Source organism: Mauremys mutica, chromosome 4 (genome assembly GCF_020497125.1).
Source record: "Mauremys mutica isolate MM-2020 ecotype Southern chromosome 4, ASM2049712v1, whole genome shotgun sequence".
NCBI lineage: Eukaryota > Metazoa > Chordata > Testudines > Geoemydidae > Mauremys > Mauremys mutica.
The window spans coordinates 43,435,864-43,488,774 of NC_059075.1; the positions used below are offsets into that span (position 1 = coordinate 43,435,864).

The following is a 52,911-nucleotide window of genomic DNA, read 5'->3' on the forward strand; positions in this document are numbered from 1 at the left end:
AGTTTAGTTTTATTCTTGTTTATATCTTTACAGAAAATGGCACATAACTCACAGGTTCTGAATGACTAGAAGTTGTTACAGTTCCATACCTCAAACACCTCAATACCAAATTCTTTTCTCACTGTATGTACAGTATTTACACACCATGGGCTATAGTCTAACACGTCAAACAAATTGGGGACAAAGACAAACAGAGGCTGCATGGAAGGGAAGGATCAACCTTTGACAGAATAAAAACAGTAGCTCTGGGGAAAAGCAGCTCACAGCTGAAAGCAGGACAGCAAGAGCAGTAAGTCACTGTCCTAGAGCCTTCATGGAGGGTGGCTCCTCACCAGGATAGGCAGGTAATGTTATCTTGGAGCTATGATGTCTGGCTAGTGGGCTTTGTTGGTTGTTAGTGACAGGGCCTGTGTGTATTCATGTTGGGGTCTGTGTGTGAGGCATATGTACACCTCAGAGCATTTATGAGCATGCCTGCATATCCATGGATGCAGCTGGAGCTCCCTTTGAAACTCAGAGACAGAGTTGGTGGAGTATAACTCAATAAATACCTAATTTGGCAAAAGTTGTTGTTAGACATAGAACCGTTTATTCAGTGAATATTTCCCCCCAGTATTTGACCCACTCCACACAGAGATTCAGCAGAGCCTGCAGGCCTCTCGCCCTCTTGGGATGCCCTGCTGTTCTGGGGGCTGTAGCCAAGTCTCTGAGAATGAGCCTTGCGGAAACGGGCTGGAACCAGGGCATGCTTGCAGCGAGGACTCTGTTGTTAATCCATATGATTAAACCTCAGCAGTTTATGCTGGGGAGCGGAATGTGCTGACCAAACATTTCTAGGGAGCAGTTTGAGGCAGCCTAGATTACAGCTAAAATGATATAGTGCATGGACTGCAGGAGAGAGATCACTTGATCATTACCTGCTAGGTTCACTCCCTCTGGGGCACCTGGCATTGGCCACTGTCGACAGACAAGATACTGGGTTGGATGGACCTTTGGTCTGACCCAGTACGGCCAGTCTTATGTAGCAGGGTGCAGCATCGGGGTGGAGCCTGGAGAGGGTGGAGCCGAGTGCCAGGTATCAATGAGGGGAGGAGCCGGATCTCAGTTACCTGTAAGGGGTGAAGCTGGGAGCAACACTTGGGTACCCGTGAGATCCTGGATACCTGTTAGGCATGATGTCAGGTGTAGTATGTGTTCAGGGTGGCTGAGGGCAGGAACCTGGTACCTGAGTGGGTTATGAGTCTTCGGCATGTCTACAGGGGGAAGATAGGGGTAGGACTTGGGATACCCCAAAGGGAAGGGGTGGGTCTTGGGTACCTGAGGTTGTAGGGATCAGCTCCTGGAAGTTAAGCCTGCTCTTCCCCATCCCCTTGGCTTCTTATCGGAAAACGGAGACCAAAATCAACTGCCCAGCACACCACCCTCCCTGTCTCAGAGTGCCCCTGGGACACCCCACCACTCAGTCAGGAAAGACACACATGGAATATACAAACCACCATTTAAATAGACTCACTGTTTTACGCAAACACTTCCATGGATTTGTCCCACAGTGCTTTAAGTCGGACAAAGAGTAAAATGGTCCCTGTGAGGGCAGCGGGGCAGCCCCACCCACATCAGATCCTTGGGTGCCGATGGCCAGGTGCCATAAACACACTGGGGAGGAGCACATTCTGAGGGAGATGGAGTTCATGCTGCTCTGGGCAGGTGGGAATGCAGCAGAGGATAAACTCGCTCTCAGGGTTGGGGTGGGGGAGACTGGACCAGGGGAAGAGAGTCACTCTGACATGGGAACGGGTGGGACAGAGACTCGCTCTGAGGCTGGGTATGTTGGACCAGGACAGGAGAGACCCAAAGCTGGTTCTCAGGCTGATACACAGGGACCCAGAGGCTCAGTTAGCCCCAGCCTCCTCTCAGAAGAAGATGGTGATAATTCCTGATCCCTCAGAAAGGAGGGGGCAGTGTGGCAGGAATAGTCCCAAGGGCAGGGAGAGTGGAGGGGTAGGAATGCTCCTGAGGGGAAGTCTCTGGACACACCTGACAGTCAGAACTTGGCCTGAGCCTGTGACTTCCTGAAATGCACAGAGACCATGTGGGGCCTCACTCCCTGTGCAGGGGCTGTCGGAGGGGCCCTGTCTGTCTGAGAGGAGCCTGCAGCCCCCCAGAGGAGACAGTCTTTTGGGAGCTGGTTTCCATCATCTCTTTCCCTCTAGATCTGCTTCTCCTCCTCTTGTGATGAGTTTGATTTCTCCATTTGTCTCTCATCCTCTGCCGCTGCCTCCTCCTCTTTCTCTGGCTTCCTGGCTGGGGTGGAGGGGTCCCCAGGGACGGTCCCCAGGACTTTGGTGCTATGCTCCTGAGCTTTGGCCCTGAGGGCAGCAATGCTGTTCTCTCTCAGTTCCTCCTGGGAAATGGTGGTTTTGGGATCCGGGCCCCTCTCTTCCTTGTTGCTCTTGTCGAGCTTGGGCAGGGCCTGGCGTTCCACCTCCGGCTTCCTTCCCACCTCAGCTGCTGCCTCCAGAGACTTTTTGTGCATCCCTAAAAAGAATTGTTGGTATTCGGGTTTAGAAAAGCGCCTGGGCATGGGAAAGCCATCTTGAACTGAAAACAGCAAAGATAAAGAGAGGCCAGAATTAAGGAAAAGCAGAAACCCTTGCTTCAAACAGCAGTCACACAGAGAGCCCATTGCATTGGGCCCTGCATGAGGGAGAACTCAGGCCAGTTCTCTTCTAGAGACAGGCCAGCACTGATGGGGAGCCCAGGACAGACCAGAGAGGGGGGAGCTTGTGTCAACTCTGTGCTCTGAACAGGCCAAACATAAGGAAGGAACCTGGCCTGTAGCAACAGGCATGGAACTTGGCCAGAACTGAGATAGGCCACACCTAAGGGAGAGGAGGGCGATAGGAGGGGACAGATCCCTGTGCTCCTCAAGGGCCAGTCCTGAGATGTGGACAAATGTGCCGAATATGATGCCACTTCAGGAGGCACAGTCTAAACATCATGAAGAGCCAAGGATTTCCTGCCCCAGAGGTTAGGGGTGTGGCTGCAGGACCGGGGCATGAGGGACCAAACAGAATGGGCTCCCTGGCACTAGCGAACAGTGACGGTACCCACCTAGCAATGACAAGATAACCGGGGGTAGGGGGGGGACGCCCTTGTACAACACCCTGTTACTGGAGCCAGGTAGCAGGAGGGGAATCTGACTATTCTCTCACCCACAGGGCTGAGGAGAGGTGTCCCTTTGCCTGTTCTCCTCCCTCTTGCACAGCCTACCCCTCCACCTCTCTCGCTCCCGAATTCACACAGACAGAAGGACAGGGCAGTGCATTTCTAAGAGGCCAGAAATGAACCTTTTGGCAGAATGAGCCTGAGAGATCAGAAAACAGGAAGCAAAGAGCAGGAATGTGAAAGGGAATCTGCTACTTCCATATCCACACAGCAGAAGAAGGCAGGCAGGAATTACACTGCCTTCAGCTGCAGGGAGCTGTGGGAGGATACCAGTCCCTCCCTTCCTCCCAAAAAGAGGACTCAAGAGGTCACTTGGTTCATCACAGGCACAAAAAAGTTGCCTTCCCCCCCCAGGAAAGGATCACACAGGGGACCCCTCAAGGGCTGCAGGAGTCAAACCCAGACAACTTCTTGCTGTGTAGCAGGGAACCCAGCCTGCTATGGCTTTTTAGTACAGTGGATGTTGACGTCCATGCCACAGGAACCTGGGTCAATGGGATGGTACCCCCACCCCATGCCACAGGAGTCTGGGCTCAGGGCTGATAGTCCCCACTCCATGAGTCTGGACCCGAGGACTGATAGCTTACCCCACCCCTGGGCCAAGGGGCTGATACTTGCCCCTCAAGTCAGGACCCAGGGCTGGCAGCCTGACCCCATGCCCCAGGGGACAGTCCCTAATATAAAAGGCAGTGTCCTTGTGCTCGGGGGTATGGGGAAAGTGTGAGTGCAGGATAATTTCCTCCCTTACTCAACACTTCCAATGTTACTCTAAGTTTCCCTAGTTCAACATGTCACTCCCTGGAATACTGGCTGTGCCCAGGGAGGATGCTGGTCTCTTACCCAGGAGCCAAGGGGCGCAGGACTCCATGATGCCATCCTTGGCGGATTTGAGGATAGACTCTGGCAGCGGGATTGAGTGACGTACCATTGCGCCATACAGCCCATATTCTGCCATTACGCTGCTCCTGCCCCAGCACTTCTCCCGCTTCCGCCACTTGGCCCGCCGATTCTGGAACCAAACCTGCAAAGAGCAGAGCAGTTTACTGAGGCCCGGTGAATCGTCGCTGCCCCCTAAGTTAGCCTGGGATACTGTGTGCGCGCAGGAACGCGTGCTTGTGGATATCTGCGTGAGGGCATATGTCCCCCTCAGGAATCACAAGCCAAAACAAGAGAGACTTAGTACAAATGTTGCGAGAGACCTTAGTCACCTTCATTCCTAACAAAAGCACAGGCCTGACCTGAATCCTGCTGAATGGATAGGGCACAGTGCAGGCCAGAAATGGGCAAGCTTCCCCCTGCTGCTCTGCTGATGTCCCTCAGGTCCCCTTGCTACGTCAGTGGTGGGACTCTCTACACACAGCTCTGCCAATATCCCTCTATCTCATGGGAGAGGATGGGGCGCGCCCTTCTGTGGGCCATGGAGATGTCTCAGGAGCAGCTCCGCCTCTCCCCTGAGTGGCTGTGCACATCTCCCGCAGGGGCCACCATGTCTACCCCGGGGTGGGGGGGCAATACATTGCCTCTACTGGAGCAGCTGTAGCTTCCCTCCCCTCCCGTGCCCCTCCAGTAGACTGTGTCTTTTCCCCACCCTTGCAGGAGCCAAGCTTCACTGCAAGTCCCATCCCTTGCTGCAGGATGTAATTAATTTCTCATTGCAGTGTCTCTCGCTAGTGGCTTTTGGCTCGGGTGCCTGGGATTTTCTCTTTCATTATTTACTGAGTGGCTGAGCCGCAGAGAGAGGCTGTGTGCAGCGGTGTCTGTGGGGAGGGCTGGCCCAGGGTGGTGTGCGCTGAGTGGGGGGTGTGGGGTGGAAGGCAATCGCCACAGCTTGCCCTGAATTCCCCATTTGAAAAGCCCCTCATCTTCTCAGAAAATTGGCAGAATAATCTCCTGGCTGTGACCCAGGGGGCAGTGAGCAGAGACTCGGGTGGCACCAAGGGGGGGCGGGGGAAGTCACAGAAATCTATTAGTGTTCTCGCTCCGATTTCCATTCCTCTTGTCTCGCTCTCCCCCCACCCTCCCCTCATTCCCTCCCTTCCCGCAGTGGAGAGGCATCAGCTTTAGATGAAAAATTGCTTGAGGTCTATTCAGAAGGCGGCAAAGGAAGAGTCAGCCCCAGGGGCAGCCCGGGCCTGATTGAAAAATAAGTTAATTTCAGTTTGAATCGATGGGCCTCAGGCACTGAAATATCACGGGAAATTAAAGCAGCTGGTCCCCAGGGAACCGCGCCATTGACCCGCGCTAATTAATGCCATGGAGTTACCATTCGCCTCTCTGTGAGGCAGCCCCTCCTTCCCTGAGGACACCCCAACCACCTCCTCATTTAACTAATTAGACTCACGGAAAATTGGGTGTTAATTTGTTTAGGAATTTTTTTTTCTTTCCAGGGAAGTACATGGCAGAGTGGAAATGAATGGCGGGGTCTCGCTGGCAGATGGATGCTCGGGGTCACTCCGCAATCTTCTCCAACTTGATTGCTTGATTAGGTCGTTAGCACATTAAAAAAAAAAATTGCTTGCCGTCTGGCGCTGGCCTGATGAGTGGGATGAGGCGGGAATCGCCTGGGTAATTTATCTTTTTATACTGCAAAGAATTTGATTTCAATCTGCAGATATATGGAGGCGCCTTTGACACCTGTTTAACATTACAGAGCTGACAACTTAACCCTCTGATGCCTCCACTGCCATGAGCCAGAGGGGAGCCGTGATCACCGCTCCAGCTGGGGGCCCAATGCTGGGAAGTGGGTTCTCCAAGGGCTGGGCTGGGGAGAGAAATTCTGGAATGAACTCCGGACCCTCCCCTCCGGCAGCGAGGGAGCACTTAGAGGGGGAGGGCTGGATTGTAGGTGGGGGCTGTGGGGCTGCAGCTGACGGGTTTGTTTCCCTGGCACAGTGGAAAGTCAGCGCGCTTGCCGATTTGAAATGGATAAGTCTGGGCAGATCCTACAATGGCTGTGGGGAGCAACCCAGGTTATGGCGAAAGTGTGGTGCCAGCCTCTCTCAGCAGGGAGCTCTGTGCGGAGAAAAAGGCGGGTGCACCCCGGTGGGGAAGCTCCCAACTACTCTACTTCCAGGCTTTTCTCAGAAGGAGGCGCTGTTGGGTACAGAATAGGGCACCAGCAGTTACTTCTATACCCTGGGGCGGGGAAGCAGGGGTGCCAGCTTCCAGGGGGTGCTGCACCATTGTGCTGCTCTGCTGGGGGATTTTTTGCCAGGGGGAGGGACCTGTCTTGAAAATCATCAAAAAATGTGTAACAACTTAACTCTTCCCCACCCTTCTCTCTTTCTTGTACATACCCGCTTCTTTTCTTCCCCAACCCCTGGTTTTTATCACCCTTCACTCTCTTTTTCCCCTCAGTACTTCATTTCCCTCCCCCACGCGTCCTGCTGCTCCTCCCCTGGGACACACAGTCTTGTGAACTTCTCTCACTCAGGTCACATCTGTGTCAAATGCACACCATTACTCTCACCCCTCGCTCATGCCACTCCTTTCCCCAGCTCGTTCATGTAACTAATGTCCACTAGGTGGCTCCATGCATTGAAACTCAACATACTTGCTATCTTTTTCACAGCAGAGGCGAGGAAGCAAATGTAGAAACAACAGCAACAGACTGCCAGGTGGCAAACGATTTTCCATCCGCTAATGCTATGTCAGTGAAATCAACATGTTTCATGAGAACTGTCAATTCGGTCAAAATTTTTGATGAAAAATTATCAAAGTGCTTAAGAGCAATAAGATCAAAGCACCTCATTTTGGCTTTGTTTGGACTATTATATATTACAATTTATAAATATAAAAGTCATGTTATATCGTAAATGATATTAAAAGTCAAAATGATAAATTTGAAACAAAGCACTTTGATGAGGTTGTTCTGACATTTTTCTGAGATTCTTTTTTTTAACTGGAAACTTCAATTTTTTGTTTTGAGTTGGGATGAAAAGAATGTCAGAGTATCTTGTAGAATGGAAATTCTGAGGTTTTATCAGCTCTAGTATTGACCCAAGGAGCCAGATTCTGCTCTCACTTACACTCATAAATCAGACATGAACTCTAGTGAGACCAATGGAGTTTAAAATGGGGGTTAATGAGATCAGACTCAAGCTCAGCATTGCTGCCACAATTAATGCCTTAGACTTCAACAAACAGAATCACAGAAATGTAGGGCTGGAAGGGACCTCGAGAGGTCATCAAGTCCATTCCCCTACACTCAGGCAGGATCAAGTAAACCTAGCCCATCCCTGACAGGTGTTTGTCCAACCTGTTCTTAAAAACCTCCGGTGATAAGGGTTCCATAGCCTCTCGCAGAAGCCTATTCCAGAACTTAACTATCCTTATTGTTAGAAAGACTTTCCTAATATCTAACCTAAATCTCCCTTGCTGCAGATTAAGTCCATTGCTTCTTGTCGCATCTTCAGTGGAAAAGGAGAAAAACTGATCACTGTCCTCTTTATAACAGCCCTTAGCATATTTGCAGACTGATATCAGTTCCTCTCTCAGACTTCTTTTCTCAGGACTCAACATGCCCAGTTTTTTTTAACCTTTCCTCTTAGGTCAGGTTTTCTAAATATGTTATCATTTTTGTTGCTCTCCTCTGGACACTCTCCAATTTGTTCACATCTTTCCTAAAGCGTGGCACCCAGAATAGGGCACAGCACTTCCGCTGAGGCCTCACCAGTGCTGATTAGAGTAGGACAATTACCTCCCATGCCTTACATACAAAATGCCTGTTAATGCACCCCAGAATGATATTACACTTTTTCACAACTGCATCATATTGTTGATTCATATTCAGTTTGTGATCCACTATAATGCCCCATGATCCTTTTTTGAAGTACACCTCTACCCCGATATAACACGACCCGATATAACACGAATTTGGCTATAACACAGTAAAGCAGTGCTCCAGGGGGGCAGGGTTGCGCGCTCCAGCAGATCAAATCAAGTTCGATATAACCTATAACGCGTAAGATTTTTTGGTTCCCGAGGACAGCGTTATAGCGAGGTAGAGGTGTATTATCACCTAGCCAGTTATTTCCCAATTTGTATTTGTTCATTTGATTTTCCCTTGCTAAATATAGTACACTTGTCTTTACTGAATTTCATCTTGTTTATTTCAGACCAATTCTCTAATTTGTCAAGACTATTTTGAATTCTAATTCTGTCCTCCAAAGTGCTTGCAACCCCTCCCAGCTTGGTGTCATCCACAAATTTTATAAGCACACTCTCCACTCCATTATCCAAGTCATTAATGTAAATATTGAATAGTACCACACGCAGGACAGACCCTTGTGGGACCCCCACAGTAGATACCCCCTTCTAATTTGATAGTGAACCATTGATAACTACTCTTTGAGTACGGTCTTTCAACCAGTTGTGCACCTACATCAGTAATTTCATCTAGACCACATTTCTGTAGTTTGCTTATGAAAATGTCATGTGGAACTGTGTCAAAAAGCTTTACTAAATCAAGCTGTATCATATCTACTGCTTCCCTCCATTCCACTAGGCCAGTAACCTTGTCAAAGAAATAAATTATATTGGTTTGGCATGATTTGTTCTTAACAAATACATGCTAGTTATTCCTTATAACCCTATTATCACATAGGTGCTCACAAATTGATTGTTTAATAATTTGTTCCAGTATCTTTCCAGGTATCAAAGTTAGGCTGACTGGTCTATTATTCTCTGGGTCCTCTTTGTTCCTCTTTTTAAGATAGGTACTATGTCTGCCCTTGTTCAGTCCTCTTGGACCTCACCTGTCCTCCAGGAGTTCTCAAAGATAATTGCTAATGGTTCTGAGATTGCTTCAGCTAGGTCCTTAATTATCCCAGGATGAATTTCATCAGGCCCTGCCAATGTGAATACATCTAACTTATCTAAATAGTCTTTAACCTGTTATTTCCCTGTTTTGGCTTTCATGCCTTCCCCCTTGTTATTAATGTTAATTGTGTTGAATATCTGCTCATCATTTTGGTCACCTTTTTAGTGAAGACTGGAGTAAAATAAGCATTAAACACCAATGGTCTACGTATCCTGTCTTCTGACAGTGGCCAGTGCCAGATGCTTCAGAGAGAATTAACAGAAGCAGGGCCGGCTCTACAGTTTTCACCGCCCCAAGCAGCGCGCCGAATTGCCGCCGTGGGCTGCGGGGGCAGTCCGTGTGCCCTTAGGGCGGCAGGTGCGTTTCCGCGACGGCAGCAATTCGGCGGCAGCTTCTATGTTTAGCTGAAGCCGCCCCGGACAGCTAAAAACAGAAGCTGCTGTCGAATTGCCGCCACTACGGAAACGCGCCTGCCGCCCTAACGGCGCACGGACTGCCCCCGCCGCCCGGGGCAGCAATTCGGCGTGCTGCTTGGGGGCAAAACAACAGGGATTGCCGCCCCTTGCAGAATGCTGCCCCAAGCACCAGCAGAAGAGGGCAATTTATCAAGTGATCCATCCCCTGCTTTCCAGTCCCAGCTTCTGGCAGTTTGATGTTTAAAGACACCCTGCGTTTGGGGTTACATCCCTGACCATCATAGCCATTGATGGATCAATCTTCCATGAACTTATCTAATTCTTTTTTCAACCCTGTTATACTTTTGGCAATGAGTTCCATAGGTTGACCATGCATTGTGTGAAGACGTATTTCCTTTTGTTTGTTTTTGTATTTCCTGTTGCTTATTAATTTCATTGGGTGACTGCAAGTTCTTGTGTTATGAGAAGGAGTAAATAACACTTCCTTATTTAGTTTCTCCACACCAGTCATGATTTTATAGACTTCTATCATATCTCCTCTTAGTCGTCTCTTTTCCAAGCTGATTAATCTCTCCTAATATGGAAGCTGTTCCATGCCCCTAATCATTGTTGTTGTCTTTTTCTGAACCTTTTCCAATTCCTTTTTTTTTTGAGATGGAGCGACCACATCTGCATGCAGTAATCAAGATGTGGGCAATCCTCGATTTATATAGTGTCATTATGATATTTTCTGTTTTCTTATCTATCCCTTTCCTAATGGTTCCTAATATTCTGATAGCTTTTTTGACTGCCACTGCACATTGAGCTGATATTTTCAGAGAAACTATTCATGATGACTCCAAAATATCTCTCTCGAGTGATAACAGCTAATTTAGACCCCATCATTTTGTATGTATAGTTGGGATTATGTTTTCAGCGTGCATTACTTTGCATTTATCAACACTGAATTTCATCTGCCAATTCTAATGTATTTAAAGAAGCTCTTCTTATTGCCTTTTATTTCCCTTGCTAGGTATAACTCATTTTGTGCTTTAGCCTTTCTGATTTTGTCCCTACATGCTTGTGCTATTCTTTTGTGCTCCTTAGCAATTCATCCATAGGCTACCCTTGTTGTAGGATTCCTTTTTGTTTTTCAAGTCATTAACGAGCTCCTTCTGGATCCATATTGTCCTTTTGCTATCCTTCCTATCTTTCCTTTGCATCAGGATAGTCTGCAGTTGCACCTTTAATATTATCTCCTTCAGAAACTGCGAGCTCTCCTGAACGCCATTATCCCTTAGATTTTCTTCCCATGGGATGTTACCTACCAATTCTCTAACACTGTGGAAATTACTATGGCTGTGAGCCTTAGCAGATCACATCCAGTCCACCATTGTCAGACAGGGTAGACTTTTTCCCTACAGTTTATTCGCTTTGTCTAGATTTAAAAAGCCCAAGCCTTGGGACTTCTCTTGGGAGATGATTCCACAGCCTAACAGATCTCGTTCTTGGGAACTGTTTCATGACATCCAGCCTACATTTTCCTTTGCTCAGTTTCTCAGTTGACTCAGGGCCAAGGGAAGCCCTTTCTTTAAGACAGTGTGAACCATTTCTATTTTCTCTGCTTTATTGATACCTCACTTTTGGTAAGTCTGTGGAATTGGCTGTTATGCAAGTATATCTCTTTAGCTGCCACCACAATGTATGAACGTGGAGCCACTTATTGTAGGCAGGGGTTTTGTCTCCACTTTCCCTTTCCCTGGAGAAAATGGCTTCACCTTTACTCTCTGATCTCCTTGCAGCTTCGGTTCTTCTATGGCTCCTTGATCAGAGTAGAATTTGCTTTGGGATGGTGCTGATATTTTTGTTCTCCAGCTTTTTCCATAAGCTGCATCAGCAGTAATTTGTTGGCCACTGGGAGTAGTATCCAGGTTAAATCAAGACATTAGCTGCTGCATAGGTCTGCTCTTGGTGCCTCCCCTCATGGCGGGCTTTGCATGTATATACCATACACTTTGTTTTCACCTAATAAAAGCTTGTCCTTAGCTTGGTCTTCCCATTATACTGACTGAGATAGGGCAAGGAGCTTACATATTTGCACTCCCAAACTTCCCAAGTAATGGCTTTGTGAAGTGTGAGCCATTAGCAATGGCCACAACATTAGAAACGCACAGGTCACTAACCTGCTCACTGCAACACTCCACAGTCATAGCAGAGGCTGTGTCTCTGGGAGGTTCAAGCTCCCTGAAGTCAAAGTGATAGTTAACTGCTCTGAAACACTTATGCTATTTGTCCATACTAGCTTTGCTCCAAGGTCTGAGGGAACATCATGTGTCATAAGTGGCTCCTTCATGTTGTTATACAAAACATTACACATTGCACTGTCTCTCACAGCACCTGCTGTCCGAGTTCCTGCCTGGCCAGAGTAACATCTCCATCTTTGCCAAGACATCTTCTCTGTGCCTTGGTGACCAGCATGAATTCTTGACAACACTCCCATTCTCATAACTTTGGCTAGAACTATTCTGGGTCCTTTGTAGGAAACACTATTTTGCATCCTGATTTCCTCCCAATACACCACGTATTCCCTAGTGCTGTCAGGATCCCTGTCTTTTATATCTGACCTTCCAGCTTGCAGCATGGATTTCAGTGCTTGTAGTATTTCATCTCATTTTCCATCTTCAGCTAGGTAGTGATCTGAGGTACAGAGGCATACACCACAGGGAAAAGAAGAGTAGAGTCCTCTCTGAAAGACCTGATGTTTTTTACATTTTACAGATACTTGCCTGATGGGCATATTCAAAATGCAGAGAGTTAATTTCTCAAGATTTTGTTTCTGTTTGCTGAAGGATGTCTTTGATTTTTTGCAAGACTCTCAATTTGGTGGTTCCCTCTTGGACCAATGCAAAGTATCTTGAGACACTGCTACTCCTGAGAGAAGTTTGCAATGTATACTTCAGATCCCTTTTTATTTCATTTGAGCACATTCTTTGTGCTCAGCCCTGTAGAGACAACAGAAAATATGGAGCCTGCCCCAAGAAGCCCATCATCAAAACTGCTCAAGACAATATAGTAAACAGGAGCGATTTTGTTGTTGTTGTTTTTACCTTTTAGGATCTGGATGAGAAAAGGGAGGTTGTTCAGCATTTGAGGAGAGAGAGGAGTACCAAGTATTTGGAGAAGCAGGGGAGAAGGTGCAAAGACGAAAGTGGGAGGATACAATGGTTAAGGCAAGGAGAGACTCTTGGATGGAGCACAGACAGCAAGTGGGAAGAGGAGGGAGAGATGAGAGCACAGATGTAAACGGGTGGAGTCATGAAGGGGTTTGAAAGTAAAGATGAAAAGCTTGGAAAGCAAGAGGAAGCCAATGAAGGGGCTTGAATAAGGCAGCACATGCCTCTAGACCCCTATCTCTGTACTTCTAGAGGATTCAGGGGCAAATTGCAGGGAAAGATGTTACCCTGAGGCTTAGGGTCTGAATCAGCAGTGATCACAGCTCGCCATGCAGATCAAATCCCCTGGATGCAAGCGCTGTAGTCTGGCACTGCTTTTTAATCGGTGCCTCTGGCAGCTTCCTAGACAAGAGAGACTTTGACCTTCAGGCTGTCTTTCCTGTGGCAGGGTTGAACCTAGTTCTGGCTCACTTCAATCACTCTGAACTGTTACATCCTCGTTGACATCTTAGTGTCTAAGTGCTGATTGCTGCATGACAATTGCTTTCACTTGCTCAGAGGCTTATTATGCTGCGACTGCCACTCCCAGGCAGTGTCCTTGTCTGACAGTTGATGGAGTGGCTTATACACACCATACAGGTGGGCAAAAAGGCATTAAACCTCGTACTGCCTGCACACTGGCTAGCTTAGGCATAGCCAGAATTGCATACATCTTCTCTGGATCTGGACACATCCTCTCAGCAGTGAGCAGATGGCAAATGCAGGAAACTCCTTTTGTCTCCTGGCTCTCTGTAGTATGTTGCTGTGCTCAGTTACTGCTTTTTCCACTGTCTCACCACAGCCACATACCAGAACACCTTCTGCAATAGCCACTTCTTGATGCTGTTGCTGCTGGTACTCCTCTGGAGCATCTGAAATACCAAACAGCACCTGGTGCCTTTGATATTGCCCCACTGGGAACCAAGGTACTAGAGAAATGTGGGTGTTGAAGCTGACCCACCACAAGCTTCTCAATACCCTTTTCCTAAGGAGGGGAAGGTAGAGACAGGGCAGTAGTTGGCAAGATCTTTGTCACCCAATACAAATTTATTGAGTAAGGTCTTGACACTTAGGGGCCAGTGGGAGCTGTCCCTCCCCAAGCAAGACATAATTGGTCTCCATTAGCTTGACATCCAGTCTTTCATTAATCGGATGGGGAAGGGGTCTCATTGTCTACTGCCTTCAGAACCTACACCTGTGTGACAGGCTCAAGTTGCCTCAGGAGTCCAACCACCCCCTTGCACTCTGAGCCCATTTCCACAGATCTGGTGGAAATGACACAAATTCACTCTTTTCTGCAGGACAACAGCTTGGCACAACAGGACATGTTAGATTCTGAAGTCAGGTGAAGACAGCTCAGCCTCAGTGTTTAGTCTAAAGTCGTCTGCCCCGCTGTTGACAAACCAACACTGTCATGTAAGGCTGCCCTTTGCAGGTAAACAGCTGATACCTGGAGCTGTGAATCCCAGCCGGACACTAGCTGGGTTAACAGGCAGCAACACAAGCATAAGTACAGCACATTGGCTAGATCACTTTCTGTACAGTACCGGTAAGACAAGAAGATGGTCACTGCATAGTGTGCTGCGTGTGTGCATGCACAGACTTCCTGAGTGACCTTGGGCAAGTCACATGGGGTACATCTGCACTTCGAGCTTGAGGTTTAAATTCCAACTCAAGGAGACATACCCACATTAGCTCTGATTGAGCTAGTGTGCTAAAAATAGAATTGTAGCCATGGCTATGTGAGAAGCGGGAGGGGCTAACTGTCCTGAGTTTGTACCTGTCCAAGACACTTCGTGTGTTCTCAGGTGGCTAACCACTCCCACTACTTGTGGTTCTATTTTTATCACACCAGTTCAATCACAGCCTGTGTGGGTATGTCTCCTCAAGCTGGAATTTACACCTCCAGAGCGAAGTGTAAACATACCTGCAGTCTCTCTGTGCGTCAGTTCCCCATTTGTATAATGGGAATAATAGCACTTTCCTACCTTCCAGTGGTGTTGTGAGGATAAATATATTAAAGATTGTAAGACGCTCAGATTCTACAGTGAATTCTACAGATTCTAGCTATAATATAAGTATTATAGATAGACAGACAGACATGTTCCCTCTGGTGGCTAGAGCCACAGAGCAGATAAGGGATCTGCTACTGCTACTAACTAAGGGAGCTCATCTTTATGACAAGTAGCAGAGGCCTGTGTTTTTTTAGAGGTCAACTACCCTGCTCCTCAGGTGTGTGAGAGAGTTATCTAGTTGCTATGCCTGGAGCACTAGGATTATTACATTTGGAAACCTGCCATCATTATGTAATAAGCAAATACTGAGAGGTCACATGGCATCCTCAACAAAGAGAGATGTGAACATCATCTGGCTCACTGTAATTTGCTTTAGATAGCAGAACAGCATGGGTTCTCTGAACCCACTGCTGATCCCTTTCCTCTGCTGGAGCATAGGACACAAGAAGCCGAGGCATCCTAGAACAGAATAAGCTGCATGCATCAAACTGATACCACATATCTCATAGATATCACACTCTGTGAACCACAATATCACCTCTTGGAACATCTCTCTCTCACACACACACACACACACACACACACACACACACACACACACACACACACACACACACACCCCTGCCTATGCCTGTGATGCCTTATCACCAAATCTGGCGGCACTGTGAAATCTTGGAAAATGTGACTGTTCAGAAACTATTTCACCTGGCAATAGGGTGACCACTGCCTCAGAACAGCAAAATCTCAGCTATGCTACACTGAAGCAATTTTACAGTGTAAGGGCTTGACAAAGGTATTCTTGTCTATTTCCTGCTTCTATTAACCACAATTGATATGACTAATTCTTATTATTATTGATGATATTATGAGTAAATTGTATCAGATTCTTTCATTTTGCAAAGGGAGATGAGACAGAATGTACTCTAGTCATTTGCATTAATCATATTAGTTTGTTTACTCTATGAACTCCTGAAGCAATGCCTGCTACAGAGAGATTTCCTTCATCTTAGTTTTGTGGTTGGGAATCAGAATTAGCAAACAGAAATTTTAAAAATGTCTAGTTTCTAATGCTGTCCATGTGCTCAAACAGAACACAGGATAGTACAACATGGTTTTTTGGGGGGAATGGGGACAATATGCAAGCATATCTCCCCTCCAATCCGTGCGAGATAGATAGAACATTTTTTGCCTTTTTAATTAAAGTTTCAATACTACATATGCAGGCATTGTTCTTCCCAGGCTTGAAGCTGATTAATTTACTTACTGTTTCTGTGATAGAGCAGCTTACAAACAACAAATATTGCCCAGCACCTTTGATATCATATTTCAGTAAACTTTATTGAGCATGGAATGCTATTCTAACAAACAAGTGCATCCTGAAATGTCCACTAGATGGCCACAGGCAAATATGTACACCTATAGATAGACAGACAAACCAACAAAATCTCTCTCTCAGCACATATTTTGCATAGTCACTAGGATGCAAGTGTACATCACTGTTTGAGAGTCTGAGATTGAGGCAATGAATACCTGGCATTAAGAAGCTCTTCTCTAGTTCTTCCCACCACTGATTCATAGTCAATTTCTCCTTGTCCTGCAGATAAACCAACGTGCAGCCATTTTACCACAAATTTCTTCAGGTCTGATATTACCTGTGGCTCAAACATCCTGCTGCTTTCTCAGGGACCAGACCTGATCCCTTGTGTTATCCCACAGAATAACAACTCATAAAAAGGAGGGGTCTCCGACTGAGAAAATAGCAGGGAATAATAAACCTCACCTGATGGCCAGGAGAGCATAGCCAAGGAGCTAGTGAGCTTTGCTGGGTGTTTTTTTTCCCTTGACCTTCTTTCTTGGGTGATTTTATCTGCTCCCATAATCTCATCTGTCATCTTTATGCTGATGATTCCCTGATCTACTTCAATCCCTAACATCTCCCTGTCTAATCTAGCATCTCTGACTGGCACGTCTCTGAAATGTCCTGCAACCATCTCAAACTAAACAAGGCAAAAGCTGAATTTCTCATACCTCTTCCCAAGCTCTCACCTTGCTTCACATTATCTAGCACATTGAGAACACCAATGTTAGTCAGTCATCCAGACTGTCAACCTCTAATTCCTGATCCTCCCTTCTCTCCCCATATCCAGCTCTTGACAAGTCCTGGCACTTTCTCCTTTATGTCATCTCTAAAACCCCTCCCTGTCTCTCAGTTCCAACCACTAAACCCTATATCAACATGCTGGCGCTCTCTTCCAACCACCTCCTCTCCATCCACCTCCCCTCCAGTCTGTAAAACACTGCTCCTAAAATCATCTTCCCCTTCTGCAGCTGTGAACATGCCACTCCCCTACCTCTTCACTCTTCCTCAAGAGAAGGCTTCCTCTTGCCTTGAGTAGCACATTGGAGCTTCTTGTCCCCACCTTCAAAGCCTTGAACAATCCCGCCCCTGTCAGCATCTCATCCCTCACTCCTCCTCCCCTTCCTCCTGAGGACAACACATCTTCCTTTGTATACAATCTTCCTTTGTATCCTTCTCCTGACATCCTCCTTCCACTCTTGATTCTGCCTTTTCTTCCACGACCCGCCGCCTTATGCTTCCCTCAGCTTGGGCACCAATTAGTTAGCTTCCCTCTCCTGATTCAAAACCCTTCTGAAAACACGTCTTCCCCGCAGTGCTTTCAGTGATAATCCGCTGAAATGAAAATGCCACTGCAGCAATATTGATCCCTCTGCCTTTGCATCAGATGTGTCCCACTACATTGTCTGGGTCCAATTTAAGCTGCAAACAAACCCCTTGGGGCAGAGACTGTCTCTCCCTCTCTTTGCACATCACCAAGCACATTGTTGATGCTCAATAAATCAATTAATTATAACAACAGTGCAAGTCTTGACTGGATCTTGATAACTCCCTAGCGAGTCTTGATTGCCAGCCAGGGGTGCAAGCATAGACTTGGCTCAGATACTGCTCTCAGATAGGTACTGGGCCCTCCTCCTACGTGCCCAGGAGTGGAAGACCTGGCCTGGCTTGGAAACTTCCAGGCTGCTCAAGGAGGCTGCAGCATGTTTATAAACCAGGAAGCTGTTTATTGCTGTTTATTCAAATGTAATGTCAAGATTATTGGCACTATTTATGGTGACATCACTTTCTATGGAGGGTGTAAAAGGGCTATGAAGTTAAACGAGCACAGTAAAGGTGGCACACGGCCTGCATGGCTGATCATAGAAGTCATGACTAGCATTGTCCCTGCTGCTTGCCTAAGCACAGCACAAAGGAGCTTTGCACTGACACCAGGAAGATGGATCCCACCACGCTGGATGACAAAGGCCTTTCCTTCCACGCTCAGCAATTTGTAACTACCTCTGCCTCTGGACTCACATCCACACCTCTTGAGGGGGAGGGTAAATCTATGTGCAACTTAAAACATGCAATTGTCTGGCCTTCATTTGAGAAGCTGTCACTTGCTGCTAGTGATCTTACCAACTACAGACCTGTCTGAAATCTCTCCCTCCAAGGTTACCTCCCTGACAAGGTTGCTGCAAGCTAACTACACTAGTTCCTCTTCTACGATAACACCTTGGACCCTTCCAGGCTGATTTCAGACTGGCACGTGGCATGGAAACACTGCTGCTGTCACTGATGGACTGTGGACAAGCTAATGTAATATTAAGGTTTATGGACATGCTAACATTGCTAGATCTGGTAGCATCTTTCATCACTTCCATCCTGTGATGCTACTAACCCACCTATGGGAGTCGAGAAGGGGGTAGCAGGCATCATGTTCAGCTGGCTTCACTCCTTCCTCTTGAATAGATCCCTGCAGCTAATGATGGGCACTATTCCACAACACTGAGGGCTCTCTCCTGTGACACTCCACCAAGCTCATCACTGTTCATCACCTATGGTAGGTTGCAGGGGAGATTGGGAGACACTGTGGGCTACAATACCATCACTATAGCGACGCAACCCCACTCTTGCTGTCCTCGTGAAGCACAAACATACTATCACACTAATGCCCCGGTGTCTGAGGGAGTTAGGAATGGGGATAGGAAACAGCTGGCTCAAGATCAATCCTGGAAAACTGAGGCACTACTGGTAGAGAGGGAAGAGTTGTAGCCATGGCTGTGCCCTCAGCAGAACGAGTCTGTCTTCTCAGCCTTAAGGTGGATTCCCTGCTGCTCTCAGGAGCCCAGACAGAAGGTGGAGCCAGAACTGCTTATGTTCCAACTTAGCCAAGAGACAGTGCCCTTACCTCTTGAACGTGGACTTGACCACAGTGATCCATACTTCGGTCACTTCCAGGCTGAACTAGTGACACTGCTTGTTTGATACATGCTTTGTGGGTAACCCACAAGAGCACATCACACCAACACTCCACACTCTGCTGATTTCCTATCCAGTCCTGGTTTGGTATCTAGGCTTTGGATATGTTCTTTAAAGCACTAAGTGGGCCTGGGTCTGGCTACCTGATACACTCTGTCTCACTGTGCAGGGTAGCCACACTCCGTGGGGATGCTAAGGCAGGCGGAGCTCAGTTTCAAACTCATGGAGGGTAAGTAGGAGAGCCCTGGGCTGTGGACTTCACCATGGTTGGAGATCAGGCTGAGCAAGAATGTTGCCATTTTTAGGGCTTCATTGTTGTTACTGATTGTTTTTACAGCACCCCAAAGCATGCTGGGAACTTTACAAAACAAATGAGACCCAGGCCCAGCCCTGAAGGGCTTAGACAGGACACAAATGAGACATAAACAAAAAAAGGGATTAGAGAGGGAGTCCAGGGTTCACCTTGCCCAGAGAACACATGTTAAAATGCATCATTGGGTTTCAAATATGCTAGATACAACATTGTAGATAACACATTTCAAACATACACACGAATCCTAATCTAGACAAGTCCAAAGATCCATTTTACAATAACACAAAGGATGACACTTCACAGGGTTTTGCCCGGTCTTGTCCAGCATATGTCAAGCTGACCTGAGGGGCCACTAGAAACAAGTGAAGTATGAGGGCTGAGTAGCATCTCCTGAAGGCCAGTGGAATAATCTAGTTGCATCCGACGTGCCTGAAGAGCTAAGGCAAACCCTGTTGGAGTCTATCCACAGTCAGATACCCTTCTGTTGCTTCCATATTGTGTGGGTTCTCTCCACAAACATATGGCCCATCTCTACCTGTCAACTTATCAGAAATGGTAAGATAAGCAGTCAGAGCTGCTCAGCATTTAGATGAGAGGAGGCCTCCAAAGAAGAGACATAGGAAGTAGTATGGGTAGTGCTGTAGCACTGCTCTCCTCTCTGACTCTGTACCAACCCGAATGCCCCAGTGTGATGCGCTTCAGAGAGTGGTGCAACTCAGCAGGGGGTACTCTCCTTCCTGAGTCAATGCTGACCCCCGTGCCCCTCCATGGGACTAGGGAGAAACGTGCTATGAGAGGTGCACACTTTTGGAGGAGATATAAAACCATTGTGGTATCAGGCTACACCAAAGGCTCACTCATTAAATCTCCCATGGCACTTTTTGTAACATAGGGAGCTACAGCCTTGGGGCCCAGACTGAGCCCGTGAATATCTGCACTGACTTCTAGGCCTTTTGTTTACAGCTGTCATGTCCCACTCCTGAGGTGGCCATATTTTGGTGAGTAGTCCCTAAACACAGTGCACACCGAAGAATGTAAGTGTTTTGGCATTCTTCAGGATCACAGACACTATGGCAGCATGAGGGTAATGTTACAGAGAGAGTATACATGTACAACAACCCGTGTGCCCAAATCTCAACATGGTAACCATCCGTTTACTGAGACTAGACTATGAATAATCAATAGGAGATTACAAGACACTGATGCTGCTAACCAGTTCCCCCTCTTCCGCTCTGTCCAAGATTAATCTCCATTGGATGGAAACCTCCAGAGAGGGAAGCAGGGGAAGAGCGAGAGATCTCCAGAGGCTCATCTAGGTTTAAATATTGCCCAGTGAAATATGCATTGGAGGAGAGGGGGAGGGGAAGAGCACACACAGCTCCATACACTACAAAGGGGTGAATATCACAGAGTCTATGAAACCTCCAGTTAGCGCACCAGCAATTAGCAGGCGAGTTGATCCCAGGGTTAGGGTGCTAGCCAGAGAGCCAGGTTCAGTTCCCTGCTCTATCATAGCTTTCCTGTGCAGCCCGGAGCAAGTCCCTTAGCCTGGCTGTGCCTCACACTCTTACCTGTAAAATGGGGATAACAGCACTTCCCTCCCACAGAGGGGTCTTGGGAGGCTCAACCTGTTAACAATTGTGAGGTGCTCAGGTGTTATGGTAATGGGAGCCATCAGTACCTACAACAGACCGGCAGAATTTCCCAGAAGTGCCTCAACCTGAGTCCAGTTCTCAAGGACTTCCTAACACTACTGAGGTTTCCATGCAGGATCCTTGAGACTCTCGAGCTACATTTAATGTGCGTATTAAGAGAATGACTTGGGCTGTAAGCCTTTCCAGGCAGGCACTGTGGCTGTGGAGCCCCTACCACCAGGGCACCAAACTCATTCAGGGAGGAGGGCTGCGTTCCCACTGTAGGTAGGGGACTGGAGCAGAATTCTAGGACTCCACACCCATCTCCATCCACAGCAGAACACTTGCTGCTGTCAATGGGAGATTTGACACAGATCAAGGGTAGAAGCTGGGCTCCTGTTCTTTATTAACTACTTTGGTGTCACACTCAGTAACACTTGGCAGAAAAATGCATCTCTCCTGTAGGCCACAGTTATTTCTGCCCTTTGTTTCTCTTCCTTCTCCCTCCTTCTTTGCCTGTTTCTCTCCTTCCTTCTGGTTTTTGTGTCTCCTCAGATCTTCCCTCTGCATTTTCTTCCTTGTACCCATTCCCAATCCGCTGGGCTCCTCTCCGAATACTGACCCCATTCCATTTGCTGAAAGGAGCAGTAACACAATTCATGTCGACATTAACATGTCCTTTTGGTTGACACTTCAATGAAATTAATAGGAGTCTGAACAGTGAATGCCTCTCTGAGCCATTGTTTCAGGCTGGCTGCAGACTTAGGAAGACAGCAGTGCATCCATTCACTCTCCGTTCACCTATGGAAGCTTTTCTTTGCGACCATGAGGGCTAGAAACTTACTTTTTTACAAAATGTAACCAACAGCCTGATCAGTGTGGTGCTTTGTCTCCCTCTAGTGGGCCACAGCTAGAGGTTGAGGCAGCTTTTACAGCCTTAGCTAACGGAGCTTAGTCTTTTAGCTCAGGAATTAGAGGGTCATGACATTCTGCACAATCTGAATATGTCACACAGGCCACAACAATACAGCAGACGGGCCAGATCCAGCCTGCAGTCAATACATTTGACACTCCTTGCCTTACCCAACAGGGTCCTGCTACTGACGCAAGTCCCCAGGTGTTATGGCACTATAAATAATAATACCCAATTTATGATTATTTATTCTGCTCCCTTTCTTCTTGTTTGTTAGTAATCTCCTTTGGTCATTTACATAGCAAGTAGTACTGGCAAGTCCTTGTTTCATGCAGTAAGAAATCATTTTACCACTATGCTCACGACAGCTCTTACTCCAGGCCTCTGCATATATGGGGCAGGGAAGAGACCCTCAGCAGTCCAATGCACCAGGTCAGATGAAACACAAAGGAAAGTATCACCAGAACATCGCCAGCTGACACAACAGGCGAGATGGCCATAGTCAGAGCAGAAGAACAGGTGGAAGAATGTGACAACCAAGAGTAATACGTGTAGAAACCCTCTCCCTGGCACTAGCACCTACCCCAGCTGTGATGCAGCAGCACAGAATGTTGTGCTGGGCAGAAAGACAGCCAAAGAGAGGGCAGCTCGAGCTGGGGCAGAGGCTCGGAAACCACCTGAAGGGGGCAGTTGGAAAAAGATGTTAGAGAAGAAGGCGGGAAGGAGAAGGCTCTAGCTGCTGAGCCTGCAGAGGAATTGGAGCTGGGGTAGGAGGTGATACAAGAAAGAATAAAAGTAGGGAACTGGGGAATAAGAAGGAGGTTAGCAGAAGCAGAAAAAAATAGACCTGGGTATGTGAGCAGACACTATTAGAGAAGGGAAGTAGAGGGAAATAAAATCCAGAGAGCGAGTATCAAGGGAATAAACCGAACAGAAATATAATTGGTGGGAAAAGGAATTGATCAAAAAGCTGTGTTAGATGCAAACAGATCCTGGAAGGATCTAAAATACATGAATGGAGAGTGTGACTGTTTGAACATCTATTGAAGGAATACAGTTTAAAGGTGGCTAATGGAAAAGTGATGGCCCACTAGTTGAGGAAAGCCCACTTGTGCTTAAACTTGGTGCAAAGAGGTACAGGCACACAAACATCAAATCTAAGGAGCACTTCAAGATGAAGGAACAAAGAACTGGACAACCAGAGTGAAGCGGGACTTACAGCCAAGGAGAAGAGCTGATTCTCCTCTGAAGTGACACAGTATATTGTAATCTCTCTTGTTCTTGTTAATAACAATGCGTTTGGTACTAACTGCCCAGCATGTAGAAGCTCACAAAGGTTAAGGCGTTGGTAACCTATTGATCATTACTATAAATAGGGGGTCTTTGGTAATGTTCTATGTTATTTATGCTCCCAGTACAATTTGAGGGTTTCCCATATAAAGTTCTAAAAATTTACAATCATCCCTGTTGGCTTGGTTTGCTTCTGCCTCTCCTCACAGCTAGTGTAGCCCAGCCTGGCTGGGTCAGCACAAATGCAGAGGGCAAAGGGCTATGGAGCCTCCCAACATCATCCCTAATGACAGGCGCCTGCCCTTGAAGGAGATGAAGAGTCTGAGACCAGGCCAGATATGGATAGTTCTCTGACCAGTGCCCAAGAAGACAGGAAGCCACCAGAGAGAAAAGGCAAGTACTGCTATTTAGCCTCACTATTTGGGCACTTCACAGCTACGCCGTAGCCCACATCTCAGCTCCGGTCTCTTCCTACCCCTCCCTTGCACCTCACACTCTGCCCACTTCTCTTTTAATGCAGCCTTGGCCTTCTTCGCCCCATTCATGACTCCTGACATTTTTGCTCCATTCCCTTCCTCTTTCTGTGCACGAAGCACTCTCACTCCCAGCCTTCAGCTCCCTCCTCACTCTTACTCCTTTCAGTTGCTTTGTAGCACAGGTCTCCACACCCATGTTTTCTACTTTGGCTAGAACACAACATGGCTAATGGTATGATCCACTACCCGTGTTAGAGAATGTCCTCTCCAGTGCAGTGCACCCTTGCCCTTGCTGTCTCTTCTTTAACCTTCTTCTTCCCAAAACTCCATTGCCTGTTGTCTTCTTTCTGGAACAGAAAGGAGGAGTTTTCTGTATAACTTGGGAACCCTGTTGATGAGGCTTGCTTGGCTTTGTTTGTGACCCAGCGCACATGGATAATCAAAATTCCCCAGGAGCTGAGCTGAGAAGAGAACACCGAGAACTGCGCCAGGAAATTGTCCTCCTCGTCTTTTTCCTGTTCTGAGAGATCTTTCTGCTTTGTTTGTCATTCCCCCAAAATGTCTCAACCATTCTTCATTGTCCAGTTGTAGCTCCCTAGCACTGAAAACGGCTCTGACATACTTCGTTAGTCCTCCACCTCCTCTTCCCTCTCTCTCTTCCAAGTAGGTTGTGCCCCTATGTACATTCCAGTTAGTGGGATGATTCCCATGAGTTTCCATCATGCTCACAACATTGTTGAACTGTTGAGGAGGAGACAGAACCAAGCATTCTGCCCTGGCCAACAGAACTGGTCCAACTTGGCAGAAAGCAGCACTGACAACATGCTCTTAAGGGGCGGAGCAACGTGTGCCTTTTGCCTACACACTGAAGAACTCTGCGCAGCATCATGCTTCTCTGAGTTCCCAGTGGGGTGGAACCACTCCACCCTCCCCTACTCAGGCCCCTTGTGTCTAGGAGATCAGAACCTATTCTGCTTGAGTGACACCTGCCTCCTGTTCTTCCTCATAGAGGGCATTCCAAAGCTCTAACTTGCAAGCCCTTCTCTACACTGGCAGATCCCACATCAGTTTGTCTCCAGTACCAGTCTTCTCTTTCCTTCTCTTGCACTTGGCACTAGAAGGATCTCTGCTGAGAGGGTCAGTATCACTCCTGACTTAAGTACTCTTCCCAGGACTCCAAAATGAGTCTTGGTCATACCAAGTCTTCCTTTGCTGCTGCCATTTGTCACCACAAGGACTGTAATCAGTGGGAAATCCCCGCCATCACATCCATCATCTGGATAAAGAATTAGCTTTGGCAGAGAGGAGGCAGCAGATTTTATTTTATCTTATCTGATCCCCGTATCTCATGATAGGTCCTCACTATAGAATCACCAGTAGACTCGCATGTCTGTCTTGCAGGAGGCTCTCTTATACTCCCTTCTTATCACCACTGGTTTGCTAAGGATAGTACTTTGCCTGTCTCAGTTAAGAGACCGTGAAGGTTGCAGGACATACTGCTTTGGAAATGCCCTGGTTTTCTCCCTTGTGTATATGTGATATGATGATGTCTTCTTTAGTTACATGATCACTTCCCATTTCTCAGATACGGGGCCACCGGCTTTTTCTATTATACTTGTGTTGATTTCATGGCCAACACGACCCAGTGTATTTTTATTGTCATAGTCCTTTAGGTTCGCTTCTCACTGAGGTCTGTCTCTTAATCATTTAAGCAGAAGCCACAAACTCAACAATTGACAACCCTGCAGCAGTACAGCAACTCTGGTGAAATTCAGGGGCTGAGGCAGTTCACGGCTACGTTAGCTTTGCTGTTAGCTTAGGTGGCTAGTGTGCACTGGCCAATGTTGTTAGCATTCTGAGTTGTATACTCAGGGCTAGAGTCTACCTTTTGCAGGCAGACACATGCTAGAGGGACAGTGATGCCAACCTCAGTGAAAATGCAGCAGATGCTCCCATAGGTTCAGTTCCTGCCCCTGGCCACTGCCTCATCTCATCCCACTGCCTCATCAGGTAGCTAGAGCCCAGAGGAACACTAATTGGAAGCAGAGCCTGTCCAATACAAGCACATCATAGCCAGCCACTGGTGGGGGCACAAGACTGAAGAGAAGGTGCCATGAGCCCTTTATCTTCTCAGGCTTGCACAACTGCTCAGATGCCAGCTACAGTCATTGGCACTTAACCTGTAGTGCAATGAGCACATGTGGTTTCTAGGTATGTGCCTCTCCTAGACTCCAGCTGGCTTTCACAGCTCAATGCGCAGGACTGCAGGATGCTACACACAGTATCTTAAGGGTGAAGAACAATTGTAATTTTTATTGTGTTTGAGAAATAGTATGTGGCTGTGTAATTAAGAACTGTCTGCACTGCTGTAAATGAGAAGCAGCTTCACTGAAAGCACCGGTGTTACCCCAGCATAAAAGGAGAATCGGGCCCACCGTAAGCGCATATACACACAAGGAGGCAGATCCAGGCCTGCATGTAAAAGCTTAACTTTGGCATTTCCAGACTGTGATCCATTTGTGTGTCTTGGCTGTGTAGACTGTAAGATTTTCCAGGCAGAGACTGGTTCTCGCCCTGTGCGTGTACAGCACCGGCATGGTGATACCGCAACTGGGGCTGCTTGATGCTGCTGTAATATAAATAAATCAACAGGAACATGCCAGTAACAAAGAGTGGGGCCAATTCAGGTGTATTTTGAGAACATTCTCAGCTGCTAGTGAAGTGGGAGGAGCCACACACCAATAGAGATTAAAAATACAGGCAGGAAACAGCAATATTTGATTCAGCTTGGCATAAACAGAGCTAACCTAGCTGGCTAAAAGTAATCCCAAACTCAGGTACTCACTGAGAGGGAGGAATCTGAGGTGTGAGAACAGTGTAGAAAGTCTGAAGGGCCAGGGTGGGCTAGGTGTAGTGCAGCAGGTGCAGTTTAGACAGGAGCTTGCCCTGTGATATGGCAAGGAAAGAAGCTAATGCACTGCTGGGCAGCGTACGCCATGACCTCACCCAAGGAACAAAGAGGGGAGCATCGGTCCTCTACACAGCTCAGGTATGAGCCCTTCGGGAATGCTGCATTCAGGCCCCGAGTCAGCAAAGCATTTAAGCAAGTCCTTTGCTGAATCAAGGCCTCAATTCTGCGCACATCCTTACCCCAGGAATAGTGTCAGATTGGACCTTTCGGGATCAGGAAATAGACCCCGTGTCATGGTGCTGACAGTGAATGGAGCCTTTTGTTCTCTGGTAGATGAGAGGGCCCAGGACTATCAAGATGTCCATGCTACAGCAGTTGACATGGTGACGGGGCTCAGTTCAGTAGCATGGATAGGTCAGATCAGTTGTGTAGCACCATGGCTCAGGCTTGGCTGAAGACAATGGTCTATCCCAGCAAAGTGCTGTCACCTGCCCTGGGGGCCTGACACTCCCCTCCCAAGTTGCATCCACCAGGGGCCTCAATAGCCAGAGAGCAGAGAGTCACTTCTGGGTCACAGGAAAGACACTTTCCCCCACGACGTCATGCTCCTTATCACAAAACTTCACCTGGGAGTTCGTGTTTGATGCGCCGCACACCAGCATGAAGTGGGAGGCAACAAAACCAGTTATGCTGCACTTACACCTCCCCTGCTAGGGCTTTGAAGAAACATGCAAATCAAGGTGGTGGTATTATTTATTAATATTTAATAAAGCTTCAAGCTTTATTAGCTAGCAGCCAGCAGGTTCCACTATGCCTATGTTCAGACTGCACAGCATCACATCCCAGCTGGGGACCGACACAGAGTCCCTCTCAGGCTGGCTGCATGGCAGGGGAGCAGACACCACCTCATACCCAAAGTCAGATGGCAGGCTCTAAGCTAATGCTTCCAGCTTCACTTGATCTGTTTGCAAGAATTTGCCAGGCCCTCCCGGCATTAGCACGGCGCAGATTAGAGTCAGGAGATGCCTGTTTGTTCGCACCGCCTCCAGCCAAGGTGGCCTGCAGCAGGCCTCAGACGCCAACACTGCTGTAGAGCATAACTGCAGCAGTTTCTTCTTCACCTCAGTCTCCGATTTCTCCCACGCAGTGGCTCAGACAGGCTTCAAGTCAGGGAAGGACAAGGGTAATTTGCATCTGCACCAGGACTTCTCTCCTGCTTTTGATGCGCCCAATGGTTAGGATGCAGGACAAGAGTGACAATATGCTTTTTATATCTATATATAGGCCCTAGGACCTGCTGCAACACCACCCAATCACAGCGGAAAGATAGAGGGCAGCCAAAAGGCAGGATGGATTAATTCTGGCAAAGAAGAATCAGACAGCTTTTAGAGCTCTATCAGGAAAAAGAGAAGCGCTATAGAAAACAATCATCCATTAAGATATGAAGAGGGGTGTGTGTGAAATTAACCATGACTCTAAAATGGCTGTGATATTGACCTGCGTTTTTTAAAAGTCTGTACTCAACAAAATCAGGGAAGAAAAATTTATAAAAATAAAGAAACTAAGGGGAAATCTGCACACATACCAGTCAGCTGGTCCCTTTGACATGCACCCTAGGGCATGATGAGAATTAACTATTGAAGATACTGGGCCATCCACAATTTATTTTCCCCAACTCAGGTCATGAAAAGTTGGGGAAGTATCAGAGGATTAGAGAGAAGTGAATTCCTCAGCCAGAGGAAGGAGTGAGCATGACAGTTACTAGCACAGACATTTAGAGTAAAATCTTCAAGAGCACCTTGGTCCCATTTTCAGTCATTGTTGAAAACAAGATTGAGGCAATTTGAAAGTTTTACCCTAACTTCTATCTCTAGGAAAATAACGGAACAAATATTGAGGAGAGTAACTCATGTCTAGACTCTCACAGCTGTACTCACCCATGCAGAGACCTCCCTTACACTCTTGCCTGGACCATGGTCCTGGCTGTGGTAGGGAAAGCAAGAGCTAGGCACCCAATGTTCCCTGTTGCAGGAAAGTGGGTGAGAATAAGCCACTCCTCAACAAGGGGCTCAGTAACTTATTCCTTCAGCACAAGGAAAGACGGGGGAGGAACAGTCACTCCTGACTCATGTCAGCAATGTGCCAGCAATGCCCCTCTGCCATGTACATTGGCCAAACCGGACAGTCACTATGCAAAAGAATAAATGGACACAAATCAGATGTCAAGAATTATAACATTAAAAAACCAGTCGGAGAACACTTCAACCTCCCTGGTCACTCTATTACAGACCAAAAAGTCGCAATTCTCCAACGAAAAAAACTTCAAAAACAGACTCCAAGAAGAAACTGCAGAATTGGAATTAATTTGCAAACTGGACACCATTAAATTAGGCTTGAATAAAGACTGGGAGTGGATGGGTCATTACACAAAGTAAAAACTATTTCCCCATGCTAATTTTTCCCCTACTGTTACTCACATCTTCTTGTCAACTGTTGGAAATGGGCCATCCTGATTATCACTACAAAAGTTTTCTCCTGCTGATAATAGCACACCTTAATTGATTAGTCTCGTTAGGATTGGTATGGCAACACCCATTTTTTCCATGTTCTCTGTGTATATATATCTTCCTACTTTTTTTTCCCACTGCATGCATCCAATGAAGTGGGTTTTAGCCCTCGAAAGCTTATGCCCAAATAAATTTGTTAGTCTCTAAGCTGCCACAAGTACTCCTAATTCTTTTTGCTGATACAGACTAACACGGCTGCTACTCTGAATCCTGACTCAGTTCATTCCCTGCTCCTTGGTGTGGGTGTGTTGCCTCTTACTTTGAGTTGGCCCTTAACATCTAGTAGGTAGAGCCACAAACAACAAGAAGCAACGTGATATGTAAAAAACACACTAAAAAAAATGAGTTCTGAACATTAATTTGTGGCTGAAGGAAGTCAATGGATTGAATGCATCTGCAGTCTAATGAAGCCCTTAAGAACCAAAAGTCACAAAATTTTGATTTGTTTTAGCTGGACATGCCCATGCCTTCTTTAGCACAACTCCTTGCACATGGAATGCCACTCGAGCGAGTCCACCTTCTCATTTAATTCCTTCCCAAGATTCACTTCCACTGCAATGTCTACAAGAAACTAACCAGCTATTAATGGCTAGATATAGGGATAATCAGGCATAGTTTACATAATAAAAGTGAAAAATATATGGCACTAAGAAGAGGTATTCCAGACACTCCATTTTTCTCTTGCCTACTATATCACGTCTCCTCACAATTCAGCTGTTTTTAACTCAACTTTTTGGGGCAGGGTTCACATCTTCCTATGTGCCCATACAGCAACTAGCACATTTCTGGCAGTGCTAGAATAATAATTAGTTTGGATACAAGCATGAGCGTGTGCACTGAAAACTGTCTGAAGGACCATAAGCAAAGGGGAATGAAAACACCCCATTACAGCAAGGGCTAAACAACTCAGCTGAAAAAAAAATGAATATGAATTTAGAACTAAACAAGCATTTTACGCAAGAAGTGCTAAAGCAGAGAACTCCTCAAATACCAATTAAAACACAAGTGCCGAGAAACACCAAGTGCCTTGAGAAATACTCAAAATAATATTGTTACTAATCCATATGTCTGCTTACTTTTAACTCACTTGTACACTTCCTACACTTCTGAAAGCAGAGAGGAAGTTAACAAACACTTATCTGAGATTTCACTGCCCAGACATGCCCCATGAGTTGTTGGAAGATGATATATCTGTTGAGGAGATAGAACAGGCTATTTCAAAAGTACCTCATGGCAAAGCCCCCAACCCTGATGAACAGACTATTTTATTTTATACAGTTCTTTAACAAAAATGCTGGTTCCCAATTAACTAATACCGGAAACTGTTCCGTATGCCCTGGCAGTTTACCTCCAACTATGTATTCAACCATAACCTGCGTTTGTGCCTTAGGTTGGCCTATTTTACCTTCGATAAGGGCATAAAATCATCCCAAGTTTTAGCAAGCAGGAAGAATTTCGTCCTGGTCTGGTCTTTACCAATCACATGGTACTTACACAGGCAAGAGATGATCTCATAATATTAATATTCCTTAAGGTAGCAGAATGAATTGCAGATTTCTACAGCAATTCCATCCCTAGATTCCAGAAAGGCCATTGACTGCATTGAGTGGTCAGTCCTCATTTCTAGCCTTGAGTGATAGGATTGGGGCCAAAATTCCTTACTTTGAGGTCTGGTACAATTACCATATCAACAGCCATACTCTTTAATAATGGTTATGAGTCCAAAAACTTGGCCTTCAATAAATTAAATGTGCTGCCACTTGTCATTTTCTTTTATTATGGTTCCTCTAGCTCAAAAGGATTCATTCCAGTAACTGTATTTCCGGGGGGGGGGGAAAATCAAGGATAACGATCACCCCCCAGGTTCTGTGTTTCACCTCCTAAGAGATCCCCCGTGGCCCATTCTCATGGGCTCCAACTCAGTTAGACATTGGAACATTAGAATTAGGTATTGGAGTTCGTGTAGCCAGAGACTCTTTAGACCTTTTCAGGTTGAATTATCCTCCTTTAGCCCCGCACTTTAGAAAACAATCTTGCATAACTAGAATATACTTAACCTCTATTTTCCTGAATAAACACTATTAGTATGAACTTCCCTCTTCATCCCCCTGCAATTAATTACTTTCCCCCAATTCTTCCAGACCCAATCTCAGTTAAACTTCTTTAACAACTGCAGGGTGATATTAAAATGTATTTTGACAGGTGGCAGATAAAAATTAGACTGTGTAAGAGAAGAGATGTATTCAAATGGGGTATCTAGGATTTGTGGTTCCATAGGGATCCAGTGCTGTTTGGAAGGGCCTGGGCAGTATCGGCACTATTCTCATAATGAATCCAATAGTGCTGCTAGACAGTTAAGTTGTGAGACTCCAAACCACCGATGGATTTTTTTTTATACAGAATTATAAAGATTTTTTTTAACTGCTCTAATATAATTACATTGTTTACTCACCATACAAAGGTTATACAGACTAGAGTTGCCAGAATTCTTAAATACTTTCCATTCCCTTCTCCCCTCTGTAATAATTGATCATTTCCCCTAGAAGATTATCCTACTCTCCATCCAAAAAAAGACCAGCATGGTCTTACTAGATGTACCCAATTTCTTGATATGACTGGTCAGATATATTCCTTTGATCAGTAAGCAACAGTATAATTACACCAATATATCATTATTTCAATAATCCCATACTTGGACTTTTACAGGGCAATACTACTTTGAATACAAGAGGCTTACCAGGCTTGGAAAATGTTATATTTTAGATAACCAGAATTTAAATGCATCTAAAATCCACACAATACATTTAAGAGACCAGGATCTGCCCTCTTAAGAAGTATATAGGTAGATTTGGATATTAGATTCCTGATGACAGAGTGACTATATTTTATGGAAGAGGACAGACTCTTAACTCATCTCTTATGTTACCGTAGCTGGGAGTGGAGTCTCCCAGCCTGGGTAGACAGACTTGCACTAGTGGGGCGCAAGCTAGTGTGCTAAAAATAGCAGTGTGGACATTCTGGCTCAGGCTGGAGCTTGGGCTCTGAAGCCTAGGTGATCAAGTGTGCTCGAGAACCTGAGCTGGAACGTCCACACTGCTACATTCAGTGCACTACCTGAAGCTGTGCTAGTGCAAATCTACCTGCCTATCCTGGGAATCTTGCTTCCAGCTGCAGTGTAGACACACCCACTATGTACTAAACATGTGCATACCCAGTAGCAGCCTGCCTTACCCCATACAGATTTATCAAAATAAATTGAGGCCAATGTCACTTCAGTTCTGCTATAGGCACTTTCAAACATGTGTGATGGGATTACACATGAATCCTGATATTTTGTGAAATGGTCACAATGCAAGTTACTAGGAGATATGAGACAGAACCTGCTAGAGAAACGAGTTCCTCCCTTGGTTTCCTTTTGATAGAGGAGACTTTCTAATGCTGCCCAGTGAGGAAATCCTCATGTTCCTTCTATGAGCATCTGCTTCAGCAAAGCATGGGACATCCTTACAATGAGGAAACTTGCTGCCCTAAAGAATTAATATCCATATTATCTCATTACCTGGGCACCTGGGAATATTTTTTACTGAGTGCAGTATAATGTATCAAAACCAGAAACTAGAAGTATTTGATACCTGTTAAGAACACATGGTGCTTTGCTACAGGTACTGCTTGCGTGAATAGTTCTTGTACACCACTCTATTTCTGTTTTTCCATTTATTTTTGTATGTATTTTAATATTGGGCTTTGCTTGTGACCTCCAAAAACTAAATCCATTCATGAAAACAAAGGGTAGTAATACACGAAAATATGCAAGATGGGTCCAGTGGGAATGTGCAGGGGTTGGCATTAGGAGTCAGTCTTATATAACTTCTTTATTAATGATCTAGAAGAGGGAGTGAACAGCATGTTAATGAAATTCACAGATGGTACTAAATTGGGAGGAGCTGCAAATCCCATGAGGACAGAGAAATATAGAGGGCCCTGGAAAGATTAGAAACATGGGCAGGGAATATGGAGAGATTCAGTTTAGGAAAAAATATAGCTAATATGTTAAGTGGAAAAATAATTTGAAACCAAAAATACTGAGTGGAAGAGGGAAACCTGGGAAGCAGGAATGTCCAAAGGAGACTTTGGAGCGATAGCAGACAGCCACTAGACAGACAGGAGTCTGCAATGTGATGTGGAATCAAAACCAGGCTAACAGTAGTTTGGGGAGAGATGTGCAGAAGGTAGCTGTCCCTCACTATACAGCACTGGTGTAAACTCATTTGGTATATTCCAGTAGGCTCTTGATCCTGTTACCAGAAAGGCTGACAAATTGGAGAGAGTTCAGAGAAGAGCAACCAATTGATGAAGGGGTTGGACAGACTGATTTATGAGGAATGATTAAAAAAAGATATTATAGCTTGGATAAGCAATGACTAAAGGTTGGAGAGTAGAGGCTGGTGGGGAGAGGACAGTGTATCACTATTTAGAGGGTGTAAATCCCAAGGCTGGTGAGAGAGAGAAATTATTCAGGGCTGGTACAAAGGAGAGTAACTGGATAACATTTAAAAAGGGGGTATTGAGGCTAAATATCAAGGAGCACTTTCAAGCATTAGCATCATCTTCTTGATATGTGGGGAGGCTTATAACATGAAAGAGCAGCCAGGGAAACACTAGAAAATATACAATAAGGAGCAATCCTGTACTAGCCCCTTGGAGACAGCCTGCCCTTTTCCTTCAGTATCTCTTAGGAGTCTCTTATGGGATTCTGTGATCTCTGTCCTGGCACGAGATGCTCAGATTCCCCATACAATAATGCCATGAAAAACTACCGTTTCCCATACCATCCCAGTTTCCCTAACGATCACGTCCCCCTGGGATACCAGTGCTGATGCTTATTACGCCCCTGTTACAGAGTCTATAGCTCCTACTAGATGGGTTTAGTCCAGTTCCAGTTGAGTAGGCAGACCACAACAATGACAAGTTGTGGCACAGAAGTTGCCAAACAGTTTCTCACTGGATAGTGACAGAGTAAACTATAAATAGCAATTCAGTGAAAGAAGAAAGAATTGTCAAGCGCTATTCAGCTACTAAATAAGACAGATGAAAACACTGGCTCACATCATCACAAAAATGACCCAGATATTGACATTACACACGCAACCTTGACCTGCAGCACATGAAAATATTGGTCAATCCCAGCCTATCAGCCTGACGTGATCGGTAAATGGTGTCTCTACATTTCAATAGTCTGGTTTTGTCCATAGCTAAGGTTCATTCCCAGACAAAGGGTGAAGGCCCGCCTGTGGGAAATCAAAGAATAGTCTTTCTAATCTAGCTCCAGATGATGAATGCAAGCAACGTTTACCTCCCCACAGGCCTCTTACACCCTGATTCACAGAGACGACATCCCAGAAAGCCAGAGGTATCCAACTGGCTCTCCATCCAATTCTTTCTTGCTAGAAGCATCAGGACCTATCCATCAGTGAAATCCCAACGTGGAATACAAGGAACAAGAGACCTTATTCTAGCCATTCCTATTTCAGGTAAGGAGCCAATTAATTATGTCTCAGGCCTGCTGGAAATCAGTGCTTAGGATAACAGCAGTGAGGTCACCAGGAATCATGCCAGCACAATAGAAGGATTGGGACTTGATTTTATCAACATGGTACGTTTGATTAGCACAAGCCTTTGGTGGGGGAAGATTTGTTGCAAAGAAAAAAAGTGAAGCTGTTTGGTTTGGGAAACTCTCTCCATTCCTCCCTCTCCCCTGCCACTCCCCCCCTCCATCCCCCCGCCCCCCAGTTTATACCTCAGTAATGTACAGCATCGGCACTATATCCTTAAGAGTTCTCTAAGGTTCTTGTGAACCCATGGAACGGGCAGTCTACCAGTGCTGAAGAAATAGCTACGTAATGATGTGTTGGTCCCCTGAGTGCTGAAAGAGGCACAGACTGAAAGAGCAGATTTGAGTCAAGGGGGCGGTTGACCGAATGAGGGGGACAGTAAGAAAACGTGCAGTTTAGTGTGGCACGAAGAGGAACCCAGGCCAAGCCCTTCACAGAGAAGCCGAGCTGCATCAGCTAGAGAAGTAGCTGCCACAGGTATGCAGGGGAACAAGGCCAAGCTTCAACCCTGCAAGCCCAGAAGCTTCATATCAGCACACGCAGGGAAGCCAAAGGGCTCCATACTTTGCCGCTTTGTTGCTGCGCTTTGTGCAGGAACCAGGAGCGGGAGTTGCGGGAGAAGGGAAAGCAGAGGTGGCTTTAAGCTACCTTTGTGATCCCTACAGTCTCAGGTTGTCAAGGTCCTACACTGCCTCTGACATTAGTTGCAGCAGTCATAAGTATTCTCTAGCTTCTGTTCTGGCCTCAATGCACCCCTATGGGCTGTCTGCCAGCCCAGAATAGCTGGAGAACAGCATTCTCCAACCACACCCCTTCCCTCCCCACCCTGACACACCTTATGCTAAAGGCTGTGCTAGGGCATTGACACACAGAGAGCTGTTCTGGCAGTTCAGTGCCATCCAGGGAATCCACATCTAACAGGGGTGCAATGGAAAATCAGCCCCAAAAGGTTTTCCTAGGGAGCCACAAGTGCCTATTTGGAGAGTTTGACACAGAGGACACAAAAGGCGCATACACATGGCTTATTTAGAAACTCATCCATACTTGAGTTCATAAGACAATCTTATCCAGGGCTACACTCGGCAATCTGATGCACCCTCAGACAATGAGATCTAACCCTCCTATGCGCCTCCAAGGGAATAGAGACTGGCTGTTCTCCAGGTCAGTGCTTCAATTTGTAGTGGGTTGGGATCAGGGATTTCTCAGTTCAGGGACCAGGTCTCTGTGGAGTTTCCTCTTTAATCATGTCCACACAGATGCTTGGGAGCTGCAAGGCACGGCTATCCAGATCATTTTGACCATTTTGGACTCTTTCAGTACAGCAGCTCCTCATTTTGGGGTTATTTTTCTATTCTGCCTATTGTAAAATATATCCATTATCCTGGGTACCTTGTGGCAGGTGCTAGGGAAGTTAACAAAACAAATACACACACAAAACAGGACAGTACAGTACACACACTAACAGCAGCACACAATGCAACCGCACACACAAAACACCACACCCACAAAGACACGCCACACACATACACCTAACAGATGCTTGCAAAGAAGCACAGAAAATATGACTGCCTAGAGGTTTCGGTTCTGAGGGATGGAGTTTTATTCAGTGTGATGTGACCATTTCTGTGCTGGAAGCTGCCGTGTCCTCTCCTGAAGGAGAGAGCGAGCAAACGCTGCTTGGGAAGGGAGGAATGAGAGGGGTGCTCTAAGAGCCCAGAGAGGAATGATTACCTGTATCCTGTCTTCGGGCAGTTCTGTTTTCATGGCCAGCATCTCTCTGGCATAGACATCAGGATAGTGGGCCTCATTGAAGGCCTTTTCCAGCTCCTCCAGTTGGTAGGATGTGAAGATTGTCCTGAGGGGAGTAAAATTCATTAATCAGAATACAGAGAAAGCTGAACAGTCACAAAGATGGAGAAACAGGGAAAGGAAAATCTCAGAAACTGGATAACGTATGTAGATTGTGTTTTACTGTTTTTCTATGGACAGAAGGTCAGGCCCTTGGCTGAGAGAAAGCCCAGAAAGTGCCAGGACATTGTGTTCTTATAGTCACAAGTCACCTTCCTTTTCAGCCACTTCCTCCTCTAGGCCGCCTCTCCTCCAGTTTCTCTCCCCCAACAGGATCGCTGAGATGACCATAATCTCTAGTTTAGATCTCAGACATTATTTCCTTCCAAAAGATATTGAAGTGTCTCTTTTCCCCTCAAAGAGGGCCCCACTTCTTGATTTACGGGCACTACAGTCCCCTTTATGTTTGCCACACAGACACTCCAGAAGATTGGACTGAGGCACGGACAAGGAGTGACATTGTTCTCAGCATCTCACCTCTCCCAAGTCTCTCCCTGCTTACAGACAAACCAATCCCTTCAGATCCCTAACCCTCAGCAAGTCCCCAAAGTTTTGTCACAGCCCTCATTACTTTCACCAGCCAGTTCCTCCCCAAATGCACGCAATCTCCAACCACGAACCCAGGGCCAGTTCCCTTGCTTGACTTCTACACAGGAACCCAGAAAAACCTATCTCCCACTAGTGGATCCCTGCCTTCCTCTGATTTGCATTACCCCATTACCCACCATTGGAAATCCTTCCTGACTGCCCTGAATGGTCAATTGTCCCAACCTGCATCCATATGCCCAGTTCTCAGCTTGGGATGGGTGGATTGAAAAAAATCAGCAGCTGGAAGCTGCGACAGATGAGAGCACAACTCCAGGAGAATGCAAAGAGATTCCAGCAACGGGGAAGTAAGGTACCAAGAGCTTCTTCACCTCCCTGCTGCCAGAAATCCTCCCTGAACCTCGGGCTGTCCAAGCCCTTTGAAACTCCAATTTTCTAAGTGTGGTTAGCCTACACAGCAGTTAGCATTCTCATGTTTGTTTGGTTTTTTTAAACTGACTTGCATTTAAAGTAAACAATCAAACTACAGGACAGGAGATACAGTGCCTGAAAGAATTTTAAAAAAAATTTTCACTGAAATAAATTAGAGAATTTCAAAAGATCCTATGCCTTCCCAATAGCACAAACAGAAACACAGTCTCAAAATTACCTTCCAACATTCAAAACCTAAGGATTCCACCAGATCAATAACATTATTAACAAGAGGGGCTTGTGAATGCAGGGGACTGAGTCTGCAATCAGATCTTTATTTAAATTCACTCCTAAATCTGCTCTGTGTTTAGAAGGATTCTGTTCCTGCTCTTGTAGAATCATGGACACTAAGATGAAAAAAGACCTATTAACTCATCCAGTTTCTCTCTTCTGGACCCAGTACAGGATGATTTGTTACTGTACATTCTCTAGTTTTTAAATGCCTCAAGTGTTTGGGGCTTCTACCATCATCAGGAGATGATGCCACAGCCCAGTGCAGCTCACTGGCTGAATATATATCCTGAAATTCATCCTATATTTTCCCTTTTTAAACATCTGATTAGTCCAAGTCCTTTTTACCACAATACATAATCCCTCCTTCAATTGTCACTTAGCCCAGATACAGCAGACAGATTTGGCAGTTTTAAGCTTTTCTTATTAAAAAAAATCACTAAACACAAAAAGTTTGTTACTATGCAAAATTGAAAACTATAAACAAATGCAAATCCTGTTTCCAGTATCCTGATCCATCTCTAGTCCTGATCCAATTGTGATCCTTACTCCAATCCTAATTGAGAACTCACCCATCTTCAAACCCAATCTAGTTCACAAAGGAAATGAGTCCATATTTATTCTGGGGGTAACCATAGAATTGCTTGACTTGAAAGTACGTCACATAGGTCACTAGTCAATCCCCCTGGATTGGGGTGGAACCTCTAGCAGGGAATCTAGCCCATCCTGGGATATTTAGTCTCTTCCTGCACAGCATCCCGGCTAGGCTTTCACTAGGGTATCTTTTAATCCACCAATCCTGAATTGTGGCAGGATTGATTTAATTATCCCTAAACCATCCCTGATAGATGGCTGTCCCACCTCCTTTTGTCCTGACTATCCCTGGCCATGGCAATCCCAGAATCAAGCTAGGTACTTCTAGCCATCACTGTAGTGTCTAATGTTTATGTGGCTCAGTGATTTTTAGCTGCATTTTACAGATGGGTAATAGAGGCATAGGGAGGCAAAATATCCCATAGTCTGTGGCAGAGCTGGGAACTGAAGCTAGATCTCTAAACTGTGACGCAAGTGCCTTAACCAACAAACCATCTTCCCTCATCTACCTTAGCAGCTTGTTCTACCTCTTGTTGAATATCTTCAATACTTTATTAATAATGAATAAGTGATTGATAGAAACTGCGGTTTGCCTAATAAATGATGCTAAAATTGCTCTACTGCATTGCAGAGTCCAGTTTTAATAACCTGACTACTCCCATTTCTAGTGGCCCTAGGATAAATGGCTTGTCACTTTAGGAAATATTTTAAAACTATTGGTGCCTCTGGGACCCGCATACCTAAAAACTGTAGGCACCTTTTGAGTAAAGTAGTAGCCTGGTTTCAAGGTTCCAGGATCCAGAGCCATAGGGAATAAATCCCCGAGGGTAACTTTTAAAAATAAATAAACAAGCTTTTTATTACGAAAAAGTTACAATAAAATTTTAACATACTAAATTGTATACTACAGACTCAGGGTCAGATTACTATTCAAAGAACCTTGCTGGTTGGGGAGCCCTCCTCCTCCTCCCAATCCACTAGTAAAGATGACCAAATTTCTTAATACTTATCCTCTCTTTTTGGCACTTCTCTTATTTATGGACTTGGTGGGAAAGCTTTCCTATCAGGACAGTCCATATTTTACTATATCATAATTGTATAGGTGGAAGGGTCACCTATTTCCAATAATGTGCAATACAAAGTCTCACTGCCAACAATTAAAAAAATGAGTTTGTCGTTCTGTTTAAAATGCAGATACTTAATGCTCTGGTGAAGAGAACAGGTTAGGGGATCTCTAGGAAGCCGGCATTTTGTCACAAGATGGGTATCTTTATTAATTTCCTCCCCAAACCATTTAATTCTTGGGCACAACCACCACATGTGCAATTATGTCTCCCCAGTTCCCTGCAACTCTTTCAACAGAGTGCCTGTCTGGGAGCAAATATATGATGGATCTTAACCGGAGGCAAATGCCATCTGTGGGTAATTTTCTTGCGATTCATAATCAAACCCCAAATCCTGCTTCCTTTGACTGGGGAGCAAAAAGCAGAAGGTTCCCTTCAGATAGATTCCTCCCTCCTGTCGCCTTTATGGGGGAGTTCAGACCTGAGCCCCTGTTCCTATGCGCTGAATTAGCTCTTATGTGAAGGGTGCGTGGATCTATATAGAGAAGGGAGAGAGGAGTGGAATAGAGGTGGAAGGCAGGGTTTGGACCCAGTTTGCGGCCTTGGCTGGCTACTCGGGATTGCCGATCTCATGCATTCGTGTTTATTTATATTTTTAATAAAACGTCCTTTTATTTGAAACCCATCAATGGCACAGCAAATCCATGCAACCAGACAGTCCTACCGCTATTGTCTTCATCCTTCAGCCCTAGCCCCTGCAATCGCCTGTTACACCGAATTAGTGCATTTTGTCTCAACGCAAGCCCCCGTGCAGCCGCTGGATCCAGTGAGCGCGAGGTGCTGCATGCACAGACCCAACTGCACCATCGGGGCCCGAGGCTGGAAAATCTTTGGGGGTCAGGAGCTGCGCCATCCCGTGCCTCTGTGCAGTGCCCAGCACGACAGGGCCTCGGGGATAGAAATAATAAATACGGCACCGAGAGGCCTAAAGGTACCAGCCAAGGTTGGGGCAGGTTCTGCTGCTGGGGGCAGGCAGGCGAGCCCACAAGGTGCGGGAGGCTCCAGGGTAGCCCTGCGGGGGTCTCGCCCGCTGGGGAGCCGGGCAGGCGGGGAGGGGGGCAGCGGGCTTCTCTCCTACCTGTGCCGTCTCTTCTTCCGCTTCTTGCTCTGGTTTAAGGAGGATTTGGACATTTTCCTGTCGCTGGAGGAAACATCCTCGGAGTCTGGGAAGAGAAACGCGGCAGAGGCTGAGGACGGGTTCGGGGATTCGCCTCTCCCAGCTGCGCAGAGGCCCCCCAGGCTGCCGGCGCCCCCTCCCCGGGCCGGGCCAGGGGCTCCCTGCCCGGCGCGGGGTGCCAGGGGCTGGCGCGGCCCTTGCTTTGCCTCTCCCTGGGGTTTCGCTTTATTTTTCGTTTGTTCGCCGAGGATTTCGTTGCGATCCCGCAGCGGCAGCCCCCGGGCCGGCCGGGCGAGGCAGAGCCCTCCCGGAGCGCCTGTCCTGGGGCGCGGCGGGGGAGGGCTCGGGGCTCGGCCCCTGGGGCTCCGAAGGGCCGGTTCTTTGCGCGCCTGTGCCCCGATTTCACCCAGTTTCGTTGGGGTTTAATTCCAGGCGGCTTTAAAATAAAAGCCCCAAGAGGGCGGGAAATCCCCGCGCTGCGCCCGCTCCCCCGGGACCCCGCCGCGGGGGGAAATCGGGCTCTGGGGGGGATAATCCGCCCGGCTCACCCGGGAGGCGCCGGCCGATTCCCCGCGTGGCTCGGGGCGCATCCCGGAGCCGCCCGGCGGCTCCTTCCCCTGTATTCGCCGCCCGGGGTGGTTGTTCGTTCCCTCGGGCCGGGGGCCGTTCCGGCAGCTCGGGGTTTCCCCCCACCTACCCCGGAGCGACTGGTGCAGGGCGCCGGGACCCGCATTTCGATACAATCGGTTCTGCCATGGGGCAGGGACCGTCTGGGGCTCGCCCGAGGGGCGGCCGGGTGGGATCGGCCCGCTCCGGCCCCCCTCGGCCCGGCCCCCCGCGGTAGGTATTCCCGCTGGATGTTCCCGCTGCGGGCTGGGCGTTAAAGGCGGGCGGGCGACCCCGCCGGGAATGGGTGTGGGGGGGGGCGGGCGGAATTATTACGATATTTCCTAACTTTCCCCCGGGCAGCTGCGGGTGAAGCGCGCCCCGCCGGGTCCGGGGCTCCGGAGAAGGCGGCCGGGCGGATCCTGCCGTCTAGCAAATGGACGGCGAGGCACCTAATTCCCCGCAAACGAGTTAGGGGCTCCGGCGCCCCGGGGGTCCGCTCCCCTTCGGCTCCAGGAAACCCCAGGGACGGCGCCCCCCATCCCCCGAACCCCCCCATGTGGTACCCACCCACCGGCCGGAGGTTTCCCATCGCCAGTCCATCCACCTGGCGCCGGAACGAATTTTAATAAAGCCCCCCCCGGGGGGGGGCAGCCCGGGCTTCCCTGCCGCCCTGGCTCCAACTCCTCCGATCGGGGGGCAGAGACCCGGGGGGAGCGGACCCCCGGGGCAGCAGCCTGAGCCTACCTGAACTGGCCGTCTGGCTGGTGTCCAGCTGTCCGGGGGCCCGGGCCAGGGGCTGCAGGTGGACGCTCTGGGGGTCGGACAGCACCTCCAGGAAGGTGGGCTGGGTGTAGAAGCTGGGGATGCTGCCCGCCCCCAGGAGCCCCATGCTCACGCCACCTACCCCGGCGGGGCTGAGCACAGAGCGGGCCGCCAGCAGGTGCCCGGCGGGCAGGGAGTCCAGGGCAGCCCGGGGGTGAGAGGGCGGCTCCTTGTTCAAGCCCAGGATCTCCTGGATGCCGAAGCCGGTGCACCTGGGCGGGGTGGGCCCGGAGCTGGGCTTGGCCCCAGCCGCGGCCCCAGGCGCACTGGCCGCGCTGTCGGGTTTGGGTTTGCTGGGCAGGCTGTGGGCGAGCGCGTCTCCCGCTTTGCCCGTCATGCTGCGGCCGGCCGGTCCCTAGTGCCCGCTCCCGGGAATGCTCAGGAGCCCCCGGCTCAGGCCCCTTTTATCCGCCCAGCCTGGAGCCCAAGTGGGGTCAGAGCCGAGCAGCCAATCACAGGGGCCAGCCGCGATTAGGAATTCCAAAAAGCCGGCAGGCTCCAGCGCAGGCAGCGGAGGGGCCGGGGGAGGTGGCCTGGGACACGAGGGCCGGGGGGAGCCCGGGAGATGGGGGAACCTTGTGGAGGCAGCGAGGACCTGGGGGCCGCCTGGGACGGAGGGAGCCTGGCAGGGCAGAGCGGGGAGGTCGGGGCAGTGGCTGGGGGGAGCCGGGAGAGGGGCCCTGCCGATCAGCTGGGCCAGGTCTTATTACTGATGTCAGCGCGGTGCCCAGCGACCCCAGCCAGCCGCTGGCCCGCAGGACGTGGGGTCTGAGCGGGGACAAGGCCTGACAGGTGGGTGCAGAAGGCAGCAGCGGGAGGGGGCAGGCAAGGCCAGGGCCAGCCGGCTGTGGGCATTTGCCAGGTGCAGGCTTCGGAGCTGGTGTTTTAAATAAGCGAACAAAAAAACATGAATCAGGCCGCTTGCTAATAGCGAGCTGGGGCGGGGGGACGCACAGCCCCACCGCCGCTGCTAGCCTTGGGGCGGGGGGAATGATCCGAGGGCAGAAGCGGACCGAGGAGCAGTGTGGGGGCAGCCCCACACAGCCCGAGGGGAGCGGGGCCTTGCTGAGCCCACAGTGAAGGTGTGCTGTGGGGAGGCTGCCGGCTGGGGCACGGGGGGAAAGGATAGGGGCAGGAAGGATTTTTGTGGTGGGTTGGGATTGCTGTAAGAAGGCATCGGAGCAACTGGAAGTTGAAATGCCTGAGCCCATACCTCTGAGCCTGCCAAGGCCCAAGCGGGCGGGTGCTATGTGTCACACCCCCGAAAGGAGAGACACAAAGTGGTATTGATGCGGGAAGCTGAAGATGCTGCGGAATTAGCCTTCTTAGTTACATGATTATTTCTGAGGTAAACAACAAAGGTGAGGGGGGTATCCAACTTGTATGGGGCAGAGGTAAGGTCGAGACTGAAATGAGTTGTGTCCCTTGACCTAAGGTACAGCTGAGAGCATAGGAGGTAGCAATGAATAGTTTGTAAGATTGCACCTCCCCACCTAGACCTCAAGAGGCAGGTAAGAAGCACAGACAGAGGACGACCCACACAACCTCTAAGCCTGGGGCTCCTCGGGAACAGAGCCTGGGCAGCAGGCAAAGGATCTCCTTGGTGCTTGGGCTTCAGAGGAGCCTTGGTCAAAGACTTTAATTTCAGAAGAGATCGCCTGTTGTCAAGCCTACATTTCATCCAATGCCTATTAGGTATAACGTGTTTGTCACCCTGACGATCCCCTGCTTCTTGAAGTTTATGCCCATCAAATATTATTACACCCCTCAAGTGTCAACAGTTGCAGTACCACCCATCGGATGTGGGGTATTTTCCAGCCACATTAGAAGACTGCCTTGGCCGTTATTGGGTGGAAAGTTTCATCTCTGAGATATGGTGCCCTGTTCTGCTCCCCCCCCCCTCCCCCAGGAGTCCTTCCAAGGGAGCTTGATGGGATTCCAATTTCACTGAACTAGAAGGGACAGGCTAGAGTAGCCTGCTAGGTTCCTTTGCACTCTTCCCCACAGACTATGGGTCACGGTACAAATGTTTTAGTGAGTCCCAGTCATCACATAGGCCATTCTGCTTTTCAGTACAACGTTCTAGAGAACCAAAGGAAGACACATGTCAAGATAAAATTTGATCACACCTGATTGAGTTAATTGCATCCCAGCTTGAAGGTTTAAGAGAAAGAAAAAAAACCCACTCTACCCATGACTTTTACTAAACAGGAACAGCACTTGAGAGATGGGGAGAAGTGAAAGTAGGTTTGTGGGAGGCAGAAAGGAAGTCCAAACATCTGCAAGAGGGAGCTGTATTTGGAGAATGAGACGTTGAGAATTGGGCCCCTTACTGTCCACCTCTTTTACAGTGCCCCAGTGGCATGAGAGTGTAAAAACAGCAAGTGGAGACAGTCTCCCTGAAGCTCCCAGAGTAAGAGCCAGCCAAAGGCATGGCAAGCAATGTGGCCAACATTGGTTATTGCAAGCCAGCAGCGCAGCCTATAGCTTGTTTAATACTGGCCTAAATTAAAGCAGCCCCTGGGGCCGCTCTTACTTGGGCCAGCCAGGGCACCAGAATTCAGTAGACACAGAGGTAGCTTAAAGCCATCTTTACCCCACCCCCTAGGAGGCACCACTCAGAATCTGGCCCTACAGCTTCAAATTGCTATGACTTATAAAGAGCAGCAGGATTCCTCATGCAGTAGGGGGCAACTGTTTCCATCCTTGAGGCAAAGGCTAGTCTGTTTTGTTGTACTTAGATAAGAAAAGTGAGGTCAACTACCTGCCAGCACTAGCTCTTTATAGTGCTTTCCCTCCTTCCCCTCAGCATGCTGCCTAGTGCTCAAAGTTCCATTATACTTCAGTGTTTAGAGCTAAGACCTGCTGGCCCAGCCATCAATGTACTGGTGGAAAGAAGGGAGAAGGAGAGACCATGCAGAAAGCCCCTGTCCCTACCCAACACTCCTACGGAAAGGGCAGTCATAATGTGACAGCCTGAACTCTCAGGGTCAGCTCCTGGGGGCTTCTGAGGGGCACATGGGGAAGGAAAGTGTTTCTAAGGCCTGGTCTACACTACAAGTTTAGCTTGAATTTAGCAGTGCTAAATCGAATTAACCGTGCACCCGGCCACACAACGAAGCCATTTACTTCGACATAAAGGGCTCTTAAAATCGATTTCTGTACTCCTCCCCGACAAGGGGTGTAGCGCTGAAATCGACACTACTGGTTCGAATTAGGGTTAGTGTGGATGCAATTTGATTGTATTGGCCACCGGGAGCTATCCCACAGTGCACCATTGTGACCACTCTGGACAGCAATCTGAACTCGGATGCACTGGCCAGGTAGACAGGAAAAGCCCTGGGAACTTTTGAATTTCATTTCCTGTTTGCCCAGCGTGGAGAGCTGATCAGCACAGGTGACCATGCAGAGCTCATCAGCACAGGTAACCATGCAGTCAACGGGCTCTGCTTGGTATGGGAAAGAAGGGCACTGCTTTTTGAAGGTTGCAGAAGCCGAAAGACAATGGCTTACCATGGCCACATGCAAGCCGAATTCTTTTGCCCGGCCCTGCGTCTGTGATCTCTGTCACCAAAGCCTCAGGCACTCAATATTAAGATGCAAAATGTGACCTTGTACCGAAATCATATGTGCTATGTAATGTGAATAGTGTTTTTCACCATGAAAGAGTATACTCATTGTTCTGTAAACTATATCTTAAAATACTTCTCTCCCCTTTTTCCCCTCCCACAGATGCAAATTTTTCAAGCCTCCCTCTTCTGTCCTGAAGGCTATCTCAGATAAGGCAGCGGAAAAAAACGCACATGAAATTAAATGTTCTGAGATCACACAGTCGACCTGTGGTGAAAGAGCTCATTCGAATGAGTGGAAGGACACAGTATCACAGTACAGGAAAGTGGCCAACGAACATGAGGGATGCTCAAGATGAGAGGTGGTGGCAGGAAGGTCAGGAGGAGGCAGGATGCAACACTGGAGCTACTGCGGGATCAAACGGACATGCTCTGGCGTCTGGTGGAGCTTCAGGAATGGCAGCAGGATCACACAGTGCCACTGCAGCCCCCGTATAACCGCCCTCCCCAAGTTCCATAGCCTCCTCACCCAGATGCCCAAGAACACTGGAGGGAGGCTCTGTGCACCCTGCCACTCCACCCCAGTGGACAGCCCAAGCAAAAGGCTGTCATTCAACAAGTTTTGAAGTGGCCTTTTCCTTCCCTTCTCACACACCCCACCTGGGCTACCTTGTGTCAGTTCTCTCCCTATTTTTATAATCAATTAATAAAGAATACATGGTTTTTAAACAATAGTGACTTTATTTCCTTTGAAAGCAAGTGGTGATCGAAGTGGGGAGGGTGGGTGGCTTACAGGGAATGAGTCAATCAAGGGGGCATGTTTTCATCAAGGAGAAACAAACAGAACTCTCACACTGTAGCCTGGCCAGTCATGAAACTGGTTTTCAAAGCTTCTCTGATGCATAGCACTTCCTGGTGTGCTCTTCTAACCACCTTCGTGTCTGGCTGCGCGTAATCAGCAGCCAGGCGATTTGCTTCAACCTCCCACCCCACCATAAACGTCTGCCCCTTACTTTCACAGAGATTGTGGAGCACACAGCAATAACAATGGGACTATTGGTTTGGCTGAGGTCTGAGCAAGTCAGTAAAGTGCACCAGCAACCCTCTAAACATCCAAATGCACATTCTACCACCATTCTGCACTTGCTCAGCCTATAGTTGAACAGCTGTCCAGGCTGCCTGTGTATGGCTTCATGAGCCATGACATCAAGGGGTAGGCTGGGTCCCCCAGGATAACTACAGGCATTTCAACATCCCTAACAGTTATTTTCTGGTCTGGGAAGTAAATCCCTTGCTGCAGCCATTTAAACTGAGTAGTGTTCCTGAAGACGCGAGCATCATGAACCCTTCCCAGCCATCCTACATTGATGTTGGTGAAACATCCCTTGTGATCCACCAGTGCTTGCAGCACCATTGAAAAGTACCCCTTTTGGTTTATATACTGGCTACCCTGGTGCTCCGGTGCCAAGATAGGGATATGGGTTCCATCTATCACCCCACCACAGTTAGGGAATCCCATTGCTGCAAAGCCATCCACTATGACCCGCACATGTCCCAGAGTCACTACCTTTGGTAGCAGCAGCTCAGTGATTGCTTTGGCTACTTGCATCACAGCAGCCCCCACAGTAGATTTGCCCACTCCAAATTGATTCCCGACTGACCGGTAGCTGTCTGGCGTTGCAAGCTTCCACAGGGCTATCACCACTCGCTTCTCAACTGTGAGGGTTGCTCTCATCTTGGTATTCTGGTGCTTCAGGGCAGGTGAAAGCAAGTCACAAAGTTCCATGAAAGTGGCCCTATGCATACAAAAGTTTTGCAACCACTGGGAATCGTCCCACACCTGCAACACTATGTGGTCCCACCAGTCTGTGATTGTTTCTCGGGCCCAGAATCAGCGTTCCATGGCACGAACCTGCCCCATTAACACCATGATCTCCAAAGCACCAGGGCCCGCGGTTTGAGATAATTCTGTGTCCATGTCCTCATCACTCTCCTAGCTGAGCTGCCGCCTCCTTCTCACCTGGTTTTGCAGTTCTGGTTCAGCATAAACTGCAGGATAATGCATGAGATGTTTACAATGTTCATGACTGCTGCATTGAGCTGAGCGGGCTCCATGCTTGCCGTGGTATGGCATCTGCACACATAACCCAAGAAAAAAGGTGCAGAACAGTTGCCTGCTGTTGCTTTCACGGAGGGAGGGAGAGGGGGGCCTGACAACATGTACCCGGAACCACCTGCAACAATGTTTTTTGCCCCATCAGGCATTGGGATCTCAACCCAGAATTCCAGTGGGCGGGGGAGACTGTGGGATCTATGGGATAGCTACCCACAGTGCAACACTCCGGAAGTCGATGCTAGCCTCAGTACATGGACGCACACCACCGAATTAATGTGCTTAGTGTGGCCACGTGCACTCGACTTTAAACAATCTGTTTCCAAAAAATTGAATTCTGTAAAATTGGAGTAATCCCGTAGTGTAGACATACCCTAAGCCACACTTCTGTTCCCCAATCTTGGAGCTGGCTTGGTCCCTGGCATATCTTGGCACCCCTCCCTCGTGAAGCTCTGAGGCAGAACCTTAATGTTACATTGACAGTCATAGTCACCTAGGGATCAGTCTGCTGGCCAAGAATCACCAGAGAGTACAACACTCTGGCCACACCAGCTTGCTAGGTAGAGGGACCAGGAGTGGACAGCATAGAGCTGTAGAGTCCTCTCTACACCAAGGGAACTCCCAGCAGGGCAACTAATTGGTTGTACAAAGCCAACCCTCAGAGTGCACAGGGTGGTGGGGTTTGCTGGCATTACCAGCAGGCCTTAGTGCCCTGAAGTGAATATGTGTGGCCATGCCCAGTCCTCCCCCCCACCCCCCACCTCAGCTTCACAACAGCACTGAGAGGATCATGTGCTACACCTGTTGTAGCTGTGTATAACTGCTGGTGGAGAGTATGCTCCTCTTCCCTCCCTCCTCCCCCCCCAGAGGCATTATCCTTTCTCCTCACCTACACAGGTATGACAGCTCAACACTACTATGTGGACAGTGTCCCTTCTCCTCCTACCCTCAGTAGATCCCAGCCTCTTTAAATATCTCTGACGTCTCAGATATTTAATCCAAGGTTTTACTACAAGATCATTCTTTTCTTCCTGAAGAGTAGTACACATTTGCCCATCTCCCTTACCTCCTCCCCACATTCTTCCTCTTATTATTCACAACATTTGAGAATAGGAAAATGGCTGTCGACTTCAGGCTGAAATGGGAAGAATAGCTTCTCTTGCACATGGAGGAATTCTGATTACTAGGCTTTAGAGTGGTCCTCAATGGAGGAACATCTTCAGTGATTGCATTGATAGGATACCTCCCCTCCTGCCCCCCTCCCCCAAGCACAAAGACTTCTGTATGTCTAGGAAACTAGAACTGAATGCAATTCTCAACAAGCAAGAGCCCACATAAGCCAAAAGTTAAGGCTCTCCCTCCACAACCCAGACACAAGAATTACAATATGCTTCATCCCTCCCAGCCCTCACCCCAACCACACGAGACAGAACAAACAGAGAAGCTAAATCTTCCTGTGTCTCACCCAGGAGGCCACAGCTCTACCCGGGCATATATCCAGGGGACAACAGTCCAGAGTCATGGGCCCCAAGGGATGATGTTCTACTCTGCCTTCTTGGGACTATGCCACAGGATTGCCAGCAGCTTCAACCCCAAACATCTGAACTGAGAAGATGGGAATATAAATCAGCTTGACAGCCTTTCATCTAGACTAGTCCTATGTCATTTAAAGCTTTACATTTTAACAGGCCTTGAAGCACCTACAATGTTTGTGTGCAAGAGGGTCTTTAGCTGTTTCCTGCACTGGCTACAACCTACTGAGCCCATCACAGAAAGCCACTAGAAGATGCACATTTCAGTAACTCAGCCACAACCTTCCCTGACACAGGGTAGATAGTTGGGTAGATCCAGAGTGTCAACTCCTGGCTTCTTAGCAGAGGTCAAACCTTTGGCATGTTTCTGCTGTCCTTTTTAAAAAAAAAAAGGGCACTGATGATAGACAAATCCCATGGAAATGGAGTGGGATCTAGGCATCCTTAGGACCCTCTGCATAGCTAGGGGTGAGTTTCTCCCCCCCGGACAAGATGTATTTGAATCCATACTCCTATGGATAAGAGATGCTGGTGTGGGTGGAGAACTTTGCATCTTCCATAAGGGCTCTACCAAGGGAGAATATCTTTTATCTGCAGGTAAAGGATCTAGAGAAGCCCTGCAGGCAATGGCTGTTAAGTGGTGCTGCCCAGATTCAGTGTGTTCAGACGTCTTTCTGTGACCCCTCAGGCAACATTGGCAAGGTTTGGGTCATGCAATCTTCAGTCCCTCTTCTGGAACAACCCACAGCTGACTGTAATGCAACTAATTTCAGTGAAGACAGAACTTGTTCACATCATTGAAACAGTGAGCCTTCAGGGAAGAGTGTCCAAATTTAATTAATAGCAATTTAGCCTTGGGCCAATGTGCAAAAAACAAAGTATTCCAATACAATTTAAAACTAAATCCAAATGATAAAATGTTAATTATAAATACAAATTAAGAGACATCCACCATTATCCATATATGATCCCAGTGCCACTTGCATTTTCCTTATTTTAGCAGCTGACTGTGCCAACAGGGTAACTGCTCAGCTCACAGATCCATTGTCAGTTCCTAACAAATATGCTATTTTCTGAGAGGTTGTAGAAAGAGGCATGCAGGACAAAGACATGGAAAGCCATTTTGACCTCAAGTGGCAATACAAATTAAAATGTAATAAATAATGGGGTAGGAGGAAGACAACATGGGCACAAGACTTCACCACTCTGAACACTTCCACTGGCCAATTCTTTGCTACATCTATAACAAGTCAGAGGTTTGCCTATGCTCTAACCCTCTGATAAGCCAGACCCAACTGGGTTTTCTGAGCATGCCAGGCTCCTTCCCGGTCATTTCATTTCCCTGGATTCAACTGTTAGCCATGGGACGACCCAGCAAGACTATCTTTAACAGGAAAGAATTCAGTGACTGAGGACAGCCAGTTACCAGAGGTCTCCACTAAGCTTTCAAGATCCTATCCTGATGTTAGCTTATCTCCTGGAATTGTGTCAGATACAGAAGCCTCTAGAGCGTACACACCACCCCCACCCCCTTTTCTGGTTGCAACACTAGATTGTACACCTCTACCTCGATATATAACGCTGTCCTCGGGAGCCAAAAAAAATCTCATCACGTTATAGGTGAAACCGCATTATATTGAACTTGCTTTGATCCACCGGAGCATGCAGTCCTGCCCCCCCCCAGAGCACTGCTTTACCGCGTTATATCCGAATTCGTGTTATATTGGGTTGTGTTATATTGAGGAAGAGGTGTATTAGGGTTGCTTTGACCTCCCACTGCACCAGCCAGTCATTGAACATGAACTCCATATACTTACCAGACACCTGTTGTAGGGCCAAGGGCAGAACAACAAAGAGGGAGACAGACAATTCATTGTGGCTCAGGTTAGAACACAGAATCCCCCTTTCTGGAGGAGGCTTCACTGCAGGGGTCTAGGTTAATCCAGATGGATAAAGGTCTCTAGTGTCATTCTGTCTATCCAGTCCTTCAAACATATATAACAAAAAGAACAAACCGTTAAGGAACATTTCTGTTTGTCCATCACTAGCTTATAGCAATCACAATCCCCCTCAGGCTTTCTTCCTTCTGAGGTTCCACCTTTCCTCTAAGGTGTTCAACCTAAATAGGCTCAGCTGCACTTAATTAGCTCCTAGCTGGGTGGGCTTCCCTGAGCTTCCTCTGAAATATGACTGGAAATTAATTCTCAAAATGCCAAGCCATGAGTTGGCTCAGCCAAGCCTCTTGCCAGGGATGCCAGTGGGGAAGGGGTGAGTCAAAGTTTTGGTGCTGCACCAAGAGGGCCTCAAAGGACCATTAGTCCCCATTACATACCTCTCCAGACCCAAACCTCAGAAGAGATCCACTCATAGCATAGGTAAAGCCCACAGATGCCACAATGTCCAAAAACTCTGGCAAACAAACACAAGTAATTATTGACTTGGCATTTTTAGTATAATTTTGAGGATTCCAAATTTAGCCCACACTGGCTGAGAATGGGTCTTTATCCCCCTCAAGTGGCTTGTCTCCCACAGTTGCTATGTTAACAAATTTACTTCCTTTGCCCAAGTAATAGATGTCTATGCTGTGAGTACCGAAGGTCTTGGGTTCAAATCCCATTGCTGACACAAGTGGAGTCATTGTAAAAACAACAAAGGAGATCCTCTAGCCCAGCAACAATATCCCTGGGATATGGAGGTGGATGGTAAATAGATGTCTTGGTAGCTAAATTGCTACATGAGAAAAATATCTGGTAGTTTCAAGCTGCTTGAAAGTTGGGCCAGAAATTTTTCATTCTCACCCTCCAACCTCAATGGATGAGGAATTGCTGGGAACAGAGCAAGAGAGTCAATATAGAAATTGGGTGGGCACTGGAATTCTTGCAAATAGCCACTGAGGTGCTTTGCTTTTTCCTTTGGATTGCCTTTCCCCAAATACTTCGTCACATCCTTTCATCAAGTTGCATTTCATTGGCTTTGTAATTACTATTGGCATATAATGCCATCTTTCCCCCTCTTCTTCCCTTTCCATTTCTCCTTAGATACTTTGGGAACTCCCCAGTCTCCTGGCCTTGCCTCCATAGGAGGGAGCTAGAGTTGTCTTCCTAGATATACTCTTTGTACATCCCTAGTGGTGACACCTATATTGTGCTAAGATCATCTTTTCTGTGGAGTTCCACAAGGCTCAGTTCTTGATTGTCTTCAAATTTCTATGCACCTCCATCAGCTTCTCTCTGGCTTTTATTGAGCCATCATTTCTGTGCTGAGGACAGTTGGCTATACATAGTTTGACACCTTCTGTGATTCACCCTTGTACCCTGTCTTGACTAAATGGACTTTTGGCTTCTTCTCAACTTCCTGCAGCTGAATGTCTCAAGGACACAAGTGTTTCTCTTAGGGAGAGGCACCTCCTCAGGCCTAGTTCCATCTCCTTAAGTTTCCCAGACTCAGATCTTCCATTTCAGAATGACGAGGAGGAGGAGGCATTTCCACAACAGGCAACAGAAATATCCAAGATACAAAACCTGGTAGCAATGAGGGACTTTAACTATCCAGATATCTGTTGGAAAAGTAACATGACAAAACACAAAATGTCCAATAAATTCTTGGAACGTCCTGGTGACCACTTCTTAT

General features: G+C 47.6%; 1 protein-coding gene across 1 annotated transcript; it reads right to left on the reverse strand.

Annotated features, from left to right (window-relative positions):
- Positions 1-1,663: 1,663 nt before the first annotated feature.
- On the reverse strand, positions 1,664-42,404 carry VSX2 (visual system homeobox 2). The gene is made up of 5 exons (XM_045016734.1): positions 41,990-42,404; positions 40,598-40,682; positions 36,437-36,560; positions 4,066-4,246; positions 1,664-2,535 (listed from the first exon to the last, which is right to left on the reverse strand). Exons 1-5 carry the CDS (start codon positions 42,402-42,404, stop codon positions 2,207-2,209), a joined length of 1,134 nt encoding a protein of 377 aa, XP_044872669.1. The 3' UTR covers positions 1,664-2,206.
- Between the last annotated feature and the right edge of the window lie 10,507 nt (positions 42,405-52,911).

Coding starts and splice junctions, on each gene's coding strand:
- VSX2 (XM_045016734.1), bottom strand. CDS start 42,404: ATGACGGGCAAAGCGGGAGACGCGCTCGCCCACAGCCTGCCCAGCAAA. Junction 40,683..41,989: donor CAGCCAGACGGCCAGTTCAG/GTAGGCTCAGGC, acceptor TTCTCTTCCCAG/ACTCCGAGGATGTTTCCTCC. Junction 2,536..4,065: donor CTGCGCCCCTTGGCTCCTGG/GTAAGAGACCAG, acceptor AATTCTTTTTAG/GGATGCACAAAAAGTCTCTG.